The sequence below is a fragment of the Juglans microcarpa x Juglans regia genome, chromosome 6D (genome assembly GCF_004785595.1).
Source record: "Juglans microcarpa x Juglans regia isolate MS1-56 chromosome 6D, Jm3101_v1.0, whole genome shotgun sequence".
Classification (NCBI taxonomy): Eukaryota; Viridiplantae; Streptophyta; class Magnoliopsida; order Fagales; family Juglandaceae; genus Juglans; species Juglans microcarpa x Juglans regia.
The window spans coordinates 29,475,574-29,546,313 of NC_054604.1; the positions used below are offsets into that span (position 1 = coordinate 29,475,574).

Below are 70,740 nucleotides of genomic sequence, written 5' to 3' on the forward strand. Positions count from 1 at the left end.
TCAAATTTTTTTTTATCTTTTACTTAGTGATTAAGGAAGTGATTTTAAATGTATTGGTGTATTTTTTTTTTAAAATGTATTTAAATATGTTAAAAAAATGTGAAAAAAAAAAAGAGAAAAAATTTTTTTTTTTACGCTGGGCAGTATGCCCAGCAGTCAAGTTGGGGCGGCATAGTAGCCGCACCCATTTGTAAAAGTCAATATTCGATATATGTTGTATTTCAATTTTAATTATGATGCAACAACATGTGCAATTCCAATAAAAAACAATATCTCTATATTAAATATCGATATATGTAAATAAAGTGTCACAATTTACGATCTATTGTTCGATGCTGACGTTCACAAAAAGATTGCTTACTAATAAATAACATAAGTCAAACATAAATTATCTCAGTACATGTAAAAAATAATTTCCCAAAACTTTTTGTATGCAAATTTTTTCAAACTTGAAATTTATAAAAATAAAATAAAATAATTATCAATAAAAAGACAACAATATCATGCCCACATTTAATTCCATTATTTGTGTACATATTATTTAATAAGTAGTAAAAAAAGTTTTGTGCTTGAGAAAAACAAAAAAAACTCACCCACCTGCGCAATATAGTTATTTCACTCATCTCTTTTAGTAATAAATAAAACTATCGTAACGCAAAATCCTATGAAGAAAAATAAATTACTATTACATTCCCACATTTTTAGTGCCCAAATTTTTTTAATTTGAATTTCTGACAAATAGTAAGAGCACAAGTACGTATAAATTTCTAAAAATCAATATTCAATATATGTTGTATTTCAATTTTAATTATGATGCAACAACATATGCAATTCCAATAAAAAAACAATATATTTACATTAAACATCGATATATAAAATAAAATGTCACAATTTACGATCTATTGTACGGTGCTGACATTCACAAAAAGATTGCTGCACCATGTTAAAAATTAGGCATTTCCTTGTTACTCGGTATTATGTACCCACATAGGTAGTACAATAACATCCTTAGTTGCAACCATTGTCTATGTCGATGCAGTCGACATGTCCGAAACATGAGATTTTTCACAGGCATGCATAGCTGGATAATCATTAGGATCGCTATATGACACAAGAGCTCCTCATGAGGTGTAACCGTGTAGATGAAATTATGCATCGAATAACATGCAATAACAAAATATTATTGTCGTGTTAGAAGGTATGGGGACATTGCCTTCAAAATTTAAAAAGGCCTCTTCAACACACCCAAAGTTCGTTCAATGACATCCCGAATGGATGAATACCAATAATTAAATAGATATTTATATCTTTAGAATGTACGCTTGCCATAACGTTCAGATTTGTGGTACTTTACCCTTGGATACAACGGCATAAATTATTCGGTGCAAGGAAATGTAGAATATACTAAATAATAATAACTTGAGAATTTAGTAGAAACATTAATTTTTTACAAATATAGTATATAAAGATTATCACAAACTCCTATTTCGAAAATTAAATAATGTGTACAACTTACCGTCTAGAGGGTATGGATAATTGTTTCCCGGAAGCCTTAATGCATCGATTAATGCCCAAACATCATGGGCTGTACCCTCCCACCTGATATATACGAATGTGAATTTAATATCAAAATCACAGACACACAAAACATTTTGGGCAATCCGGTGATACCAATTTAAATATGCATTAGTTACTGAAGCAGCAAACATGCATCGATCATGACCTCATCCATTGTACTAAGACATTTTTGCATATTTTTGTTAAATTTGAGTAAACTTCAAACTAGTGTATTGATAAATTACAACATTTTTAAAGTGCACTTTCCACTCATTAACCTACGAAAGTAGTTCATGTAAAAAAACATTTATCCCAAATCATGGATAATGTTTGGGATTTTCTTGAATATAAGGCATTACCCCCGATCATCTGAGTTGGTTGAATCACTCGATGTGATAGGCGACATAATGCCTGCATTACTGCGTAGACATGTCAATTTACGGTTTTAACTGAATGTTGAAATCGGCCAGCCACATTTCATTAAACCACATCATATCCGATCGTGTAGCAAAACATTCTTAAGGCTTCCTCCACCGAGACCTCTCGTGAAAAATCAAGCAACACACTAAAATTTGAATATGAACGTCCGGTGGTAACAAAGGGGTAATGTCAAGCAAAAACTTCATCCACTGTGCAAAATTGCTAAAGGCTGCATCAGACCCATTGTTTGAACCCTCATCTTTATTGCACTTCACACTATATTCAGCGTACATCTTAGCATCCGACTCCATTTGAGCTGCAGCGCTGACGGCAATTTTTTGCAGCGCATTGCTAAGCTCTGGTGAGATTGACAGCCCAGCCAATTCTCTCCGTCGCCTATGAAAATTCCTCGGTTGCAACCCCCTCCATGAGGCAAGTCAATCATCTCGATGTCATCTAGATCAATGGCCAAGTATGTGCCAGTGCCCAACACAAGCTCTCAGGCCTTCAATTGATCCATCAGTCGCTGCTCCTCCTCTATAAAGAGGGGTTCCTGGGTTAAGGCATAATGCAACACCCATGTTGCGACCTATTGACCAAAAATCTCGCAGAGGACATTGTAGTTTTGACAACTGTAAGTCTTGAACTTTTTCCACTGGGGCCGGACCTAAGAAATGAAAAACAATTAAACGATTTTACTAAAAAAAGTAAAAATTATTTAGTCATATAATGAGACATGAATTTATTACATAATACAATAAATAAAAAAGAAACGTATTAGACCTAAAGAAGAGGAAGGTTACCTGACAAGCATTTGCCCAATGTTTTTCCGTACCAATTACAGTTTTCATGACAAGGTTCCAACCCATGCTTGCTTGGCCCATTAAATCTGTAAACTAGTGTTGTATCTTCTTAAGATGGGTGATTTTGCCCTTCACTTGTGATGAATCAACTGGCTTAAATACCAAGTTCATTGAGGCACGTGGCAAGTTGGATTGTGTCACGGTTGGTAATTTTGGACCCCACTAATTTACCCTCCATTATTTCTTGATACAGCATGTCGACTAGCATCTCCTCTAACCCACTAGCCCAAAGATCGCGATTACTTAGGACCTCTACGTCATCCATAGTATGCTGCTAATAGGCAACTATGACAATACAAATAATAGACAATGCACTTCAAGCCATATGAGAACGTATTGATATGCATCATATCCACGGTAAATGCATTCAACACAAAGATTTAAGTTGACTAGTTAAATGCATGTAATATATCAGAAGAGGAATCCAAGCCTAAAATGCGAGTAAATATTATTTGTAATGTAGTTGTACTGATTAATGTAATACATCGTATGAGGAGCTACTGGATGAGCATAAGAAGTATGGCTACAAGTTAAACATAGCAACTAGGAAAGTAAGTTTCAAAGAAGAATTGTCAATTGTCAATTGTCAAAACATAACAAGTACATACATTGTTTTTTATATAAACAGTGTATTTATTTTTTCAAATTGCTAGAAGTAAACCATAAAAAATACCTGGTGGCTTCCCTGGTAATCGGTACAAAGCTGCAAGTGCACAATATCGTAGTTTTATAGTAAAGTGATGAGAAGAGTATCGTCCTCAGGGATTGGTAACTTACTTTTGACAAATATTGAAATTATACTAATCTTGACTTTATTTAGAAAAGTCACTAAGATTTTTGTAATTGTAAATTAAAATAAAATTAATTCAAAGAGAATACTCAAAGGAAAAGAAAGATATTGTTCAAAGATCAAATCAATGGGAAAGAAAACTTCTAGGAAATCAATTTCACATAATCCTTCACTATGTTTTACTCATCTAACTAATTGAATTTAATTCTCTTTATTTTTTACCAAATCTCTACAAACATCCAAAAGCCTCTTTCGATAGTCAATTGAAAATTATTCTTGTTCATCATTTTACACAAGAGTATGCAAATTAATAAAGCAAGAAAGCAATAAGACCAATGATTTTAATACTACATAGGTTCATACAAGTCTTTCGATCTCTATAATTACCTATGCTGAAATATCCTAGATATATCCTATAATTCCCTCTTTCGACAGCAAATCACAAGATTAAAATCATCTAATTAATGGCCAGTTAAATAGAAGTAATAAGTTCAGAATAAATTAGAGAAACATAGAAGATAATTACTTCAAATTAACATAGAAAAGCAAGCATAGTTCATAACTAGATTACATCATTTTTCTAGAATTAAGAAAATTTAGTTCATGCTAAAAATTAAATTCAACATAAATGAATTCACCATAATTTTTCTGAGAGAAGAATATAAGAAAATGAACACAGAAAATGCTCCTCACAGTCTGCAGTGTCGTCCCTCGCAAGCCACAGCATTTGAAATGAAAAACTCCAAAGAAATGCCCCTCTAAAAAAACTCTCAAATTTCGTGCTAATGATATGCTTAAATAGGGTATGAAATAAACCCTAATATCTTCATATTTCTGCACACAAAATCGCCTAAATTTTAGTACTCAACTTGGCAGTCACGTACGTGCTTCAAAAGTTTGAATTTGAGAATCTGTATTAGAGACAACTTTGTAGCCCTTTAATATAGATTTCCAACGCATCAAAAATCGCATCAATATGATATTGGAGCGGAAAGTTATGATTAAAATACTAAAGTATGTCCATGCTGTCTGCTAGCGCGTTTTGGACTCTAATCCGAATTATTATCAAACCCCATCATTATCCTTCTTTGAAGAGTCCTACACTCATTGAAAGTTCTTAGGTTGTTCCAACGTGTTTCTCACTTGAAAGTCCTTTGAATTCGAATGGGTTTGGACTTGCTCTTTTATAAACTCTGAAATTAAATATAAAAATCTGCTCAAGAGTATCCTAAAATAAATAAAAACTCAATTCAAGAATACACATTAATTCCAATGATTTCTATTAACATTTTAACATTTTAGTCTAATAATAAGGTATTTAGACTAAAATTTAAAATTAAGAAGTGATAAAATATAAGAAATTATGCAAGTCATCACCTGGTCATTACCAAGCCAACAATAAAAACATGGTGGCTTTTTGGTATACGTTAACACCAATCTATTAAAAAATAAAATATTATCATAAATAAACACCAATATTATTTATAGACAAACACCAAAATATGTAATTGATTTTTGAAAGTTTGATTAAATTAATTTGTCACAGAAGAACTACAAATTCTAGAAAATGCCAATGAAAAAAACAAACATGAGAGAGAATTAGTGGATGAGTGATGTCATTTATATGTATATAGGACCCACTGTTTATTGAGTACACTTGAAGTATAAAACATTTACAAGAAGAAATGTACATCATAGAAGAAATCAAATTAATCAGCTAAAATCTGAGAGGGAAATCACAAGAAGAATGAATCATATCATAGATTGAGGGATAAAAACATGTGCTCTCCAACAACATCAAACCACACACACATAAAATAAAATATGTACTCTAACAACAAGAAGTATTTTTGGATGAAGACACTAGTTACCATTGCAGTTCAGAATGTACATACAATCCAACATTACGTATTAAACATACAAGAGCTACTCTCAAACCTGCCAGTCACTCGCTGTTTCCACCATAAGCAAATTCTATTTTTTCTAAAAAATGCTCAGTTGCAACTAATATCAGAAACAAAGTAATTGTAACCGCATCAAAAACCTTTTGAAAAAACACTGTTGGAAGATGGCACAACAGCAACAGTCAAACTAGTTATGTTCAGTGGACCTCTGGTAGTGCTAAGCAGCCATTTTGTACTTCAAAACTCCCAAAATGCAATAAAAGATGGCACAACGACAAACTATCTAACATGCTCGACAAAATTCCAATAAATTAAGTACGGTGCAATTTAACAAAATGGGAGTGGATTGTTGCTTACTTGGTATGAGCGGGTCTTGGGAGCCATGCTTGCTGATTTCTTCAACGGCATAGGTCTTTGGCGAAGCTTCATCATGGAGGAGCGCCGCTTTGAGGGATGAATGCTGCAGGGAAGATGGATTTGTGCTTTCGGCATAGGTGCTTTTTTATAAAGGGAATGAGGTTACACCAAGTGATCCACAACGGTACTCCACTTTCACTGTTTGCATTTAACAACTGATCACGGGTTGTGTACAAATGAAAAATAAATTGGCAGATTTGATTAAAGTAAGAGCATAAGGAGCAAGGGATCAGTTTTACCATAGGCTAGAAGTGAGCATAGCTGTTTATTTACCATGCCAAATGTAGGGGATGTAGATACACTGTGTGAGCACGTTGCTTGCAGGAGTTTATCTACCATGCCAATCTGTTTTCGTTCCCACTGTTCCACAGTCATAACAGAATAGCTGTGTCGGCAACAATCTTTGTCGTTCAATGTAATTCGATCATTGTGTGGCTGGCAGTTGCAAAAAAAATGATGAACACTTGGGTTGGTATGAGAGAGAGGTGAGTCGAGCTTTAGTTTCATGAGGACAATTTTTTCAATTTTATGCAAGTTTGCTAGGGATAATGAGATTGGGGAAGGGGACGATTTTTGACGGGAAAGAGAAACAAATAGATGGAATAACACGCAATAGAAAAAGTTACTTTTAGTAGTTGTGAGTCTAGTGAAGTTTAAAATTGAACTGCACTCAGTGAAGGCTTGGTTGTGTGTTTGAATGTTGAACGAAGTTTAAAATTGAACTGCACTCAGATGCTTCAAACACATCCAAACGGGATAAAACGTGGTTTTGTAAGGTTATATGCTATACTTTACTATTCCTCATAGAAAAACAAAAGATTTCAATTCAAATATTTAACATTTTGCCAAGTCAATATTTTTTTTATTTTTACTTGAAAATAATAATGATAATTTAGAAAATTTTACGCACTAAAATATATTTTTTATCGTGTTAACTAATTACAAATAATTATTATTTTAGAATTTTTTACACAATAAAATATCCCATCGTAATTTATTTTTTAAAATTCACTAAATGATATTTACAATCTCATGTAAAAGATTAAGAACGTACATTCCAAGGATTAAAAACCGCGATTCACACTCCACAAAAAAAAAAAAAAAAAGTATGGTGTACTATGAGGAATAAAATTTTTCTTTTTATTTTAAAGGGAGAATATGTGAGTTAAATTAAAGAACAATTATACTCAATAGTTTTGCACTATACACCTATTTTTATTTTTTATTTTTTAATTTTTTCATTCATCAAATGTGTGATATAAAACTGCTGAGTAGAAGAACTCTAAATTAAAAGTCATTCCACATTGTTTTTTTTTTTTTTTTCTTTTGATAATTGAAGATCATCCATTAAATCAAGTCCTTACAAGAAATTGCATATCAAGCGAAACAACTTGAAATACAAAAGGACAAAAATCCCACCATATAACTATATTCTCTGCATGCCATGCATGTCTTGCTAAAAGATGAGCAACCTTGCTACCTTACCTATTTACGTGCAAAAATGGCACCTTCTGAAAATTCTAAATCAATCTTCTAATATCATTAAGAATGTAAGCAAAATTAGTTAAGAATTCTAAAGAAAATTTCAAAACTTTCACAAAGAGAAGATCAGTTTCCAGCATAAGCTTAGAAATTCTCTATTGAGAACAAATCTGTAATCCTCTTAACACAGCCGTCCTTCTATAAATTCTGTTACTATGGTCATGTTTATTAATTCTTAAATTAGTTTTTATATTTTAAAATAATAAATTCAAATATTAGTAAACCACATTAGGATGCGCAATGGAGGGTACGAGGTCATATTAAAAAAAAAAAAAGATATAATTTTTAAGTCTAATAAAATGTATTATTAAAAATATATTTTTTTTATAAATTACATATTTATCTAAAAATAAAAATAAAATTTCTCAAAATAAAATTTTGTTTATAACATTTTCAATATGATAATTTTGTCTTTAAAATCATGCATAAAGAGAGAAGGTTGCCCTGTTTTAACAGCAAACACAGAGCTACTGCGGCGATCAGTAAATCTAAATAATAACATAAAAAAAGAAATAATATAAATAATAAGCGCAAAATTGTTTAGAATACTTTCCCTAAAATGTTCTCTATCTGCTCTCTTGGTCTCCATCCTCTGGCAACATCGAAAGAACTCGGCGCCGGAGAGGCTTCCCTTATCCTCCAAAGCGTTGATGCGGCGGTACGGTGCGGTGCCGTAAGCTGTCAAAGAAACCCATCACTGTCGTAGAAGAGATTGCACGGTTCCCTAAAAGATTCGACACCGTTTCTTAAAAATTATACGTTCTAAAAGCTGCTTAGCATATGTGAGAAAATGTGGAAAACTATTTTTCATCGGCTTGTTATTATCAGGCACTACTCTAGGATCTCTCCTCCGCCACCCGCTTATGCTGAATCAGTAATCCGGGTATCCAACAACATTGCCAAGTTGGGTGGACCAAAAGAGGGTCCGAAGCCTCGGCAACTCCTGTCTTTGCCTCCATTTCCTAGTCACCCCTTGCCCGTAAAGAATTCGGCCAGCGGTCAACCTGGTCGCGTCACTGCTATCAGCTGGGTCAAGTATTATTTTGATGAGATCCCCGGCTCTGCAATTTCGTGTCATTTCAACAAAGGCCTTGTGAGCATTGTGATAATTTCTTATTAAAAACTTCTGCGGTTAATTACTCTGGGTTATGAGGAATCATGATAAAGTCGTCAAATTTATGCTTCAATGTATCTTTTGCCCGTGCTTTTTTAGCTCGGACGAGCACGCCACAACTAAATTTGCGGAAAAAGAATGAGACAGGGAAATGTGGAGTGTCCTTTTGTTTTGATTTGGAATATATGACGATGGAATTAATCATGTTGGGGGTGGGCTGATTTTAAATCATATCCTGTATATCTGTACTGACTTTGATGGAATGAAGTATTATTCATATTCAGTTGGGATGTAATCGAATGCATGGGGGGGGGGGGGGGGGGGGGTGCTTTTATTAGATTTCTTCAATTCGAGTATATTCACAGACTTGTATGCTTTTCCTCTTCTTTTAGGTCCAGATGGAATGCCCATGTTCGAAAGACTCATATGTTGACGAGGAAGGACAAATGAAACCGATGAGAAAGGTGCGGATGCATAAAGCCAATCATAATTTTCATTATGAACTTTGTGTGGGTAAATTATCACTTGGGGAAGTTCTTGATACGGGTATTGATACAATACGTTAGAATACCTTCCTAACCCAAGAGTCATAAACTGTGGACTTAAAGACATTGATCTTGAACTTGCGTTCTCACTTTCCACCATATTGCTCTCTCCCCACTTTATTTTTCAATTCTATTTGTTGGCCGTATGCAATTTTATGTGGGTAACTTCATCTGCAAACATACAGCTGACCTACAGATCAAACATAATGAGGTCATGGAGGCCGGGGCAAGAGTTTATATACCTGTATCGGTTGCTGAGACGAGGATTTCTAAGAGATTTGACACTATACCAAGTGGGACACTATATCCAAATGCGGACGAGATACAGTACTTGCAAAGGCTTGTCAAGTACAAGGCACGTTTACATTTAGCTCCTATCTTGTCTCCTTTCATGTTATTTGAGTTGATTCACGGATAGTCCTGTTGTTTGCCTTTTGAATCCCTGATACCACTGATTATATATAGATGCGTATGGGTTTGTTTGTGGGTTTATCTCCTATGCTTATAATCTTGACTCTTTTCAACCTTGGTGAGATATGATGTTCCATCTCACTCTACATTTTCTCTGATTTCTTCTTTGAAATTCTGTATGGTTACATCGTTTGGTTGGTTCTGTATTGTTTGTGCAGTTGTGCTCATATTGATATATGTTATTCGGTGGTTGGAATTTCAGGACTATGCTATAATTGTGCTAAACAAGCCCCCGAAACTTCCAGTTAAGGTTTGTATCCTGCACTCCTATTCTTTGTGGTGCTAGATTGTTGTTTAAGCATATTTTGTTGCCACTTGATCTTATATGTAATTATTTTCTCAGGGGAATCTGCCAGTTCATAACAGCATGGATGCATTGGCAGCTGCTGCTTTGTCTTATGACTATGATGAGGGTCCAAAGTTGGTAAGCTTTTAGTTTGTTATGATTTCTTTGCTTATCAAAAAATTATTACTGTGTAAGAAAGTTGTAAATAAAATTTGAAAAAAAGACTTTGCATTTATTTTATTAGTAGTGTTGCTGCTTTTCTGTTGGTTAATGATGGTCCATATGCAATTGCTTCAGTTGGTAAGGAAGTTAGTTGAATAGGGTAGTGACTAGTTGAGGAAGAAGATATGTGCTATATTTGGTGTTTAGGAACAAAAGAATGTTCCATGTTTCAATTTTGTGGTTGAATTCTTTTCATACACACATATTTTGAGGGGCGAATCTGATATGTTAAAGGTGCTACTGGCCCCATTTAGATATTTTTAATACTTTTAGAATGTCTGAAATAAATGTCCAATTCCGAAAATCTCCGGTTCTGATAACTTTCTTGTATTCGCGTTTTTAAAAGCACAAGGTTCTTAATGAAAATCGTGTCACCTTTGATATTAATTGGGAGTCATTTTATAAAGATCAAATGTTTTACCGGTCAAAAAAACATGATTATTAGATATGCTTTACTAAGCTGCAAATAAATAAGACTATTTGTTTTATTAAATAAGTTGTTTGTGAATAGAAAATTATGATCGATTATTTAAACGATACAACTTGTATAACTTTGTATTTATTGTTTTTATGGTAAAAGAATATAAATTTACAAAGAGGAATTATGAGTTTAATCATGAATAAATAAAAATTAAGATATTTGCAAAAACTCAAAGTTGGCTTGTCATACTTTATGGATAAAGTTATAGAATAATATAAGTAATCTATTTAGTCAAAATTAAAATAGCTCGTGAACAAGCTCATAGTTGTCTGATAAATAAATGAATTATTCGTAAACATAAAATATAACTTGGCCATAAGCTCAAGCTCAACTCATGTTTAATCACCCACTACTCATTCGAACTCGAGTCCTCTATGCAGTATTACTGTTTTTTTAATTAATAATCATGCCATTTAAAGCAGGATATTAAATCTTTTTCAGGGCATTTCAAAAGTTTTGCTGTGACTTATAAAAAAAAAAAAAAGGTTTTGCTGTGATAATACTTTCTCTGTTTGCTTCTAGAGTCTTTCTGGCTTGCTGCTTACGATTCCACTACCAATTCAAATAGTTATGTTTCAAATCGTTAGTTCTCTTTAGCAGCTTTTCTGTTTGCTGATTCCATAGAGCTATTTTGTTAGGTTCATCGTCTTGACCGAGAGCAGAGTGGCCTTCTCTTGATGGGGAGAACAAAAGAAAGTGTAGATCATCTTCAGTGGCTATTCAGTGACGTTAATAAAGCAAATTCCTCCTGTAAGGTACTAAGACCCAAGCTACAGATTGTATACGTACAGTAGGGGTGGTGAATGTGACTTCTAGCATACGATGGGGATAAATAGCTTAATGCTTATAGTTTTTTAGTCTTAAGACTAATACGCTTATACCTAATCTTAGGCTTGGAATGATGCATGTGAAGCAACATATCAAAGGTACTGGGCTTTGGTCATAGGCTCACCCAGGGAAAAGGAAGGCTTAATTTGTGCTCCTCTTACAAAGGTCTCTGTCTGTGTCAACAATTATACTTCCAGAAATGGATTCATCTAAAACATGTAACAACTTGAATGTATTTCTATTGCTATCAATTGCAGGTGCTTCTTAATGATGGGAAGACTGAGAGGGTCATCTTGGCTCATCAATCAGGTTTGGAAGCTTGTCAAGAGGCCATAACTGAATACCGTGTTCTTGGTCCAGTGATAAATGGGTGCTCATGGATTGAACTACGTCCACTTACTAGCCGAAAGCATCAGGTACCTTGTCACATTCTATCTTGGTCTCTCTCACGTACACATAGGGCAGTGCCCTTACTTCTTAAGTAAATATTTAAAGTCAAAGGCCAAATCTTAGTCTTAATTTCTTTAAGGTGTAACATCCTATTGGCCATGTATATTAATTAAATTTACACAACGGGGAAAACATACTTTTCATTTTTTACCCTTCAACTAATAGGCATTTTACACTTTTCACCCTAGACTACCAAAGCATACTCTGCAAAACTTACCCTTTGCACCATTCAATTAGCAAATAACGATAAATATTAAATAGCACCCCCTCCAATTCTAACCGTTAGGATGAATGAAAACTGGGTAAAAACTAAAAATAGGTGATGTGGCATAATCATGATAGTTGAATCTTAACCATGTGCATTTTAACTTTTTAGTGGTTTGTGTTTGATGGATGAAAAATAAGTGAAAATAGGGGATGTGACAGTCTTGACTGCTGAATCTTAACAGTGCGCATTGTAGCTTTTTGCTAGTTGAAGGGATCAATGTCTCAATTTTGGTAGTGTACAGTGAAGCGTACATCACCCATTAGTTGGAGGGTGGAATACACTTTTCACCCTCTACATGTTATGCTCATGAGAGTAAGGGTCTATAATCATCAGAGAACCGAGACTAAAAAGTTTTTACATGTATATTTGTGCCAATTGTTTATGTAATATTACTAAATTTTTTTATCGATGTTTTCCTAGAGGGTTTCAACATCAAAGATGTAGCATACGGTATACCTGATAACTTAATTTTTCTATGGTCATAGAAGTTGAACTTGCATCACTTACAATTATTTTTTCCCTTGAAGTTGATTTCAATTATTCATATAGACTGGTAAAAAGACGTTCAAGTGTGAGGCAACCTAGGGTGTTTAAAATTCCAGTTGTTCAAAATAAGTTTTGGAGTTGATTTACGATAAAGCATTTAGAGATTCATGGGTGTTTTTCAACCTTGCATAATTAACCATTATCCAACCACTCGCTCTCACCTACTCTATGGAACAACCCCCTCCCCCTTCCTTTTCTCTTTACGTGATGCTATGTGATCAGTGAGGCCAGCATCTGCTAATGGAGCTCTTGACTTCTGTATCCGGAGGATCTAATTTCAATCATCTTATTACAGCTCCGTGTCCATTGTGCTGAAGCTCTTGGCACTCCAATTGTTGGTGATTATAAGTATGGTTGGTTTGTTCACAAGAGATGGAAGCAAATGCCTCGGGCTGATATTGAGCCAACAACTGGGAAATCTTACAAGTTGCGAAGGCCAGAAGGGCTGGATGTTCAGAAGGGAAGTGTTTTGTCTAAAGTCCCTTTGTTACATCTGCACTGTAGAGAGCTTGTACTTCCCAACATCGCAAAGTTCCTTCCGGTATTGAATCAAAAGTCAGAGAACCTGCATCCTGCACTTAGCTCGAGGCCAGATCTCCTTCGGTTTGTGGCATCAATGCCATCCCACATGAAAATTAGTTGGAATCTTATGTCCTCCTATCTGGTATAAGGAGGCATGAAAGTTTTTGTTCTGTAGAGCAATGTATCTTACTATAGATCGATTTTGGGGGTGAACTCCAACTGTTTCTGTAATTTTAAGTTGATATTATGATTCTGAAGCTTTGTGAATTAGATTTCAATAGTAGTTTCATGCCCGTAACATGAGTAGTTTCTCCTTATCCTCATGAATGGTTTCGTTTTTCAACGAGTTTGCCGAGCCAGTGTCAGTAGTTATCCCTAGATACATGCTCCAATCTAGATGAAATGTGTTGTAATCTACTCATAACTGAATTTCGGGGGATTACTGGAACAAGATTTACGAGGCCTACATTTTGCTCTTCTCTTTTCTCATGTCTAGTAACCGGTTGACCGATGCCCGATAACGCAGCACCATAAACAGTGCACTGGCCTAAAAAATGAAGAGCACGGGACAGGAGAAATCCATTGTCCAATGAGCCGGTTTGGATTGAAAGATGAGTTGAGATCACTACTATTAAGATCATCTCAACTCATCTCACTACTATTCATTACTATTGACAAATTTCAACTCACAAATACACTAAAGTGCGAAGTAGGTGGTAAATATGGAAATCTCAATAAAGAATAAAGCCGATTCAAAATTTACATCATAATAGCTTAATCCTCGAATAGGTGCTGCCTGAAATTCCTGGAACAGTCTTTATCTGTGTGCAATAACCCAATACAGACCTTCTGATTCCACCATCCTCCATTTCCACAATCTTGCATAGATGAAATTATTTTCCTGGCATGTTCATAATGGTTGATGTTTGGCATCGTTCAGGTAATATGTAAGGCGAATGGTGACTGCTCTTCGATTGATCCAAGCAAAAATTATCTTTTGGAGTGGAGACATCCAATGGATACAGCAATGCAGACAAGCCACGAGGAGGATACTTGAGGAAAATAGCCTACCATGTGTTTAAATCTGCTCGGCAGGTTGGGAAAGCAGTCTTTCTGCCTCGTCGTTTGCTTCAGCTTGTAGTCTCCATCTCTGTAAAGAAAACCAAATATCAATAAGACCAAAAAACAAAAAAAAAAAAAAAAAAAACACGAAGGCATGCAGGTTACAACAGTGGAGGACTTCTCTACATAATTTTTTTTTTTTTGATAAGTAAAACTTCCAGCTCTACATAAATTTTACAAAAACAATTTCAATTAGCCTTGACAATTGGTAAAAAAAAAAAATGTATTTCCAAGTGGAAAGAACATACCTCTTCAAGATTTTCTAGCTCCATTATTTGTTGTATCTGTTCTGCAATACTTTCCTATAAATAAGAATGATGGAGTTGGATTAGATTACAGTTTTCAGATCAAGTTATAGAAGTAGATAATCAGGTTTTGCGCACCGCATTGCTTGCTGCTTCAGCAGCAAGTACATCAGAGTCCAATTCTACTTCGATTTCAATCATAGAAGAAATCTGTAAAATGGATGGCATCATCACACATCAATTTATACTTTGGAAAACAAACTTTAATGAGATAATTAGTTGGGAGACTGGGGGTGGGGTTATGGTTTTTGTCATATAGGAACATACTCTTGCGAAGCTATCAATTAGTTCAATCAGTCCCGTAAGGGAGTTTTCCAAGCCTTCTCGCACTCTTTTGACTCTACTTTTTCGAGCGCTAAAATATAACCAAAAATAGTTCAGAGACCACACTTCAAATAACAGAGATCTCCAAACCTATATACCACACTAACATTCAAATCAAATTCAAGAAATAATGAATCAAACAAATAGATTAAAATTATGCAAATAAAAATAATGTTAGGAGGGTTTCACCGATAAGAAGGTTCTCCCACGGCAGAGATTTTGTTCTCCAGTTGGCACATCCGAGCCAACATCCAAACCTACACAGAAAACAAATGAATCTCTCAAATGGAACTTCAAGCTACTTCGGTGTAAAAGGATTTTAACCTTGCAGGATTCTCAATGAACCGAATTCAGAAGATTCCAAGAGGATGATAACAACTATTTTTGGTATTTTCTTCAACTATGAGTTGTTGGACATTTTCAGTATATTTTAAGATCTATTACTAGTTTGAATGATTTTTCAAGCTCATAAGCTCTACCCAATCGCACCACCATCTTCAGATGGTGTTACATGAGACGCTGCATAAGTAACATGTGAATAACGTTAAACTTTTGAGCACATATGTATGGAACAATTCAGTGCAGCTAAATTTTTTGTAGAGATTTTAATTTTACAAATATATTTAAAGCATAAGAGTGGATGGACTTCATGTACATAATCTTGATATGCTTGCTAGTCTATTTGGTCAAGATTTAAGACTAATGCCTCATTTGTTTTCGCAAATGAGATGAGATGAGTTGAGATTAAAGTTAAAAGTTGAATAAAATATTGTTAGAATATATTTTTTTAATATTATTTTTGTTTTGGGATTTGAAAAAGTTGAATTGTTTATTTTATTTTGTGTGACAATTTGGAAAAATTGTAATGATTAGATGAGATGAGATGAGTTGAGTTGAGTTGAGAGGAGTTATGAAAACAAACGAGGCCTAAACTCATGAGCACTGTTTCACAATATAATTGCTTAACAGGAGGCATGTCCATTAACCGGAGACATCCTTCATTTTTGAAAACCCAGCCATTTTTTTTTTAATGTCAAACATGATTATTGAATACAAATTGGAATTGAAATGCATTTATTACAAGGCTTGCCAGGTGAGAAATTTGAGTAGGTTGGCAAGTATTCTGGATTGTTAGGTTTCTTCTTTGCCGATTAGTTACCTTGGGCTTCCCTTGGGGCTACGTTCAAGGCCAGTACAGTTTGGGATGGGGCGTTGGAGAAGGTAGAGAGAAGGTTGGCAGGTTGGAAGATGTTGTATTTGTCAAAAGGGGGAAAATCACCCTTATTAAAAGTACATTGTCTAACCTTCCTACTTATTTTCTGTCTTTATTTCCCATTCCGATTGGTGTGGCAAACCAGTTGGAGAAGTTATTTCGAGAATTTTTGTGGGGAGGTATAGGGGAGGAAGCTAAGTTTCATTTGGGTAGTTGGGGTAGGATTTGTACTCCTTTGTTATGCGGTGGGTTGGGGTTTCAAAAGTTGAGTATTTTTAATAAAGCATTACTAGGAAAGTGGTTGTGGAGGTATCATCAGGAGTGTGATTCTTTGTGGAGAGCTGTGATTGATTCTAAATGCGGGAGTGCATGGGGAAAAAGAGGGGGGGGGGGGGGGGTGGGTGGGTTTCTAAGGTGGCAAGAGGTACTTATGGTGTCGGGGTGTGGAAAAATATGAGGTTGGGATGCTTTTGTTAAACATGTTATTTTTGTGGTTGGGGACGGTTCTAGAATTCGTTTTTGGCATGATCCATGGTAGTGGTAGTAGGGCTCTTTGTGCTGTTTTTCCAGATTTTTTTCATATTTCTCAGAATCCGGATGCTTCTATGGCCGACTTTTTGGATTGTTCTAGTGGCTCTTCTCATTGGAATGTTCTATTCTGTAGAGCTGTGAATGCTAGGGAAATGGGGGCTGTTTCTGAATTGTTTGGTTTATTGTATGCTACTCAGCTCGGGAGGGATTTGAGGGATAAGATGGTCTGGATGCCTACTGATAACAAGAAGTTTCAGTTCGTTCTTGGTATAAGACACTGTCTAGGCCGAATGGGGTTCACTCTTTTCCTTGGAAGAGTATTTGGAAGAGTAAGGTGCCTTAAAAGGTTGCGTTCTTTGGCTGGTCTGCTTCTTTAGGGAAGATTTTGACTTTGGATAATCTCAGGAAGCGTGGATTAATTGTTTTGGATTGGTGTTTCTTATCAAGAAACCTGGTGAATCAGTGGATCATCTATTATTACATTGTGATGTGACCAGGTTGTTATGGTATTAAGTGTTCAATAGGTGTGGTTTGCTTGGGTGATGCCTAGGAGGGTGGTGGACCTTTTTGCTTGCTGGAGAGGTATAAAGGGTAATGTGCAGATTGCTGCTGTTTGGAATATGATTCCTTTATGCCTTGTGTGGTGTATTGGGATTGAGAGGAATGGTTGATGCTTTGAAGATATCGAATGCTCAGTGGATGAACTTAGATGTTTTTTCTTTAATTCCTTATTTCAGTGGGCCTTGGCTATTGTATTTAATGGAACTTAGTGTCAATGATTTTCTTGTTTCTTTTTCTAGCTCCTGACTTGTAATAGGTTCAGTTTTTGTATACTTGTGTACTTGGCTTTGCTTTGTTACTTCCCTCAATAAAATTTTTATTCATAAAAAAAAGGCTTGCCAGGGCGTACATGCAGATCATATTGAGATAAAAGTTGCAATGACAACAACTAGCATGGAATCATACCTCTTTTTCAGCTGCTTCTCTTAGGCCCTTGATGCGAGTCTGGAGCACATCATATTGGGATAGAAGTTGCTGCTTGATAGCAATTGCATCCACAGATCTTTGAGGAAGCTGACATCAATGAAGAATGGGTAGATGAATTTTTTTAATACATTCCATTAGGAAAATCTCAGGTGGACAAAAATAAAGAGAAAAAAGCAAATCAGAAAGGGAAATGAAAAAAAAAAAAAAAAAAAACAAGGGTAAATGAAACCATTTTAAAGGTTGTCTACATACTGATACCCCAGTTTACCGTCTGAAAAAGTGTTGCTAGCTTGATTTTAAATATGCAATAAACTGGTTGGTGCTATGCTCCATAAGTTTCAACAGAAATGAAATCTGAGAGAGATGAGTATATTTGAAGGAATCCGCTACCCATGATTTGGGAAGGTTTAATGCTATATTTAAACTTATTTGCACAATATGATATGTAAGAGGTACACATGTACAGATTACAACTAAAAAGAATCATCTTTAGTCAAATTAAAGAATACTGAATTTCTATCACAAATATTGATGTTCTTTCACGACAAACATACAAGTAATATGGAGCAGTGTACTCCCATTTCTTTATCCACTTGTTTCAAATGCCAGATACAGGAAAAGGGGAAAGAAAAGCAGATACATATGAAACTAGAGATTATTAATGCCCTAAAGAGAATGAAAGAGCCAAATGGTGGCTTTCATAGAAACTCGAAATCTCAAGAAAGACGAGAATCTGAGAGGGAAATGTGATATTTGACAAAATAAAACAAGCTTACTTGATTCAACTGGGGGAAAACAAAAGCATTTAAAGTAGCTCCTACAGCAAGTGATGCAACTGCAGCAGTCGAAAGGAACTGGGGCAAGCTGGGGTCAATAATCCCAGAGGCAGCATCACCAGTGGCCAAGACAGCAAGAAGAGGAAAGAGGATGGATGGGTTAAGTAATGATGAGCTTCCTTCTTTTAGTGGAGCTCTTAACAATGGTGAGTCCCGGCCATCTTTGTGGTTGGTCAGATACAGAGGCTCCCCAGGGTAGAAATTGGGAGCTTTTGGACTGAATTTGAAGGGACCTACCTCCCTATAAAGATTGGATGGAGCTGCTACAGCAATGGTAACCCTTTCTCCTTGTTGTGCTGGGAGATCAACAGTTTCTGTGGCAAATCTGTGCGTTCGTGCCATGCCTGAAGGAGTCTCTACCTGAGATTTGGAAGGGTAAAGTATTATCAAATGAGGTGTGGAGGGAAGAACAAGGCAAGTGCAGCTAAGGTTGTCATTGATGGGTATGATATTTTTTCAGATGTACTAGAGGGAGAAGCTCAAATGTTGTCGGCATATTGCACTGACAGTCTCTTGCATATTCGGTGATTGGCAATAAGTTCATGTACCAAAGAATTTCTGTTTTGGTTTAGCTTCTTGCAACTTGCAACTTGCAAATAAAAAATAGGTAAGCAATGGGTCAGGCTTGCATGGGTATAATGACTAAAAGCAACACAATACACATGACTACTGATTTGAAAATTGGAAAGAATATCCAGTTAAACATTCTAAATTGAGAATCTATACCACGATAGAATGAACAGCAGAAGGACTACTTTGCTTCATTATTTGCAGTAATCTTAGCCCTCTTTTCCATGCTGGAACATCCACGCTGCGTTCGGCAGGAGGATATCCTTAGAAGCAGTGAAATATCCCAGGATTAACATCATGCACAACTATATTCTGTGATCCACATAGAATTAAAATGTGCCAACATATCTAATGCTTATAATATTCCAAGAAATCATCTCATTTACAAGTGAATATGGCACCATATTCACTTTGAATTGAAAATAATGATTTATTGCCATCACAAATAAATGGAATCCAAATAAATTCCTGGCTATTGCCAGTGCTAACCTATGGAATACAAAATCCATTGTGTAAATTGAGTGATAGAATGGAAGCAATATAAACAAAAACAACAGCAGCACTAGAATTATGGAAACAAATTGATAAACTTTATAATAAATAAACAAACCAGATGGAACCAACCTGATTTCTTCTGACTCAATACTAACTATATCACCAGAAATAAGTTCGTACTGGTAGCGGCACTTTGCACAAGATACAATCTGCATAGAAGTACAGTGTGTACCTTAAACAAGTGTCATTCAGTTATCAACTCTTAGCATTATAGGTGCACAGCATGTGTGGCATGAGTAGAATTATTTTCTATCAACTATTCAATCCTGGGTATTCCCCCATCAAGTGAGAACCAGATCATTATTGAAGCTTTTCTGTCTATTACCTGAATACCATGTTGGGGTTGTGCAACAGCAACAGCTATCGTACAACTTGGACATCTCACAACCTTTCCAAAAGGGACCTGAAAAGGATCAATTGCAGACACGTCAAGTCAATGACATTACAGTCGGGGCTACTCCCATTTCCAGGCTACAAACAGCGGAAGGCCATTTTTTTAGTTGAGTTAATAACAAGGATATTTCCAGTAGAATGCTAAATGCACTAGAGAGATGGGAGCAGCCAGCAACTATGAGTTAGGTAAGAGAAAAGGAAAAAAGAAAAATTGGCTTCATACCTCCTCGCCAGGTGATACTCCCACTTGGCAAATATCTTCAATTATCCTAAGAGCATCCGAAACCCTCAATGACACTGCAAGACCCTGAACTAATGATGTGTAAACATGCACATCTGGTCTGGTCCACCTCCATCTCTCAACAAAAGGGGTGGTTTCATCAGTACCTGCCCGTGTATACTTATCAACAATGTAAAAAAATATAAATCATACAATAAGAGATACCATATGAAAATGCTGCAAACCCGAACGTGACATTTTGTACCGCAAATTCTTATAACAACCCGAATGCAACAAATATATTCTATAATCCAGCAATATCATTTAGACGGGCTCCAAGTCAGATAATAAAGCAAGATGTGACTCCCAATTACCTTGGGACACAGATAATGTATCATGTTCTATTTGTTAGAATATTAATTGAGCGATTAATTCACTCTTAAGCTTTTACAAAACTGGTTATCATGTATTGGAGCAAGTGACCCCTTTGATCTTACTCAATTCTACCTCCCATTTAAATTCACATTTTACATAAGGTTAGGCTTTTAGAAAAACTGGTAATATCACTACAAAATCATGGCCAGAGCATCAGATATATATCATCAGCAGCAAAACAATACAGCCCTAAAGATCCGGAATCAATCAAAAACTTATTGTAAATTGAACAATCTAAGTAACAGCCGAAGCTTTCATTAAAGAATAAAAAGTATATATTTAACACAAGTTGTACAACATAAACCTCGTACGTACCATTATCGAAACTCGCACGCATGGCATAGAAAACGGATAAAGCCAACTCCGCATTGTTACGCTCAAGCGCGGCCGATACAATCAAGCGACAATCGTTAACTTCCACAACACCTCCACTCCTCCCAGACTTGTCAGCAATAATCTCCAATGCTTCAGTGGCATCCTTAGCACCTGAGACCTTAGCAAGCAAGTCCCCGTCCAGCAGCTGCGAAACGAACGAGTCCACAGACACCCCACTTTCGCTCTCACTCAGGGAGGCTCTAGTCTTGAGGGCCTTAGAGAAGCTAGCAAAAGTTAAGGAATTGGTGGGGCATAGTAAGAGAGGAAAGATAGAAGTGCTGTTGTTGTTGGGAAAGGTTTCAGAGACTTTGGGGAGGGAAGGAGAGGGGTGGGAGAAGAGAGAAAGCCAAGGGGAGCCCAAGTTGAGTGTCATTTTGGTGGTATTTGAGGTTGGAACGAAAGAGAAGCTGAAAAGTGGCAGTTTTGATGCCTTTAGTAATATAGGTGTGTTGGCAGTTTTTGAGGATAAAGATTAGGAACGAGAGGCCGAGGACAAGTGGAGATATGGGGTGTCCGTCAGGTATGAAGGTTTGTTTGCGTGCAAGGTGGTGTTTTGTGAAAAAATGGAGGTGCGGGGAATCGAACCCCGTGCCTCTCGCATGCGAAGCGAGCGCTCTACCATATGAGCTACACCCCCGTTCATGATAGTCTGTCTTTTTAATCATTTAAAATTAATCAACTGAATAGAACAATCTCAAATTTTAACTCAGATATAAAACCAAGACCATCGAGGTTTATTGTATTTGTTGTAAGATTCAGCTAAATTCAATCTAATTTTAAACTGAATCTTATATCCAAATACCTAACTCTCAAATTATTAAATTTATTTCAACTCAAAACCTCTTTATACGTAAAATCCACAATTTTTTTTAACTTAACATATCTTTATACATAGGATCCACAATCTTTTTCAACTTTCCATAGAAAGTACTAAATTTATCTTAACATTTAAACAAACTTTAAACTCGATTTGGATAAATCCCACATAATTTTCTCTATTACTTAATTCACTACTATTCATAAAAAATTAAACTTAACTCAATATCCAAACGCAACCTAAAAGACTGAGAGAGTTCCCAAGTCACCTTTACAAGGCAAACTCTCCAGAAGTGCAGCATCCTTAGAAGCATAATTTCCTTTGAACATGGTTCCTTCTTTCATCGTGCAGTTTCTAAACCTATTTAACACTGGAAAGGTAACGGGGCTATCACCTACAGGATCTATCAAACCCAGGCAAACGACACAGAAAAACAGACTGCAAACGGTCAAAACGAACAGGCCAAAATCTTATATTCTAAAGAGAGAGAAGGCAATGAAATCAAGCAAAGGATCCACATTCCGTAAAAAGGTGCTATACATTGACAGTGCAAGGCAAGCCTAAAAGGAATTACAAATCACCCATCGTCAAGATGTTAAAGGAAATGGTAGTACAAGAAATTGAAAAAGAGGACGGCCCTAGATTCTGCACTTGGGCACTCTCGGTATTCCAACTCGGATCAACTGGATGTGCAGGCAGACCCAGTATACATGACCACCATGACTTGTCTTTACACAGTAAGATATCCGTTCCAGCTGTCAAAGTAATTTGAATTAGTTGCTCCCTTGGCCTCTTGCCCATGGGGGTCTTCGCAGGGCACCACCGTTACGTTGTGCAACATTGTTCTGCTGTGACATGATCTTCATTCTTTGCTCCTTCATGTTTGCAAACAGTGAGTCCAGCGTAGACCTCTGCTTCGGTACTGCATTTGCCTCCTGCGGCTGCATGAGCTGTGACTGCACATACAACATATAATTCTCGTCAACGCAAAAGACTTTGCATAGCATGATGAACAGTGAGATTAATAGCCACATAGCAGTCTGATGAATGACTTGAATCCTTGCAAAATCCATTACATCGTAAAAATGTATAACTACTCCAAAGAAGCCACTAACATCCTTCTTGTTGATAATATAAGGTTATATTATATCTTCATTGGCTTAAGTGGGATGATATGAAAGAAAAGGTATTATGTTCTCTCCCCAAATATCATTTACTTTGAAAAGGAAGTATTGGAAGACCACCTACAATAATCATTCTCCTGTATGCCAAACAATGGAAATAAAGAATATTTAGCTTTTCTTCTTTTCTTCAGTGTAGTACAACAACTAACGCTTCCTAATCCTACTTAACAATGTCATATAAATCACTTTCAAGGAGAGGAAGTCCTAGGCAGCATCATAAAAGAATACCTTAGCAGAAGATCCTCCATTTGGAGCCCTCCTCGGGACCACTGGAGCACCACCCCTGCACCGAGAGATAGAAATAATGATTGGATAGCTTAAACAGAACATATCATCATGAGGCAAGACCAACGAGGTAGAATTCAGAACGCACTGTACCAAATACGGATGATTAATAATTATACCACCACCCTCAGATTTATGCTCACTCAATTGAGTCTAGTGACTTACCATCATGTCTTATAGCCAACTAACATAATGCTAATACAAACCATTTCAGAAAAAAGTAGTCGCTTCAAGAAAGTGACACCTGCAGTACCGATTCTTCTATACAACAGCCCTTACCAATAAGGGCCCGATCTAGAGTTCAGACCTCACACAATGGTCAAGCGGAGAGGAAAAGTAAAACAATCACAAGGGAGCAGGACTTGAAAAACCACAGTGGCTCGTTCAGCATTTAGTTCAATAAATAGAAGACTCTGCTGAGGGACTTCCAAATCTGATATCTTGAAAACTCTTTGATTGCATCACTCACGGTAACTATTGCCGAACAATGAGTATCCAATTTCTACACCTAGTAAAACTAGGATAAAACAAAACTACATTGCCAACACAGCTGCCAACCACTAAAGAATTTGAAAATAAATAACATGAGCACAACTCTACTCCTTGACATTCAGCTATCCAAACTTCCAATATCCCAAGCGGGAAATTCACTCTACAAAAACCTGAAACACGTGACTTGTGTTTAGTTGACCCATAAATATCCATTTTAGTTGCATCCCATGGGATAAAACAGATGACAACCCAATCACCCAGGTAGCTAGCAAGAAAGAACAAGAAAAGCAGAGATGAGGTGTCAGTCCCATGGACTAGAAAATCCAGACAAGTTCCAAAATGCAGAAATCTCCGGATTAAGAGGCCTTAAGACTGAAGGGTGTCAATTTCCCCACAGCAGTATCTTCCAAGAAAAATTATCAGTGTATGAAGGCCAACAATGCTTCAGGGATGGAGGACCAGAGCAAATTGTATGGACCAGCACAACCTATCACACCTCAAGAATGAACAATCTGACAGATCAAGGAAAAGCAGCAGGTCTTGCCATGGATCATATGGAAGAATACCAATACATGTGACGAGATGACTGAAAGCTTCGGATAGGCTATAGAAAGATAGAGACTGCTGCATTGAATTCAATTACTAGAAAACATCCACAACGCCACAAATCATGTAAATTTTTTAAAGCAATGAGCCACTTAAAATGCAGAATGTTAACTTGTCAGTGCAAACGTGATAGCTTTCTTCGCATAATACAGTTGTGTGAACTTCCATATCACACTTGATTTCACATTTTCATCAACCCATCTTCATCCAGTCATGTCCCTTTTTATCACTTATAATCCACTGCTTCAACAGCCAATCCAAATAACAAACCTCCGATTTTCGAACAAGCATATCCATAATCAAATTAGACATGCACTACTCAACTACAACTTCCTTTGCACACCACATAAACAAAGGTTATGATGCAAGCCAGCTATAAAGGCTGGCATGACAGAAACCATCAGCAGTTGAAAATATTCCCAAATTGGCTGATTCACACTGAAACAAATCATATGCAGGACTTCCATGACACTATTTGATTTGGTAAACATGAATGGGAAGCTGATCAATACTACAGAAGAATCAGGATTTACCCAATTACCTGGAACAATTCCACAATTAAATAATGCCATTAGATGGTAATTGTGGCTACCAACACCAGAATTGAGGTTCAAACCATACTACCCAAAAAATCCAATTTGTATATGGAAGAAATAAATAGAACTGTCAGATGAAAGACCTTGATTTGTTCCAATTAGCCACCCTGTTACGACTGAAATTTCTATTACGAAGCGTAGCAGCTGCAGCCTTCCGTGCAACCTCAATTGCCAGAGGAAAATGGCTCCCCTGGAAATTCGACCTTCTCTGTGCCAAGACCCCCTGCTTACCATATTTAATTTAGACAAAGAAACACGAGATCGCAAATAGCATGAGCAAGTAATGCAATTTAGCAGCAACTGTTGGCTGTCGCAGACCTGTCTAAGGGAGGATCTTGTGTCCATAAAACGTTTCACCTTCATATATTTATCCTGAGCAAGAGTATTTGAAGATCTCTGACTCTTGTTCTGCATGGACATAACATTCATATATCACAAAAACAACCAAATACATACAGCTTTAATGACCATAAAATCATGAGTTGGTAAGCACACTTCATAGCGTGTAAATCTTACTGGAACCCTTCGTGGCTTCTTAGCCTTAGTTTTGGTGTTTTTTAGACATTTTGATAATGTCTTCTAATGCCATGTCCATTTTCTTCTCTGTAAGAGCAATTGCCTCCGTTGTAAGAGGTTTAGCAGCCATCTGAAAGAGAGTATGCAGCTCAGTCACAAAAGATAAACTAACAAATCAAAGTAATGTGGCAATCATATTAACAAAAAGCCAATAAATTATATGAAATATTTCTTTTTTGATAAGTAAAAGAAACAATAAATTATATGAAATATTAATGGAGATCACATAAACCAAAGCCAACAAAAAAAAAAAAAAAAATCCCCCTTTCAGACTCTCATTCAAAAACAATAAATTAACTCCACAAATATTAACCATAAGGTACATAGAAAATTCATCATAACGTTTCAATTAAACCAAGAAGAATAGCTATTTTAATCCTTCTTTGCCTATAAAAAATAGCCATTTTAATCAATTATCAAAATTATCAATTATTGACTTGTAAAAACCGAGAATATTTCTCGAGTATCTAAATATACTGATTGAGCCTAAAAATTAAGCACCAATTAAATTAATTAAAAAAAAGATCATATAAAACAAGCAATATACTCGAATCTCATATAATTTGCCCCCCTTTTCAACCATAGAGAACCTAACGCTCCACTGCAGCCAAACCTAACCAATCTAGATACGCTGAATTGAATGTTCCATGCTAATGCTAAGTCAAGATAAAAACTTTAACATCTTGATCCCACGTTTTCTCACCAAGCAAATAGAGAATTTGCACGTGCAATTATGGCAAAAACAAAAAGAGAAACATAAAAAACTAACCCACGCCTCTTTGAGAGCAGAAGTCCGAAGGAAATCGTGATCGATGAAGGAGACGCCAAGCGAAATTTAGGGCTGGGTTTCGAGAACGCCGATAACTCCTGAGTGTCGCGAAAACACAGATGCTTCGAGAAGAAGATACTGTTCGTATGTATGCAGCGAAACCGCGTATTTGTATGATGCGGATTGCGGTGTGAGCGAGCGGCGGATTTCAAAAGGCGAAAATAAAATGATTTCTCGTGAATTAACCATATTTTATAATTAGGTTTGGAGTCCGCTTCGCTGGATATGTCGCGGATAACGCGTGACCATAAGAATATGAAAACTTCTGACGAATATAATAACATGCGATTTATTATTTTTATCTCTTTATTTAAATACAAATATATTGATATGTAAATATATATATATATATATTTAAATAGAATAATAAAAATAATAAATCACATATACATATATAGTATGAGATGATAAGTAACATTTTTATAAGAATATTAAAATTTTTTATATATCATTCTCACACCACACACTAATATATGATTTGTTATTTTTATCATTCTATTTAAATAGATACATATGATTTGTAAACATTATGTGTGCTTAAATATAAGGATAAAAATAATAAATTACATATTAGTATATGGTATGATTTTTTTCTAATTTGAGATTTTAGCTTATGATTTTTATAAATTTTTTATATAAATTTCTATAAATTCGTAATATCATCTCCATAAAAGAATTACAGCATAGTTATTATGTGATATCAGTATATCATGTGTTAACCTTTAATCGATTGATGTGGATATTAATACCATGTGGCCTCCCATTAATTTTGCAAAAGTCGAAAACTAGAGTCTCGATATACAAAAACGTTATTATTCAAGTACTTATTTTGCAATTAACCCTATTAATAATTTTTTTTTATCTAAATTACAATGAGAATTCATACTGAATATGGACTATAGAATTCACAAAGTAATTTTTATGATTTAAAATTATATAGAAAAAAAAATACTTGAATAAAAATATTAATGAGAATTTTGATCCATGTGATAGCATGTATAAATGAACAACATCGTTACGGTTATGATGAATTTGATAATTACAAATAACTTATATTTCCTATAATCATAATTCGAGTTAGAATGATGAAATTCAACAAACTAGTGTTCATACTCTACTACAATTTGACTCAAATTCACTTGTTGATGTTAAAGAAACCAATCCGACCGCTGTGACGAGGTGGCTTTTCTGTCCTACAATTGAAGTATTTGCTTGTTGTTCCGTTTGAATCTCTTTAAAAATTATTTTTAAGGAAAAGATGTAGGTTGGTAAATTTATATAAGGGTAATGATACCTTGCAATCAATTCATTACTTCTTTACTACTTATATTATATTTGAAATTTTTTATTTTTTTATCATTTTTTTATAAATATTTTTGTAACATTCTTAACCATTAAGAAAAAAATTAAAAAAAATATATAATTTTATTAATAATCACTTCCTTAACCATTAAGAAAAAAAAATTAAATATAAAAAAAATAGTAAATAAATAGTAGAAGGATAGTAATTCTATCATTTTCCTTTATATAAAGTGTTTTTACCAATTAAAGATGGCTATTAAATATCTTTTCGCAAAACTCTAAAATATTTGAAGTTTTATGGAAACACGTTTCCAGAGATATTTGGACAATTATCTCTAACCCCGAGTAGCTTAGGAGTCCAAAAAACTTCAAATATAAAAAGCCTCATTAAAATATAAAAGATATAAGTTTAGGTTCTGTTTGGACATTGAAAATATTTCATCTCATTTTATTATTATAACTTTTTCAAATTTTCACAAAATATAATAAATAATTTAATTTTTTCAAATCTTAAAACAATAATAATATTCTAACAATATTTTATTCACTAAAACTATCTCATCTCATCTTACCATCCAAACCGGACCTAAGAATGCTCGAGTTAAGATTGTAACTTACGTAAATACTGCATCGATGCTGTTTGTAACTTGCATTTGAATGAATGCATAAATAACACTACTTTATTTGATAATTGGAGTCCAATGACAAGAGGTGGAACTAATTATTGCTAAAAATTCAGATCAGCCAATTGTATTTGTGGCAAATCACGATATCACTCACCTCAGCAAAAGACATTTTTATTCTAAAGATTGTGCTTCAACCCCCCACTCTTCGCTTGGAACCCAACTCACTAGTAAAGGACGGCAAAAAATAAGCATCAGTTCTCTCCATAGATCCACTTCTCTGCGTTGCTTGTGTAGCTAACCAACTCTTCTGGTTTGAACCACAAATTGATTTCATCCTTGGCAGTCTCTGGACCATCACTCCCATGGATGATGTTTCTACATGGCAAACAACAGTCGGGTCAATTTTCTTTTTGAGCTTTTTTTTCCCTAATTAACTACAGTCGGATCGTGATAACAAAGCAATGAACACTGTATGCATGTAGAAAGCAAAAGCAGAACTGTAACCAGGGTCATGATTCTTTTTCTGGCAAAACAAGGACCTAACACTGTATGCATGTAGAAAGCAAAAGCAGAACTGTAACCAGGGTCATGATTCTTTTTCTGGCAAAACAAGGGCCTCGTTAGGTTCTGTGCTACTTCAAAGTTATAACTTTGTAACTTCAATGTAAATTAGAAGTGAAAAAAAGAGATTGCAGATAAGTCATAGGGTGAAGTAAACAATCAAGATGTGAAAGACTGAAGGAACCCAAATTTGCATATCATTTGAACCAATACCTTCCAACAACAACTGCTAGATCCCCTCTGATGGTTCCAGGTTCTGATTTCTGTGGATCCGTAGCTCCAATCAGCTTTCGACCATACTTAATCACTCCCTCTCCTTCCCAGACCTGTAGAGAGACTCAGAAGTATTAAGTTCAGCTAGCTCAAAAGCTGTTTTAGTTAATAAGACGAGAGTTATAGTTCTTCTAACCATTGCAAGAACAGGGCCGGAGCTAAGGAAGTTGCAAAGGCCATTGAAGAAAGGTCTTTCCTTCAGATCGTGATAATGCTTCTGTGCAAAGTCCTTCGAAGGAATCACTATTTTAATGGCCACGAGCTTAAACCCTTTCCGCTCAAAACGAGATATGATTTCTGAAATCTGGTATACAAAGATAAATATCAGATGAGATCAATGTCCAGTTCCCAACTTAAAAAGACAACCACAACCAAGGGGCACACAGAGTAGAAATATAGAAATCATTATCAATGGCAACGTTCCGTTTATGCAGTCCAAACAGGTTAACATAAAAAAGATGCAAGAAATCGCTGACTCTATGGTATCTTTTTTTTCTTTTTTTTTTGAATCAGTATACAAGAAGTCTATGGCATCTCACCAGGCCTCTTTGCACTCCATCAGGCTTGATAGCAATGAAAGTGCGCTCTAGCTGAATAGAGAATAGAACATAATTTGAGCACATGTAGAGGTAACTGTGAAATAGATATGTAATAAACAGGTCATTGAAGTACCTCTGCAGCATGTACCTCCTGCTCCTGGAGCATAAAAGCTACAATTATAAAAAAATAAAAACAAACACAGAAAAATCATAATCAGAAATTGGAAAAAGAGGAGCAAAGTCCTCTTAATATCATGTGACCAAAAGAACAGTATCATGTTACCACACTCCTTAAATTGTCGGATACTGTCCAAAGGTGGAGACTATGATTACCAGCTAACGGATCTCGCTGGAGGTCCATAGCTAATTGAATTTTTTTACCGGTGGAATTAAATTTTGAAATCAAGCCAATAATAAGGCCCGGTTTGGATTAAAAAATACCTCAAACTTATCTTAACTCATTACAACTTTACCAGATCCACACAAAATATAACAAACAATTCAACTCTTCAACTCAACTCAATATCCAAACCTCGCCTAAGATAAAAACCAAATGACGTGCGGAATTCCCAACAAATATCTCGTCAAAACCGTATCATCAGACTAAAAGCATCGAAAATTAGAGAAAAGACGGGCGTTTTTTGTCCGTACCTGCTGCAGGAATAGCAAGGACTCCTGAAATCCATCCTCTAGATGTACTCTCAGAACCGGCCCTCCTGTAATATGAAGCTAGAAACGGGACTGTTTCTCTCAATGACTCTGCAGCAGCGGCAGCTGCGGCTCGTCCTTCTGCGAATACGATACAACTCAGAATCGTCAAAGAGAAATCTTGAAAACACAAAGACGGGAAAAACTACGCAAATAGCGAGAGGAACGAAAAACATGAACAAACCAAAGAAAGAAAGTAAGCGTGCTTATAGCAGTTTTGTTTTGATAGTCTTTGACTCTTTTTGAATACGAGACCAATTTATTTAAGCGGGGAAATCAATTTCTGAATTTGAATAAACATCCGCAAAATAAGCACATTCAAGTAGGATTTTTCTTAACGACTTTCTTAGCAAAAGTTTTTAAAGGTAGACTCTCCATCCAAACAAACTGATAATTGGTTCAAAGATGGGAGATTAAGCTCAAGAATTGTAGGAAAAACGAAACAACTCGAAGAAATACTCGGCGACAGAACTATAAAAAAAGACAAAAGGAAAGAAAGATCGGAGATTCATGACAACGTGAAATATGGACTGAAAAAGCAGAATGGAAGCCAAGAAATATTACCGGAGTAGAAACGAGAGCCTTTGGAGGCAGAGAGGAGTGACTTGGAGGCTCTGGAAGCAGATCGGAAAATCTGAGTGGTCATTTTCGGTACACTGAATAATGGTTTGGAGGAATGGAGCTATTTTTCGGGAGCTGTGACGAGTGAAACGCAAAGTGCAATGCTGAAAAGTGAAATGATAAGAGAGGTAGTGACGAATGACTGTGAGAGAGCGAGAGAGAGATGGAGAGATTGCGTTCTCTGTTTGAGTGGCCACGTCAAACCCTACCCGAAAGTCCGAAACCGATCTTAACTACCGTTTGGCTTTTTTGAGTCTTGGCAATTGCGTCCCTTCCTTTAGCTGTGACTTTTTTTTTGTAATATTATACATTCGGAGAGGAGTTTTGAATTCCAGATGTTTTTTTGGAGTTTGAAAATTATGTCAATCAGTTATAAGCTTTTAGCAGCTGTGAGGTATTTTAAATGTTGAAAAAATAAAATAAGGAATAATTTATTTTATAGCATAACATTTCTTTTCAGATTTTAAAAATTTTCATTTTATTTTTAAATTCTTAAAATTATTATTTAGGTTTTATATGATATTTTTAAAAAAATATTATATTATTTTCGGGCATGTCGGTTCAAATATTTGTTAAACAATGCAATAAAAACCTGATTAAAAAAAAAAAAAGATAAGCTTACAAAACTCAATGATTAGTTGCGTACTTAACTGAAAAATTAAATTCTAAAATAGAAAATATAAGAAGAAATGGTAAGGGGATTTTGCTCATGTTATATTCCAAATGGGAGGAAACTTCTTCTTTTTCTTCTAATGTTGTGAAATTGTAATAGAATCAGGAAGCTTCGTCTTTTCTATGTACAAGTAAACTTTAGCACTAGCTGGCGTAGACAAAAAGCACCTTTTCATGTGAGCATGGATTGAGTTTGACATTATAAAGGGAAATGATTTATACAATTTTGAAGTGGATTTTTTTAAAAAAAATAGGAGAAATTAGAAACCCGGATAAAAAATTATTTTTTTTATAATGATTTTTACTTTTTTAAAAAAAAATAATGCACGAGATTTGTATACCCCAAGACTCTATCCAACATTATTTTTTATTAAATTTAAAATAAATTAAAAAAAGTTAATACAAATTCATTTCTATAGAATAATAAGATGATAAATGATAAGATCCTAATAATTTGGTTAAAAAATAATAATCATGAATTTTTTTTTTCTTTTTTCCGTGAGTGGCTACTTCAAAAGGAGACATGCATCGTGATTCACGTGGTATGTAAAAAGCATTATGCTGAGAATCTGTTGTCCAATACGCACAGAAATAAATATGAAACAAGAGACAAAAACTACAGCGTGCTTGTTAAGCTTGAGATTAGCTTTAACTTATGGTGATGATTCCTTTTTGGTTCGAGCTGTGCACAACCACCTCTTCTTCATGTTGTTTTGCATTCCCACAAAGAGAACAAGGGAATTCTTTGGCCACAAGTCTAGTTTGGAAGTTCTCTTCAACAGTAATACACTTTTATAAAGATGCAATCAATCTCACTTTTTTGCATCAAGTTTTTAAATGATATGGAATTGTTTCCTATCTCAACTTTAGCTTTAACCATGATTCTAAAGTTGCCATTGTCATTTTCTTCATCAAATAAGAAGAAATGGAAAAGCTGGAGCATATACTGATAAAAAGCTTGCTCATCTCGAATACATTATTGTGTAAACTGATAATGTGACTTCATCTGATCCACTAGATCTACTTTACAATAAATGTAACTTTATAATTTGATAAACCATATCAAATCACATCAGTTTGTGAGATTGTTTTTGTGCAATCCCTTTGTAACTAGAGTATTTCAACGTTCTGATCAAGTTCTTGCATGACCTTTCTTTTGATAAGGAAATAATAGCAACAAAAAAGTAAAAAGAGGGAGTAATCATAACTGTTAGTAAATAGTGGACGACTTTTAGGGTTAATCAGGAAAGATTCTGAAGAAGTAATTTGTCCCCAAACCTGATTTGCTTGTAACGACACTCGGATCATGTGTGAACTATTCTTCTCCACCAATTCCTTTTGCTTGATATTTCAATATATACAAAAGCTGCTATGTAAAACCATGCAAAGAGATAAGGACAATAATAATAAAAAAGGAGCCAAACATCTCCTCTCAAAGTGCTCCAAAACCGAAGCGGGAAACCTGAGAATCATCACCAAGTGCCTTTCCAATTCCTTATGCCGTTTACGTTAAGTTTTGAATGAAAACTTAGTATATAAGACCTTTACAATTTATTTCATGGGAAAAGGCCAGGTGCAAGGTCAATGAAGTTATTAGTCAGTCTAAATTCAATCAGAAATAAAACATTCTATGTTATTCAAATAGACCGTATCTTTCATACAAAAAAAAAGAAAAAGGTGTATCTTATGTACAGAAAAGTGATTGATAGATTTCAAGGTATAAATTTAATTTCCATCTTTGTACAACTTACTGGTTCAGATGCGTAAATGATGTTAAATCTGACTTGAACCATTCGGAACTGCTGCATCAGAACCCACTTTGCAGTCACTTCGTAATGCTAACAACCAAGAGTCCACCTTGAAAAAGAGGCAGGAAGTAAATTCAAATTAGGAAAAAAATGATTATCAGAAGAATAAGTTCATTCAAGTAGGTAATCCACAATTCAATATCTATGAAAACTGAGAGAATAAGTATTAGCAGAGTTTTTCCTGATCAGTAACAAAAAACCATTTAATTTTTTATTGGCACCGGTGTCTGAGAACTGTGTCCCGACTAATCCCGGGGCTGAACAAAAAAAAAAAATTTAATGTCCAAAGGTGTCACAGTATAATTCCCGTAATACTCAGATGGTGGTAGCATACATACTTGCAAAAAAACTATATACACATAAACCAAACTAAAAGACAAGATAAATGCCAGCAAGAACAAGCATTACAAGAAAAGAACAAGCATAAGGAATCATATAATCATATAAATGCAAGCATGTTAGCATAGCCACATTGATGCAAGTAAAACTGTGCATATGCAACATAAATACACATGTTTTGCAACCCTAGACCTGTTAAATGCTATGTCCCTTCCCCTGCATAGATTCTCACTTTATCATGAAGAAATGTAATTTGATTTGATTATTATCCTAATCAAACTAAAAGATTTTTTATTTTCATAATTATCAAGTATTTACTTTATCAAGATATTTGATTTTCAAGTTGTTGACTTTATCGCATCTCCATGTAATTTTCTTATAAATAGGAACCTATGCTTTGTATTCAATTCATTCAGAATAATACAAATGCAGTCCTTAAAGTCTCTCTATCATTCTCCTTCTTCTCTTTTCGTTTTAATTTAGATCATATTCTAAAATTCTCCCAGCAACAGCCTGTTACAGAAATCAGAAAACTTCTCTCAAAGCTTGTTCACCTTCTACACACCATCGGTCATCGGTTGTCAATCCTCAATAATTTGTGAGATATACAGGTTTAAAAACTTGTATTGCCAAATAATTGTCCAAGTACAGAAAAGATTGGACAAAACAGTTTGTAACCCTAAAACCATTTACAAAACTCACATGGACAACGGAATGCAGATGTCACTAAGTAACACTAAACTTGGCAAAGGAAATAGCAAATTACCATACTCATGAAATAACTGGATGTACCTGAATCTTAGAAATACTTGAGCACTCATATCTCAGTCCTTGACTAGTTAGCATATAGAAGGCATATCGTGTCTCCTCATCTTCTCGTGTAAAGCTTGGAAGAGGACCTATTTCAACAATATCAGATAGGAGAGTGGAGTCTTGAGGGCTCAGATCTGCATATAAGTTCCTTGAGCTCATTAGCAGGGAAATCATAAGTTGTTCTGGATAAAGGTTGAATATCACTCACAAGTTTATAGTGTTACTGTTACTACTACATATAGACTTATAGTGTGTGTGTGTGTGTGTGTGTGTGTGTATATATATATATATATATATTATAATGATATAGTGATACTAATACTATATATTATATAATAATACATTAATACTATAGACTTATAGTAATTAGTTATTATGAATCATGATTAGTATAGCTATATAATAGTATTAGTATTAGACTATTAGTAATATAGTATAGCTATATATTAGTAATATACTAATATTAGTTATAGTGATTTAGAATAAGTTATAACTATATTAGTATAAGTATAACTATAGTCTATATTAGACTATTAGTATTTTTTTTTTTATACCAGATTAGAGTCTAGAGTCTAGACTATTAATATAATACTTGTATTAGTATAAATATTAGTATTAGTATTAGACGTATCAAAAAATAAATAAATATTAGTATTAGTATAAAATTATAAATATTAGTATTAGTTAATAATTACTTAATAGTGAGTTAGTGATAGGATTAGGTTAATTGGTTAAATGAAAATTATATAATTAATATATATAAATTATAATTTTTTTTTTTTTAATTTTCGTTAGGTCTGGTTCTGTCTGAAAAACCCCTGGACCGTGGACCAGACCGAATGAATTCAGTCCTATGAAATTCAGACCGAGACCGATCGGGACCATTCCCGGTTCAGTCCGGTCCGAACCAAATTGGCCGGTCCGGTCAGTTTTTCCGGTCCAGACCGCCCGATTCTCACCCCTAGCAACTCATTGGTTCTGTTAATCTTGATAGAATGGCCTTACCCAATTGTAGATGTAAATAGTCTTATATGCATACTTTCCTTTTCTTTTGGTAGGTTTTAGATATAGCCATGTAATTTTTCTTCTAGATTTGCATTAGTTTTACTAGTTTGGTCTTTTTAGGCTGAACTCAAATGTAAAAGGTATTCCTCAGCCAAAAGTGTGGACTTCATTAATAAAATTTGGGGGTACCATCATTCTTCTCTAAAAATAACTTATAACAGTTTTCTGATAAAAGGAGGTTTTCAAATGCTAATATATCTTATTTACACCATTAAGGTTAGGCAGTGATACTGTAAATGACTGGTTGCCCCACTCTAAGACATACAAATCTTGCAGTTGTTGGTCAAGAACTATAGTGGCCAATCGAGCACGACAGTATGATAGAGAAACCTGGATGCTACTTTCATAATAATAAGATAAAGGACAAAAAACTACCAAGAAAACGAAAAGTAAACAAAGATTTGGGGGGGGGGGGGGGGGGGGGGGGGGGCTACCAATTAAAATTCAAATACCTGTAGACAATAAATAGAAGAATAGACATAGTCCATGAAGGACAACAAAGCGAGGAAGCCAGTCATCAACCTCAGTATCATCTAAAGGAGGAGGTTCTCCTGGTAGTGCTGTCCACCTCTGTTAGGTAGAATTAACAGGCAATCATCAATTGAGATGGTGAGATGTAAGAAATATAAAAGTATAAACAAATGCAAAGAAGTGAAAATAGTCATTACAGTACGAATGTACAAATAACCAGACAGGCGAGCAGACCGCAAAAGTTCATCAACATGTTCCAGCCTGCATATGTTAAAAGAAAAATCAGTGTCAATATAAAGAAAACAGAAACTAACCGAAAAATGTAATCCTATTGTCTATTTCACTATGAAAAGCCAACAGTTAGAAATTAAAATGAGATAAAGGGAAAAAGATTTGCTTGTAGAAGGAGCTGTTACACATACATCCATTTCACTCAAAAGTTCACAATTAAAGACCCAAGCACATAGTGCCAGAACTTTATCTTTAGGTTGTTTCACTGTAGCTTATGAGTTATAAATCATCACACAATAAATCAACAAGAAAATTTAAGATTCTATAGCATAATCAAATCAAATAAATTTAATTTTCTTGGCAATATTATAGTGCCAAACTAAGAATCAAGTCATACTTACTGAGCTTTCAAGTGAGCTTCTCTCTCTTCTAAATCAGCAACTTGTGATCTAAGTGATTCTACTTCAGCAGCAGGTAGCTCAACCTGAAATCAGCAAAATTCTGGTGGTCAGGAAACATGGATAATTCACCCTTACCCATTGGCCACTGCTAAAAATCCGTTCAATCAACCTTTTTCTGATCATCAGTGCTAGAACCCCATGGCATCCCTCGTACGGTAAACAAGTTCAACATGAAAGTGGCACCCTTTCGAGTCCAGCTATGAGACCTATGCTATATCAAAATAAAGAGGACTAAATCACAATAGATTAAACCATAATGCTAGAGTCACGGGACTCTCACATGTGCACTGTTCATATTAGAGGTGTGCCTGTGTGGACCTTGTGACTCTAGATTAAAAATCTTAAATCGTATGTTTAGTTTCTAGTAGTTTTTTCCCAAAAGAATGAAATACCTCAAAGAACTGTCGGATCGTGGTAGGGAAACAAATGACGTTCCGTTTTGATGAGAATCCAGTGTTGAGGCTTTGAAGTGATCCGGTATAACCTTTATCTTCCCACGACTATCATCCATGAAGCTATTTTTCTATGTTCCAGAACGGTGCAAAAATAAATAAGAATAAAAGAAAAGAGGAGAGTGTAATGGATAACCAATCTTAAAACCATTACTTCAAATCAGCATAAGAAAATTAGCACTTCACCATTTACTTACACTTTCTGAGAAAATGTAAGAGGCAAATGTCTTTCTTAATTGCCACAATCGAAAACAAAAATGGAGTATAGGTACTCTTTCTTTTGATACATGAGCTTTATCTGCACTTTAGTCACTAGCAGAAGATAATTAAGCAGTAAAACAGAATCCCTGGTTTTCAATCTATGAGATTATGTGAGATGAAAAAGACTCAACTGCTGCAACCTTGAGATAGTGATTCTCCTCATGTGGCTGGCAGTAAAAGTAAATGCAATGAAAGGATGAGAGAAGCTGACAGAGCAAACATGAACAGTTACAATATTTAGGAGACAGCCTCCGCTGAGAGAGTGGTGTAGGTGTTAAAGGGAAGTCTATACTGACAGCAATGGTAAAAGAACATAAACATTGTGCCGGTTTCTTCAATGAGTCACAAGAAGTACTTAGTGTAGCTTAATCCACAAAGTCAGATCATAAAAGAAGCTGCAGAGTCTAGCTACTTAATTTGTTCTATCCATGACATATTACCTCTGCACTTGGAAAAACTGCTACACTCCAAAATTCCATCAAACAGACAGGATATTCTATAATCTCAGCATCTGACTATTCACTACACCCTAATACACAAGTTATTTGCTTAGGTATTGTACACTTGGACAAAAAAACTCCGGAATGATACAACTCAAACCAACTCCAGAAAACCTCATCTAACTTCTTTGTCAAGTACACAAAACCCTTTCCATTCTACCATGAGACCATCTCCATCTAAAATAGTTTTTTGCAAACTTACAAACCCAACATTGTTCTTTTCGTCCCCTCCATAATCCCAATATTTTTCTGGCACAAAATAATAAGAATGAAAATGGTCCAAGTTCATCTTCGAGAAGAAAAGCTATGACCCCCCCCCCCCCCCCCCCCCCCCCCCCCCCCCCCAAACAAAAAAAAAAAGAAAAAAAAAAAAGAAGCAAATTACATCAAAAGGAACCCCTTCATGATCTAATAGCTCAAGGTTAAATCGAAGGAAAATAGCCCGACAAGTTTATCTTCGACCAGATCAACTAAGCCCCTCACAAATAACACCTAAAAAAACATGTAATTTCCCATGATCACGATTACACAACAAAGTATAAGTCTAGAGAACTTAAATACGAATAAAATCTAGGGCCCATCAAAACTACATAAACCAGCCCCATGATTCTAAACTTATATCATAATATCAACCCAAAAAAAAGTGTTCCTTTGACCTCAAAACAAAAACAAGAAAAATACTAAAAAGTACCTAAATAAGATTGATGGAAAAACACAAACTTACAAGGCCGGAGCAAGCGTAAGCTGATGATAACAGATGATATTATTGTCGGTAAATAATTCAAGAAGTTTATACATACCACACAAGTTGCAGAAAGAATGGAGATCTACTTGCAAAGAGAAGGAAAAGATATGAACTTGATAAGAATATCACGAGGAGAAACTCGTACCGGTAGAAGGAAACTTTACTGTAAAGGGGTTATTTCCTTTCACGACAGGCCTTTGACCCCACGAATGTTGAGCGTAGTTCTATTCTACGACTGTTCGGTAGTTTCAGCAGTGGTGGTTAACGCAAAAAGACCCTTTTAGGCTTTCACGCCTATCACGTGGCAGTGGATGAATGGTTCGATGGCGTACATATATGCAGGTAGAATAATGGATTTGCTTGTATTAATGGATTCATGACTAGATTTAGATAAAGATAACGGTTAACGAGTGATATTTTTGAAAAATAATTAATCAAAATAAATCATTTAATATAAAAAGTAATATTAGACGTAAGCGTCGTATAATTCTTTTAAAAATGAGTAAGATCTATTATTAAAAATTTAATTTTTTATCATGTAAATTCTGTATTTATTTATTTAAAAAAAAAATGAACAGTTCTTACATATTTTACAACTGTAAATATTATTTCTCTTATATAAAATATCTTATTTTAAAACATGATTATATATAAAGTTGTAAAAAAGAAGTTACTTATATCATTAATCTTTGAATAAACATGGTTATAAACGAAATAACATAAAACATCTTATGAATAGTATCAAACGAATATGTGTAAAGAATATTTCTATACTACAAGCCAACATTACCTCGCGCTTCGAAATTAACCTTCGAAGAGAGGTAGCTGGCTGGCTGCTACTTGAGAGATTTTTTTGGGACCAAGTAAACCTTTTCTGCCTTTTTTTTTTTTTTTTCAAGTATTTAGGAAGGATGTAGGTCCAATCTAGCACCATGCATGCATGCATGCTTCCACCAAAAACCAGTACCCATGAGCGGTCCCAGAAATAGTTGATTCAGCATACAGTACAAGAAAAAGCACAAAACTATCAGTACTGTGTATGACCAACGCATTGCTTACACCTTTTCAAGCATTTTTCTTCCTTGAGAGGCAGTTTTTTGTCCTCTCACTTTGGAGGAAAAACAAAAGTATGTCTCTTCAATATCGGTCAGTCGTGAAGAGTGAAGCACAATGCATTTGTCATGGTTTCCAATTGTGGAATCACACTCTACAGATCATCAGTTTGTATTAAAACTGCCAAACAAAACGGCTCCCCTTGGTTTCACCCAAACCTTTTTTTTTAGTTTTTATTTTCTGAAGGGAAATGCTTTCCCAGAGAAGCTAACATTTCTGGGATTTTATTTTATTTTATTTTATTTTTACTTAATGGTTAAGGAAGTATTTTTTAATATATTTGTGAATTTTTTTTTATATGTTTAAAATGGTTTAAAAAATATTTAAAAAAAAAACAAAAATGCAATTTTGCACTGTTGATACAATGCATGGATCACCTTTCTCAATTACCCTAGCATTGTTCTTTCTTAAAGTGTTGTGTTGGGGTTATACGGTTCTCAAACCCCTTTTGTACATAACTTCTTTTAATTAATGTGTTACTTTCTTTTAAAAAATATTTATTTAAATGATATATAATATTTGTAAGGAAAAGACTATTTACACTTATAATTTATACTTACTTAACAATAAGTGTTGATGTGTTAGTTATTTATATGCTGAAAATTATCAAATTTAAAAATCGAATTAAAAAAAGAAAAAGTTGATAAAATGAATCTTTTAAATTAACACTAATCTAAGTATATATAGCACTGAATCTCTACCATTGAGTAACAACGGGAGATTATAGAAGATTGCCATACGAAAATCAATCTTTAAATTCAGAAAAATAATATACATAAATAAGAGAATGCCAAAACGGGGGCCATGGCCACAAATCACAGGATACATGAAACAAAAGGATTGATACGTGATTGCCAGCCTTCCAATTACAAGATAACAAGCACAAAATGTAAAAGAGTGACCCATATGACTGAAATAATAGGTGATCAGTATGGGTTGAGAAGGTGGGTGGGAAGTGATTTTGTTCAATGCATAGTCATACCCCACAAGGTAATTGTGTACAACTGCCCTTATATTGCCTTTTGGAATGGGACGGCCAATTGGCTTCTAAAGCTACCTATCTAATTCAGCAGATTCACTTTCCACCTTCAATTTATGGATGGCGTTTGTCCTCCTCCGAGTCTTTTCTTAAAATTGGTTCCAAAGTAGAGTCCACTATGTTGGTAAATAGTAGGTAAATTTGCAGAAAAATTCTTATCTGCCACTATTCACTATCTCACACCGCACACTCTATGAAAAACATTCATACATTCTATAAAAAAAACTATACGTGTGAAATGTGAGAATAAATAGCGGCTGATGCATAGCATTCTTCAAATTTGCAAGTGGGAGTTCAGGCACTCAATTCCAGTCATCAGCTATTTGACAATCCTCAAAGATCAGAACATTTGGAGTGTCTTGTCCTGATAAAATGTAACATCTCCAATGAAACAATGTGTGTGTGTGTGAAAAATAGAGGATGAATCAAATAATTGAAGAAGATAGGACTATCTAACAAAAGCTCCTATGTGGCCAGGATTTAAAGATGAGGCTTAACTTTCTTCTTTCTGGCAGACCGCCACAGAACAAAGCATGGCCTCTTCGTCCATCATTCTCCCAAGCATTCCAGGCCCTCCTCTCAAATCCCAGTTTCTCGGGGGAAACCGCCTCTTTCTCAAACCCTTTTTCACGATTCAGAAACAGCCATCAACCCAACCCTTAACAACATGTGCCAAATTTGACCTATCCCAAATCCTGGGAGGCAGAGGGCTCTGCAATGGGGAACAAGGTCTTCAGCAGGAGCTGACGAGAAACATTGAAGAACAGGCATCATCAGCTTCTGATGCAACAAAGCAAGAACAGTCAGGTAGTGTTGCGATATCAACACCTGGCAATGTTCCAGAGAACGCTTTTGAAAAGGAGCTGATGGGGCTAACTGGGGGGTTTCCCGGTGGGGAGAAGGGTTTGATAACATTTATAGAAAGAAACCCACCTCCAAAGAAAACAGTAGCAGATTCAGCAAATCTACTCGAAGTTACCAGCTCGAAGAAGCCAAAAGCTCCAGAATTGCCACTCTTAATGCCTGGTATGATTGCCATTGTGAATAACCCCAATAACCCATATTACATGTATTGCGGTATTGTTCAGAGAATCACGGATGGAAAGGCAGGGGTTCTTTTCGAGGGAGGAAACTGGGATCGATTAATTACTTTCCGATTGGATGAGCTGCAACGCAGGGAAAAGGGCCCTCCATTTAAGAATCCCAAGTCTGCTATCCTCGAGCCTCTGCTTGAGAAAAAGGATTCAAAATGATTCCATCTTTTCATATCAGTTGTATCAAGTTCATGTATATGCCATATGTGTAGTTTTCACAACATAGGCAAAGGCAGCGTAACTTCTTCTGTAAACACTTCCTTTCAACGGTGTTCAATTAGACAAAAGCAGAGAGTATAGTATCTCAAACACAGCTTTTAAATTCACGGCTGGGGGCTGTATTTTATTTGTTAATTACGACATTGTTCCTTTAAAATCTGCAACAATCTGTAGAAAGTGAACTTTTGAGTATTTCAAAACTAAAGAATGGTGGAGGTATGTCCGCCTCGTCATCCCTTCTCAAAGCTCCATCAAAATATCAGAAGCAGCCACCCAACTGCCAAAAGATTGAAAAAAACAGTCAGTTTCTAACAACTGGATAAAAAGGAAAAAAATTTATAGAACAGTATTGAGGATTCTGTTTCTGTATTGAAAATGCTTCAATGATTCGTGCACACGTACAGAGCAAGATTGATCTGTTCAGTAATCCTAAACATCAAGATATTATTTTTTCAGCTAGTAAACTGGAAAGGAAGCTGATTATTGTTCGTTCACTCCAACAACAGTGCTCCACACATGAAAGGTGGGTTTTAAAGATGAACTTCAATACTTCAATGTCTCATAACTGAAGAACTTGTCAGTTTTCCAGCTAGTATATGAATAACGAGAGGGAAGTCCATTATTGAAAATAAAGGAGCAAATACCAATCCTCTTGATCTCATTCATTCCAACAAACAAGGCTGATATTAAGCAATCACATCTCCAAAAACTTATTATGCAAACAAGATTACAACAGTGCTCCACAGTACAGATGAAAGATGGGTTTTTCTTTTTGGTTGGAATGATGAACTTCAATACTTCAATGCCTCAAAACTTGAAAGAAAGCAGCCAGAACTTAATCCAATTTCACTGCCTTGTGATTCGCAAAAAAAGAAAAAAGAAAAAAGAAAAGAATAGATAACCACCATGCACAGTAGTTATTTTCTAGTTCAATCCCTTCCCACACTTCAAGTTAGTACAGTTCATTGCATAAGAAGGGAGAGAAATTAATGAGTAAACGTAAAAATCGCTGCAACAACTTAACAAGGAGCTCTATGCCTACCAATATAGTCTCAATCTCCTCATTGGACACTGGTGTTCGTTTGGGCTGAAGAGAAGCTTTCCCTCCAACAGTTGTTGAGACTTTTGAACCAAAGAAGAAAGTTTGACCAGCATCACCAGGTGTATAAGTTGCTTGAGTCTGGGATGCAGAATCTGCAAGTGATTTCCTCAATAATGATAATTCTTGAAAGAAGGAAAAAATTTGTGGACAAAAAATGATTACAGTGGTTTTTCAAAGCACCAAGTCATTCTCTAACTATATAATGCATAATATAAACAAAGTGGTATCTGGTCAGCATCATCCAAAGAACACGTCCTGAAGCACCCTTTTGCACCATAAGGTAACAACATAATTCTAACATAGCATAAAAGAAATGTTAATATATGACAAGTTAAAATGGAAAAATTACTGAATGAAGACTCAAAAGGAGCAAGACGAAGGAGATGGATGATAACAAAAGTATGTCTATCTTCTTATTTACTTCTTATGTTTCACCCCCAAAAAAGTCATAGTCTAAAGCTTTGTTGCTGAATTAAAAAACCTCCGAATACACCTCCAACACTAGATGAACTAAGAACAACATATTAACTTTCCCCACCATGGGTAGCCAATAAAATCTTCACAGAGAGAGATCAGTAACTGTCCGAAAAATAGAATTCGCTGCCTACACTAACACCCCCCACCCAGTTTATTTTTTCTTTGATAAAACGAAATTTCGCAGTAATATAAGTGGCTAAATCTCAGGTCCGTTAGGACTCACAAAAATGGACTGTTAGGAAGATATCAATAGGGCATCTTTCCTACACTATAGATATTAAAAAAATGCTCTAATCCTCTCACTCGCACAAGATCTGATCTCAAATAAAACTCTTGATGACCCAATGTCAAAGTAATATCACGGAAAAGCAAAATGCTCATAAAATGGGACCATCTAGCGTTAATATGACGCTTTAGAATCCAAGTGGTGCTTGAGTAATTAAATTCAGCTAAACATATCCAAATCTATAAACTCAAGTAAAAGTCATCAATCAATCTAAGAAAATGACATGAAAACTAAACGTTGAGGTAGCACGTATAGAACTAAAAGAGAAAGGGAGAGACGCAGCGTAACAGACCCGAGGGTTTAGGGCGCTTTGAGGAAATTTGATGCGCGGTATTCTCTTCATAATCTGGCCTCCACCCATCTCGCTCGCTGGCTCTAGCCTCTACGGTGTGTCTGTGTGCGCGAAACGAATAGGGACTTCTCTCGAGCTCAGGAAAACTTTAAGAACAGAGACGTCTCTTTGAGGTGGCGGCGACTTGTGCTTGTGTTAGACCGGTCTTTAATTGTTGTCGCGTTCTCAATCAACTCACTTTTCGTAACGAAATACTGCAACGCGTTACAATAGACACAAGAAAAAAAAATATAAAAATAAAATAAAATTACAAATTAACGTAATTTTATATTATTTATTAAATTTATTTTATAATAAAAATAATTTTATAATATAATATAATATATCACATCAAATTATTATTATTATTATTTTTTATAATGAAATTATTATTAATTTATAGAATATATCATATAAATTTTTTTATATAAATTTTTTTTATAATATATCATACAAAATTATTATTAATTATTTTATAGTTAAAATATTTAGGATTTTCTGTTTTTCTAAACATTTTTTTTTTTTTGAAAAACCTTCAGCGTTGACTAACAATTAGTAAATTACTACTTTAGATTATAAAATAACTTATATTGTAAAAATAGATGTAATATAAACTTAGGTTTATAAAATCTACTTTTCTAAAAATAAGGCTATCAGCATAGTTGCTGGGCCAAGCTGTGGATTAGGGACCATTAATGGGCCTAGTGATTCAAAGGTCTAGACCCAATTAATTTGACTACAGAAACGCAACTCCAAAGAAGCAGGGATACATTTTAATTTTTTCTTATAGATTTATAAAAAAAAATTAATTTACAAAACTGACGTAATTTTATAAAATTCGTTATATATATTTTATAATAAAAATATTTTTATAATTTAATGTATTTAATATTAATCTATAATTTAATTTTATATAATTTTTTGTCTCTGGATTTGGGTTTGATGATGCTGCAAATCTGAAAGGCACGATTATCCAGCATACTGAATAAGTGGAATTGGGGAAGCAAGGCAAGCATAGAGAACGTGGGATGAAACCTCTGAAACAGAGGAGAAGAAGATCCAGAAGAGCCTATAAAAATGCCGGCACCGCCAATATTATTAAATAGATTCCTCTATCAAAGTCAAAGTGCTAACTTAATTATCTATCTGCCAATAAAACATATAATATTAATAGATTAGTTGAGAAAATATATAAAATCACGAAAATAGTCACAAGTAATTGTAGAATATATTGATGCATTTTCAGTCACACAGGCGAATGACAATAGTATGGTGGGATCATCCACTCCTCTCATGCTGTGGTTCTTGGCAGTAGTGTGTTTTTTTTTTTTTTTTTTTGTGATGGGGGCAGTAGTGTGTTTAGAACGCTCGTTTATGACTTCTTTAATGATAAATGATTGAAGATAAATATAAATATATATATATATATGTGTGTATATATATTTACGTGATTCGATACTAATTCCGTCGTCCATACCTATTTTAGCAAGTCCGTTTGATATAAAAAGCTCTCTGCATATATTCCGTGGAGTTCTCTCTCAAAAATGGTATTGGAGTTGTATGATTCTATTTCTTCTGTCAATCAATTCAGGATGAGCTAAACTCATCTCAATTCATATCAATTCATTATTACAATTTTTTCAAATCTTAACACAAAATATAATAAATAATTTAACTTTTTCAAATTTTAAAATAATAATAATAATATTAAAAAATAATATTTTAACAATATTTTATCATCATAACTCAATTCAGCTCAATTCAGTTTAATATCCAAACGCAGCCTCAATATTCATTCCAAATGAAGCACCCACCTTATTGTTGACTCTTACGTTTAGGTATTAAAATGAGATGATTTTAAATAAAAGTTAAAAATTAAATAAAATATTATTTTTTTAATATTATTATTATTTTAAAAAATTAAATTATTTATCTTACTTTATATCTTATCCTCTAACTTTAATGTCCAATCAAGCCTTTAGTTGACAACTTTCCCCTCCTCCATTTCTCTCTTACAAAGTTACATATCGGGGCATTATTTTTTGGAATAAATATAGATAAAAATTACTGTTGAGAGCAACTATTTTATACACATGATGTGGCATCATCTAGACTACACATCTCCTAAGTCTAAAATAAGAAAGTAGAGAATTAAAAGTAATCAAGTAGTGAGTGTAAAATATGCACTACTACAGTAACTTCTCTCTAACATTACTCTTTTTTTTGTGTGGACTCTTCTTCATAAGCCTTACACTTGCACTCAATTTGCTCCATAAGTACATAACTACCACGCATTAATCAGTGATGTTATAAAAGGCCTTATAAAGAATAATGGATATTAATTAAATTTCTAGACTTTAAAACTACTAAGATTATATATATATATATGTTAAAGGTCTTACAAAGAAAGAAATTATTGTAATTAGCAAAATATGAAAACAAGTAGTAACATTAATCCAAGTTTCCCTTGAGATATTTTTTCGTGATATTTATGCTCAATTATTAATCCTCAATTTCATCTTTTCACGAGTAATGCAGCAAGTAGGGTAGCTTCTCAAGCTGGCCGCCTTTAAGGTCGATGTCTTGCCACCTTGCAACGTCTGGCTTTCAAGTCTGCTCAATTCTTTTCGTAATTTCATGATCTTCTCTTCATTTATATATATAGATATATGTCCTGATCAATAATAACCAAATTTGGCTCTATCTAGAGTACTAGACTACTTCACAGGCCCTCAACGTCAATCATGTCCTCATGCCTTTCAACTGGCTTTGATCAAGTCCTCCTTGTTTTCGTTAAATCCAGGCTGATTTGTCACTGATTTCCTTTCAGAGACCCTTAAGAACCAGTCTTTGCCTTTTGGATTTTAGTTCAGTCTTGTATTTTTCCCATCTGTTATGATCCCAAATTGGACCCAGACTGTTACTGTTACACTCAAATGAAAAGCGCACGATAGAAGCAGCTTTCAGTGATTTTCAGCTCTAAGATAAGATGGGTTAAACTCTTCAAAGTGCATCAAATATACAAGTAATGGCAATTAATGAAAATTGACAACTCTCAAGTCAAATTGACTAAAGGGTCTCTGTCGTGATTTAAAGCCAAAACGCTTACTTAGTGCATGCTAGAGCAGCAAATTTTCTTCCGGAGACAGCGGACTGAGAAGACTAGGTCATCGATCGGTAAGTGAGCGGTGTTGCAGGCAAGAATGTTGCAATGAGCATTGAGGCATGCAGGAGGACGACTGCTTAGGGTATGTTTGGCAAGTGGGTATTTTGTAGGGAAGCCTCGGGACACTAACATTTATGGATACTTATCGGTGGAGCTATGGATTCTAAATTTGTGATTCTGATCGCACAATTTTTTTTTTATATATATATATATATATATATCCTTTTCTTTATATTAAAAAGAGAGCCCCAAGAGTTTGTGAATCTAATTAATTACCTCAAATGATATGCGTATATGCCTTAAAAAAGAAATGTTATAGAAGAGAGCAAATTACACGTTGGAGAAGAGAGTTATCAAAGCATGTGCCAGTACTACGGTGTGTTTGTTATAATGAGACTAGAGATCCTGTTGGGTTTCTATGTGCGGAGTCTGGTTGTGTTTGTGATGGTTCAGTTTGATGACCCAATTCGACAATATTTGTTGCAGTTTTTTTGTGGTTTTTCAATAAGACTTCGGCTATGGAACGGTTTTTTTGGTGGATCTTGATTTGATCCGACCCAATCTGCTGACTAGGATTTACTATATATGTATTATTATCTTGTATGGGCGCCACATTGTATCTTTGATTATCATCTAAATTAAACTTTTATACAGTTACGTGGATGTTGGTACGTTGCTGAACTACATACACCTTGTGTCGTGTATGATTGATTTCACTTCTTATTTTACTTTCCTCTGATCGTTTTTAATAAATCCTGTATAAGAAGTTAAAAAAAAAAAAAAACTCTGGACATTCCAAACATGAATAAATACAATAATATAATTTTCACTCACGAATGGTATGATATTTTACATTTTATATCACAGATTATTAAAAGATTAATCATTTCATCTCTAACTATAAAAATTGGATTTATTTTGTATCTATGCACTCATTTATATTGGCCAAAACTTGGGTACTGAACTTGTATGCGAAGTAATATCGTTGGATGTGTCTTCTAGTATAAATTATATTTGAATACATACATTATATCGATAACAAAATTTAGAGTCTTCAAAATGTGTCGATTGCAAAATGATTTTGACAATTTTAATTTGAGCACTATTACATCTACAAATGAATTATATAAAATTAATCTTAAAAACTGACGTGATTTCATCTGATTTGTTAGATCTACTTTACAATAAAAATAATTTGATAATCTAACGAACCGCATCAAGCCACGTTAGTTTGTGAGATTATTTTTATGTAATCTATTTGTGGCTAAAATATTTCCCAATTAATTTGAGAATCCTCAATTGAATATATAAAAGATCTCAATCATACGATGAATTATATAAACCAGACGTCTGAATTTAAAATAAGATGCATTATTTAACAAATGGCTAGCGATTTTGTTTAACTCGATTTATTTATTAATAAGTTATCTATAAATATAAAATTATGATTGTTTATTAACAATATTATAAAGAGTAATGTTACACACTATACTCCCATCTCACTTTTATCTTAATATGTAAAATATGACACGTTTATCACTATTAGATAATAAGAGAAATCTAATAAACGATCATCTAATAATAATAAATGTGTCAAATTTTATATAATAAAATAAAAGTGAGATAATAATATAGTGTTTAGAACTTTTGTATTGCCAATAATATAAATCACAAATAGCACCCGCGTCTATGATGCAATTGATGAAGTCAATTGTAGGCGACATTCATAATAATAAAATGAAATTTATAATAAATAAAAAAATTAAAAGAAAATGATTTTGTACCAATACACAAAAATTGGTATAGCCAACCTTCAAATGACTTGTTGTCTCTAGGACATAATTGTTTAATGAGTGATTTAAATAGTGGGATGAGATTAGATAGTTTTAGATGAGTTGAATAAAATATTATTAGAATATTATTTTTTAATATTATTATTATTTTAAAATTTAAAAAAATTGATTTGTTTATTATATTTTGTGTTAGAATTTAAGAAAATTATAATAATGAGATGAAACCAACTCTAAATTCAAACAGGACCTAATTATTCGTAGTAAAAATAAAACTAATTCTGGCAAGTGATTGGTCCCAAAACTTCGTTAGAAAAAAAAAAACATAATTCTCCTATTATTGTTTAAAAAATCTTCAAGAGTATTACACAACCTTTCTTAATAATTATTTCTATTTTCGAAAAAGTGTCAATAGTATCTCCGGTGAATGTGTCAAAACAAGAACGCGTTAAGTAGAACAAGAAAATAATTATTTTGCAACTACTTTACACTTCTACATAAAATGAAGGGTAAATATTGAAATTTATTTTTAAAAGAGTGGCATGATTGATTGTATTGGTTGATTGAACATGAATGGTAAAATAATTGTAAACAACTGGTAAGTATATCATTACCCAAGTAGGCAAGAAAAACATCACCCTACGTCAAAGCAATAGCTAGTCAACTTTCTTTTCGGAAATAGATCAAGATTAAAATGCTGTCAAACAATGCGTACAATAAACGATGGTTTGGTTATATAGATAAGATGGAATAAAATAAAAATAAAATAAAATATTATTAGAATATAATTTTTTAATATAATTTTTATTTTAAAACTTAACAAAATTATAATTATTAGATCAGATGATATGATCTGTGAAAACAAATCAGGCTTGACTGGCTAATAACTTTTACTTAAGTAATTACAAATTCGTGTTGACGTTATTGATAGGTTGAAAACTATAAAATTAATAAACGGATAAAATGGATCAATTACTCTCGTGAATATCGATCATCAAAAGTACTACATGGCAATACTTGAACATTTTCCTGGAAAACAGAACTAACGTTTAAATAAACAAATTACCGAGATTCAGCTTTGACAGACGACGGCCACTTGAGATTGTCGTGATTTTCAATACTTTTCAACGCCGTAAACCCGACGCCCAGGTTCATGCCTCGTGAAACATCAGATCATGATCGATACAGCTCCGCCATGTTAACCTTGCTCTTTTGGCCAATCACTTTCCACTAAGTCCAGGTCCCATCTCTATCTACCTTCTATAAATTCACAATCCAGTTGGTTCATTCTCCATACATATATTATCTCTACCTTGCTCCTTAATTTTCTCTTATCACAGTCATATAATATATTCACCAATTTCTCTCTCTAATTTTGATCTCCCTGATATCTCTAAAGATGTGGAACTCCTTTCTTACCTGCTGCAAACAACTTTCATTTCATCAACCACTACTACTACTAGAACCTAGGAATGCAGACAGTACTACTGTATATAGAGATGAGTTAGAGAAGAAAGCATCAAGGAAGAAGCTGGAGAGTAGCAGCAGAGATCATATTGCATATTCAAAACTGCCAATATTGCAGCTTCCAGGAGAAGATGGTCATGGCGGTGTTGACAAAAAAGGGTTTATAAGAGTAAAAGTCAAGATGACAAAGGAAGAAGCAGCTCGACTATTGTCCAGGTGCAAAGACGGAGGGTTCCTGGAATTCAAGGACTTAGCTCTTGAGCTTGCTCAGATACCAGTAGATCGTGTTAGCGTTGTGTCCCCAAACCCTATCTGTGATGATCATCCAGTGCTAAGGGGTATCCCGGAGGAGCTTGAGAATTAAGTGTATTTTTTTATGGAAAATTTTCATAAATGGTACTTGCGCCTTGCTAGCTATATCAGCGCGCCTTTATCGAAATCATGTAAACTAGATAGGAAACTTTGAGTACTGTTCGTTAAGGCAAATCTCAGAATATATGTTGCCATAAATAGTTATAAGAGATCATGTGTCTGTCTGTCTTTGCTGAAGTACTCCGATTCCTTTTATTTAAATCATATGGAAAAATCAGGCTCCAACATCATCGATGCAGCCAGCATGCAAGATCCCTTGAATTCAATGAGTTGCGTACTGTGTGTGGGCCGGGCCATAGACTATAGCTTGTGCAAAGTACCAAAAAACAAACTTTATGGAATTTATAAACAAGAGAGGCAAATTTGGAAATTAGATATGGTTAGAAATATTAGATCATAAGTATTCACAACGGAAGCGATATTACCTCGTCGGTAAATCGTAGATCTAGTGCCCACTATGGGTGCCCACCGGGGAAGGGGTGCCCACTATAGGTGCCCCTTTCTTACAGATATTAAGCTGGTTGGTTTTGTGTAATGATCACCCTATATATAATAAATGCAGAGAAATATGGCTGATCTTATATTATAAGTAGTAGTTGGGGATAGTACTCCAGGAGTAGCTGTGTTGGCTCTAGATCAGTTTGCAGAAGCCGAAGCTGTTTTCCATTTTAAGCTACAAGTTCTATGCTAATTAGAGGCATGTAGTAATTGTGTCAGCATTAGATATCTCTTTTGAAGTTTGAACAATCTAAGCAGAAATAACTTGAGCTACCGCTGTCACTCCACCAAAAGAACCTCTAAAAACAAAATAGCTTGATGGGCGGGCTTAAGGCCCAACTCAAGTCTTATAGGCTGCCCGTAAAGGATAATTCCTTGCCTTCCCGGATGACACACCTCAGTCAACCTGGCCAGCCTTGGCCTACAATGTTCAAAATATGATCACTTTTGGTGTTCCAAGTGAGTTGTGGCTGCATGCACCTCCATCAAATGGTTGGCAACTCCATCCACAAAACACACAAAGATGCAAGCACCTCCTTCAAAATTTAAAGATCTCCAGCACCCAATTACATGGATCAGCCACAACGCCGGTTCAACGAAAGACCCACCGGACCTTTTGTATATAACACAAAGATCCTATGATTCTTAGCTTTAATCCATACATTTAGAGAAACAGCAGTCGCTGAAGTACTAGAGCTTTTAAATATTCAAGCATAAGTATACGTGTGAATTTGTACAATATACGTGTGAATTTGTACAATTATGGAGCGCGCATATGCTCATGTTTGAAAGGAAGAAGGATACTTAATTAGGACCTGATTAGATTGGAATTCTAGTCATCTTCCAAAAAAAAATCTAAAATAAAAAGAACATGTTTAAATATCCTTAAATTACCACTCTTTAAAGATAAAACTATAAAAACATGGCAAATTGAAAAAATTAGATAAATCTAAAAAATAGTGAGGAGAGTGATAGGCATAATTTATGAAATACCTTACAATATTAAATACTGCCCATATATATATATATATATATATATATATATATTTCAATATTGCTTGCAATGGAATTTGTGCTTGTTCTTATATTTCTTCAAATTGTAATAAATGCATGGATGGATAAAAGGTTGTTGGGTGGGCACTAGCACCGGGCCCTTTATAAAGCGGATTCGCCACCTGCCCGCATCAAGTGGGCCGGCAGGTAGTTTTTTCTAAATAAAATTTAGTATGCGGGTGGGGTTCAAGTGTGAATCTCCACCCGTTCGAGTAGGGCTGCAAATCAAAATTATAGGTGTGGCTTCGGTTCACTGCACCGATAGTTTTTTAAGGAGGTGGTGCCGACTGAAACCGGCCGATTAAGGGGCAAAAAATCGACAACGACGGTCTCAGTGTGATTTCGGTCAATTTGCCTGTTTCCAATCGGTTATGCAAACACACACAAAGTTAGAGCATTAATAGCAAACTCAACAAAGTTTGGCTAAAATTTGACTAGAGAATTTACTTTTATAAATTTAGCTAACCACTTTTCAACAATATCAAATCACAGACTCTCCAAATCTATAAGTATTCTATTAAAATATTGATTTTGACATTTTCATGTATTTTAATTCTAATTGTAATTTGAATATTTACTCGTTATTAAAAAATTACACATTAATTTTCTAACGTTGATATTAGATTTGAAAAAAAAAAATTGACATCAACTAATCATAAAATTACAGAGTTAGAACTTGTAGCACTCTAGTAAGATGATGCCACGTCATTGAAATGATGACTGATGGAGACTAGCCGTCTTCTGTGGTTGAGTTTGGGATTTGGGTGTTTCGTATTTTTGAGATTAAGAGAAATTTTCTAGAATTGTGAGCTTGTGTGAAACGAATAGAATGTGGGAGAGGAAATTTTTTATGCCAAAATAATATTTGGCCAGCAACTTGGACTCAACAAACTTGGCTAGTGAAAATTATCAAAGTTAAAAATACTGTAGTTTTGCTGAGTCCACTACAGTGAGTTTTTATGCAATCTAGTTAAACTTTGGCCAAAATATAACTTTGTTGAGTCTACTACTAGTGCTCTTACAAACCTAGAAAATGACCAAGGTCCAAAACTCGATCACGATCCCCGATTGGTAACGGAAGCAACAAAAATGGAAAGTTAAAAAAATATACTACATATTCATTGATTTATATTATAAAATTGCATAATAAACAAACTCAAAAAATAAAAAACATACCGATATAAACATATGGACTTCAGAATCATAGACGTCGGACCTAGAGATTTGCCAAGAGAAAACGAAAGAGACTAAGAGAGAGATCGGACGCGAGCTTCAGAGACGACATCGACGCGAGGTGGATCTCACCGGTGGCATGAAAGAGGATAGATTATGTGTGGCTGTCGGCTTGTGAGAGAGGCGAGAGAGAGAGTCTGAAAGAGAAACTGAGAAAAAGAGAATCGGAAGGAGGAGGAGGGAAAATGGGTAATAAACCCAAAATCCAAACGACGTCCTTTGGTATATTAAACCAAACGGCACCGTTTTGTTTTTGTTTTTCTTTTTCTAAACCTTAGTTGTAAAACGATGTCGTTTAACTCACTTAAGATAAACGATATCGTTTTAAAGTGAGTTAAACGACATCGTTTTAAGCAAGATATATATAAAATATATATATATATATGCTATCGGCCGGTTCGGCGGTTTGACATTGGTTCAAATTGGGACTTAACCGGCCGACGTCGATTTTACCAAATTCCTACAACCAGCCGGCTGGTTCCCGTCGATGACAACCGGTTCGATCAGTTCCTGTACACCTCTACGTTCGAGATATACCCGCTTGCCCGCATATATATAATATATTTTTATTTCATTTAAAAAAATATATATGTATCAAAACAATGTCATTTAGGGAGTTACAAGATTTCAAGATGACGTCACTATTAACGTCGTGTTTCAGATATTTTTAGGTTAGGTTCCAGCAACTCAAGTTTTCAGAACTAGGCATGTGAAAATAGAGAAGAAGGCAATTGGGAAGTGGGGTGGCCTTGGGGTCGGAGAGTCTCTGATGCCAAAATCAATAAAGTCTCTTGAAAGTTTTTAAATAAGTAAGAAAGTCTAAGAATCAGAGAGAATTTTTCGTATCTGAGAGTTGCTATTTATACCAAGAATCTGGGGGAGGGGGGGCAAATCGTGTCTGCCCCCATGGAGTTTGTGTCCTTCTTACTATTCTCTTTGTGTAACACCCCCTTCCCGTAGGCTAGGAGCTTAGGAGTGTCATGTACTTTTCATAAAAAAAAAATCTGGCAAAAGATTTCAAATTTCATAATTGAAATTAAAAATTTATTTTGTAGAAAATGTCTAATAAAATGTCTTCCAAAAATATTAAAAGAAATAAACTAAACAAAATTCATGTCATAAAAACACGTTTTATTTTAGAAAGTTTGAACAAAAAAAAAATTTATTGCTCATTCTATTCCTGGCCTGCCTGTTCGTATTCATCATCCTCACCTGGGTGGTTAAAAACATGAAAACAAACAAAAATGAGTCGAAGACTCACAATAAATCCATCACAACGTAAACGTAATAAACATAAGGTTTTCATAAAACGTTCATGGTGAGAGTTTAAATTCATGACTATTCATACTGATGTTTGTGCTATGCATGACTGTTTTAACTGAATTAACTTACCGATCTGACTGATTTATCTGATTTAACTAATTTATCTGACTGGCCAACACACTTAACCCTGTGTGCGAGATTGTGCACCGGCCTCACGTCCCGCGGCCGCAAGGGGAGCCACTGATAGTATTCTAACATACTATGGTATACCACGACTAAGTTCGTGGGTTGCACATCCACCTTGAAACTGAACTGCATTGGTACCATGCATCTGAATGGCCATCTTATTAACTGATCTTATCTTATCTTGCACTTGAATTTAAGATGGCTTACATGTCTTATACACATGAGATGCATGACATAATACATAAATAATTATAATTTCTGAATCTGAACATGACGCGGAATGACATGATCGTATGCTATGCTGGATGACATGTTTGCATATGACATAGTGGTTCATAAATAAATGGTTGTCAATGAAACTGGCTTGAATAATATTTATTTATAAGCTGAACTGTGATGATCCTAATTTGTGATCAAAATTACTTACCTCGCTGCGTTTCTTCTTGAATAACACTTCGTAAGTTGACACCTATATGCAATAATAACTATCATTAAATTTATTTGGAAACAAATAAGTACTAATATCCTACATAATTAAATTCACAATCAAAAAGATAGTCAAACAAATATTTTGTTTAACCCTATAATCAATAAATCCTAGTATTTAAATTACTTAAAATACTAATTTATATATTATAAATTAGTAGAATACTTGGACTATTTTAAAATAAGTCATAAAAATTCCAATTCTTAAAATTGGTTTCCTTTCTTAACATGATCATTTAATCTTATAAGAAATCTAATAAAAAATAATATTGTTTAAATATTCTTAACATAATAATTTTATTAAAATTATGCTAAATAGACAAAGGAATATTAACAAATATTAGGCTCAATAGTGTACTTTAAAATATATTTCAAATTCTTTCAACACTTTCTTATAAAAAATGAGTATTTGACTAATATATTTACTTAAGTAAAAACTCATCTTTAAAATATTAAGCCCAACTCAACTTTAAATAAAATGACTTAATATTATCCATAATTAACATATATAAACTTATGAATGAAATTTAAAACAATCCTCCAAGATACTAAATTAAAAGGGCATATATGTAATCTCATTTAACACCTGCAGCAACTAAAATCTAAAAGAAAACAAACTTAAAACATCAAGGCAACAGAGGCTGGGGGAGTGGTAGAGAGATGTACGAGGCAGGGTCTCACCAAGAGGGGCTGCACGGCACGGCGGCTGGCGGGGGTCACAGCGGCGCATCTGGAGGGTCCTCGTGGTGGTGCGACGCCGAGAGAGGGAGACGAAAAGCAACCGAAAGTGAGAGAGAGAGCGGCGGCAAAGCTTACTGAGAGGGAGTGGGTGCGACAAGGTTGGGCTGGTCAGCGCTTTCTGTGGTGGCCGAGAGGTGGTCCGATGGTGATCTCTGTGCAGGTGGCATGTGTCGCGGAGGAGTTGGCGACGTGGGTGGCTAGCTTGTGTCTCACGGTGGGGAAGAATTCTTCCTCTGTTTCGGTGCAGTAAAACAGAGTATTTCGTTGGTGGTTTTTCAACTGCTGGGAGACGGTGGAATATGAGTGTTGACTGTTTCTGCCAGGTGGTGGTCGTGGCTTGTGGGGTGGCTATTCTGGTGGCTGGTTCCGTAGAACGGAGGCTGCGTCGGGGTGCTCGTCTATGGGTACTACAAGAGGCCGCAGCGTGGTGTACATGACAGCGCTCGGAGGTCCTTCACAGTCATGCATGGTCTGCACAGTGGGGTCGCCTTGGTGGTTTCGTCGTCGAGTTGCGGCTTTTCCGATTGCTGCGTCTCACTGAGCGGTGTCAGTGCGGTTTTGCATGGAATAGGCGTGCTCTGTTCCGTGAGAGTAAAACAAAGTCATGCTCTTCTGGTCATTCTGTGCTACGATGGTTTTCATTTTGGTCTAACGAGGTCGACGGCGCTACTAGTAGAGGGGCTGAGCGTGGGCTGGGCGTGGCTCGAAATGGTTCTCGGTCTACGGCGTGCAGAAGATCTAACCGTATATACATATACATATACATATACATATACATATATATATATATACGTGATAGAGAAAGCCAAAAATAAACCCTAGGAAAAGAAACGTGCAATGCATAGTGGAGACGTGCGGGGCGGAAAGGAGGAAAACATGGAAGTTAAAAGTATGAGTTATCCTAATAACAATAAAATATGAATAGTAATAATAATAATGATATGATAATAAATCTATTAAAATTAACAATTTATTAATAATATAAAATCTGATAAAATAATAATAATAACAACAAATATAATAAATTTATAGCTATATGAAAAAAATTACATAACACTTATATTATAGCCTAAACTTAGGATCGGGTTGTTACACTTTGTCAGAGTCCTTTAATGCGGCGTGACTTTGCGACGGCGTCATTAATGTGATGTGTACATGAGGTAGTGGTGTCATTAATGCGACGTGGTTCCCCGTTTTGTCTCACCCCGCTGGTGTCCTTGGTGGTCCGTCAATGTCTTCTATGTCAAATGATCGAGGGTCCTTCTTACTTTTCGCCCATTACACGGACAAGCACTCAAGGGCTAGACAATGTTCGAGGGTCTCCAGATCGGCTAGTCTCATCCCCCTGCAGTACGCTCCCCCATGCTGGTTACGTCTAAGGGAGTCTACCCATGGGCCAAGATGAAGAATCTACTTATTCGGGCTGAGCATTCGCTTCTTGTTCCCTTAGTTGTCATTCTCAATTCCGTTAAGGAGGGGAGAACCCCTTACAAGCGCCATTAGACCAAATGTGTATAACCTAGATATACTCTCTCATTTTCTCCCTTCTCTCCCATCTCTTGAATATCTCTGATACTAAGTCTCTATCTCTGCTCTAAGTTTCTTTTACTTCAGCTGTCGTTGTGTCATTTTCATCACTGTAACTCTTCGTCATCACTCGGTTTCTACTCTCAGTCCTTAGGTAAGAATCTCCCTCATTCTAATCACTGATCTCTTCAATTCGCTAACTTCTATCTCGTGCTTTATCCTTGTCGGTTGCTCACAATCACAGGTGCATGGACGGCCCATAGGCCAATCTACCCCTGATATCCAGACGGAGCCGCTTGGGGGACCAAACTCACCTCACCCATGCGGAGGTGGGGGTTTGGGTGGGTAGCACACCCCTAGATGGAAAATATATAGGAGAGCTCTTCTATGGAGCAGCCACTGTAGGGGTGCACACATTGCACACCCTACGTGGCTTCTACTTTTTCTTCTTTTCAACCAAAACGTGCGTTTTTTTATTCACAACGAAAGGTATGTTTCAAATTTCATCTCCATTCGAATTTGTCTCGTGAAACCCTCCTCCCTCGATAGCAACCCATGCCAGCTTCCTCTGCCCAGCGCCTCCTGGCGACGCTGTGTCTCTCTTCAACGCCACCGAGCGACGCTCCTCCATCTGCCCAACGCCGCCACTCCCCGCGAGCTTATTGAAGGGAGCAAACCGTATTTGAATCTCACAAAACCCAAACTCCTCCCTCGCCACTAACCTATGTCACCTTCCTCTTCCCAGCATCACCTCGCGATGGAGTTTCTCTGTTCAGTGCCACTTCGCGACTCTCCTCCATTTGCCCAACGCCACCACTACCCGTTAGTTGGGAATTGAGGCGAGTTGAAGAGTCATTCCATATTGATGTGTGACCATATTGATGCATAATTGGAGATGCTCTGTTTCATTTTTGTACCTCTTGGTGAGGGTATGGTGCATTTGGCTGGTTGATATTGCTTTTTTGCAAGAAAAGTAAAATCTCAACAATACCTTTTAATTCTGGGGGTTAAGTATTACTTGGATGTGTTGTAGTTGTCAAACATTTGATTTGATTTTTTTTATCTGCAGCTAGAAAAGCCTCATTTGTTGGGTAACTCAAGTGTAGCAGTCAACAATAGCAAATGGGCATGGAAGAGCAGGGGTCATGGAGAAGACACTTATATGGGCGGGGTTGTGTTGTGAAGGGGCTGTTAGTACAACTTGTCCTGACGTGGAGATGGTGAAGCCATGTCACCCCGCGGGTGAACCCAATCGTGGACTTGTGTTGTGAAACAAGTGTTAGTGCACATTGTTTTGTATCTAGTCGTGGACTTGTGTAGATTGTAGACTAAGGGTTTTGTTCAGTTCATGCAAGGGATTTTGTTTAATTAGATAAGTTTATTGGAGCCTTTGGATTGAAAGTTGTAAAGTCGTAAATACGTTTTGTATTATTAACAATGAAACTCATTTAAGATTACTCAATATGTATTGTATTATTAGTTTCATGCTCCATTTGATCAGTGTGAAAGGATTTTCTTGTAGATGAATTTACTCACTACTTACATGGGCCTGACATGTTTGATGCAGTAGTAGTAGCAAAGTCTCATTCAGCTTTAATAATGAACTGAAAATAGCCACATGCAAGTCAATGTTCATGTCATTTTACTGGTTTATACCTCATACTGCAATTTCATTTGACTAGTTTATACTTCATACTCAAAACCACCTCTCATTCACAAGTTGTATTTGATAGTCAAACAACAATTCAAATAAGTTAATTACAAAACATCATATGGATATACATCATAACCAAACAACCACTCTCATTCACAAGTTGTTGTATTTAATAGTCAAACAACAATTCAAATAAGTTAATTGCAAAACATCATATGGATATACATCATAACCAAAACATCATAAGATAATTATTGTCCACGTGCAAACAGAAAACATATAGGTTGTACCATTATATTTGATCCATACAAAAACCATCTAAACCCTACCCAGCTATTTGCATGTTACAATTTATCCGAACCATGCAAAAAATATTACAATTGATACAACCAAGTACAAACACAATAATTTTGGATTTTCCTTATGAATATTTCTCTCTCTATCTCTCTCACTTTATCTTCCCTTTTCCGAACTTCATACTCGCGCTGCAATACATCATTTCACATCTTCTAAACTACATTCTCTCTTTTACGAATATTTTTCTCTAACAAATGAAGTATATCTATCCAAACAAAAAATTCACACTTGAGAGGAATGAATGATTCCAACTTTTTCCATGAAATATTGGGTTGCTTTAATTTGGACCTAAAATCAAAGAGACAAAATTAAAAGATGGATAAAAAGTTGCTTTAATTATAATGTGTCCTGTGTAATAATCAATCACAAAGTATCATCATGTCCTGTGTAGTTCTCAATCGTACTATTGCAAACTCTTTTGTTATCTTGCATAAAAAACCATATTTTGGCATCATTTTCCTTGGTTTATCAGCTGAACATGGGCTTGAACCCTTTTTTTTTTTTTTTTTTTTGGTTCTACTACCCTTTTTTGCCTTTAGTTATATGCCTTGTATTGAATGTAACTTAGTCTGTACACATTATAATATAATAAAGTGTGATTAATATAAAGTTACGGTGGGGAAGAATAAGCCCATCAACCCGCTCATGAAAAAGATGCCAAGGGAGTCTTGGAAAAAGATGCCAAGGCTCCCTTGTCCTCTTGCATGCTACATCATGTCGCCATGTGTCTTGTTATTTTAGAATATATTATTATATATGGTATTGCCTGAAGCGTGGAAAACTAAAAGCCATTATATGTCAGTGAAAGAGCCAGGTTACAAGTGCTAATTAAACACTTGAGAGGAAATGGCTTTGCTACCATGGTTGCTACACTCATGGCAAGAGCTACACGAAATACCAGTCAATCCCTTCCTAGGGTCTGGTTTATTTCTTTTTTTATTCTCACTGAATTTGTTGCTACAACATAGAAAGTAATAACACATGGCATTAAATTCTTATAAAAAATCTATACGACGGGTATAATATTTTGAGATGATATCCAACTAGCAACATCTACGTTTGAGGAGTGTTAACAACTTCTTTGACTTTGAAGCTGTTACATCTACACTATCACAGATTCAAAGAAATAAACAATCATTTGTCACAAACCATGTAAACATTGTAGGAACAATTTGAATAGAAGATTCTTTGGACGGAAAATTATTGTACCGTGGCGCAAATTTGGACTTCGAAACAGGTTCTCTTCAGCAGATCTGGACGCAGTACCCCTCGAACTCGAACAATATTCTGTGTTTGCCCTATAATCATAGAGAAACAAAGAGATGGAGTAAAGAGGAAGAGAGAAAAAAGGGAGGAAGTGAGAGATGAGCGCGCAGGGCTTTTCCCTAGAACCACATAGACGAGAGAGAGGAGTAAAGACTTACGAGAGAGGGACACGGGAGATCGGTGATTACGAGAGAGGAGCTGCACAAGGAGATGAATGTTACTGACTTTGTGCATGAGGAGCTGAAGCACGATGAGCAGAGGAGGAGATGAAAGCTCACAAGTGGAAGGAGAGGGCCTCGGGCGAGAGAGAAGATTGAATCGATTTTTTCTATCAGTGAACCGGTTTGCCACGTTGGGTGTGTTTTGGCTGATGTAAAAAGTTGACTGATATAAAGATTTTTTTTAAAAGAGTACCAGCCGCACTCTCTGCACAATATATATATATATATATTTAAACTCAGTTATATAGTGTGCTGCGATTATAGACTCATGTAAATAATTACACTTTTCAAAAGAAATATTATATATAGAAGCCACTGTTTATTGAAGCCAATTTTGCACACATTAGGTGTCAAAATATACACCACATGTTTAAGAGGGAAAACGAGAGAGAGAGCAGAGATGAGAGAGAGAACGAGAGAGAGTGGAGATGAGAGAGAGAACGAGCGAGAGATGAGAGAGAGAGCGAGACGAGAGAGAGAGAGAGAGCAGAGATAAGAGAGAGAGCGAGACGAGAGATGAGAGAGAGCGAGACAAGAGAGAGAGAGAGCAAGACGAGAGAGAGAGAGAGCAGAGATGAGAGAGAGCGAGACGAGAGAGAGTAGAGATGAGAGATGAGAGCGAGACGAGAGAGAGAGAGAGAGAGCAGAGACGAGAGAGAGAGCGAGAGCAGAGATGAGAGAGAGAGCGAGAGCAGAGATGTGAGAGAGCGAGCGAGCCGAGAGAGAGCAGAGATGAGAGAGAGAGTGAAGATGACGAGAGAGAGTTGATGAGAGAGAGAGACTGGAGAGAGACGCTGGTGAGAGAGATATGAGAGAGAGAAGCCAAAGGAAGAAAAAAAAAACAATTGATGAGAGGCATCCACGTAGTGTATGCATTGTATGCACATACTACAGTGGATGTCGTATAGCACTTCTCTATAAAATTCTAAATCCATTCGTTATAATAAAGAACCGGTTACACAAAATGTCTGCGAAGGCAAAGCGAAGGTATAACAGTTGATACACGGTAAAAATAAAAACAGTCGATATAATTGTAGAGATATGTCCCAATCATCATAGAAGTTCTTTCATAATTAAACACCCCCTCTCAAAAAAAAAAAAAAATAGAAGAGAGGAGAAAATCGTTTCCATTGATGTGATCGTGACAACAAAGATTTAACAGGGAATTTCAGAGATTAATTTTGAGAGATCATTTATGTATGTATTTATTTATTTATTTGTCTTTTTCATAAAGATCGGCGACAGATTTTTGTTTTAACCCAATGCTTTTAGTGCAACTAGTTCAATAAATTGCAACAGATAAATAGATTTTTATAACTAAAATACGTAATGTTTAAGATCAGAGACTAGTTCTTTGCTACACTACAAAAGAAAATTTATAGTTCAAGCTCAAGTGCGTCAATCTCACAGATTTTGTGAGATCTACTGCAATCTCGTGACTCGACAGTCTCCCAAATTTAGGTGTGGAACAGATGGAAACAACCTTTTAATTAGGGTTTTTTTTTCTTTAACATAATCTTGTCCCTACTCGTTAAAGCATGTTGACAATTTGCATATTATTTCTGGAAAAAGACACCGAGTTAATCCCAAAATTCAATACCATCCGGTCAAAATCACAAATCAAGGAATATAAAATACCAATGCTGATGAAAGAAAATCACAACCTCTCATGCAAATCTCAAACTATATATACATATATAATATATATATCTATTTCTTTTCAAATCTTTTCAAAATTTCTTGAAAATTAATTTTTTATTTAGAAGTTTCAGGTTTTTGACGAACCACGATTAGTAATTTGACTAATCAAAGTTAACAAAAAAATTTCTTGTTCTTCAGCTTCGGTTAAGATATTAATTATTTTACCCAAAAATTTATAACAAAAATCATTATAACCAAGTTTAATGTTGAGAGAATTAGAATAGTCAATTTCTAAATGATACTCATAATCACTTGAATTAAATTCATTAATGTCAGATGATAGAGATCCTCTCATCTCCTTATCCTATATGCTATGAGGTCAATCAATCCTATGCCTATTTGCTTTAACCTGATGGCCTTTCAAAAGCTCAATAATAAGAGGATGTAACTATATTCCCTCATTAAGATTCAACAATAGCTTTATCCCTATGAAAATAGAAATCCTCCTCCCCAGAAACAGGAAAAACGACTACTTCTTATCCAAAAATTGCATATGTTGGTGCCTCAATTTCCCTGATTGTGCCAGCTACATCCTTCCTCTACTTAATATATATATTTCGTCAAAAGACTACAAATAATGACTTTTGATGCATCTAAAAGCAACACTCGTACTATCAAATTTGAAAAAAAAATGACTCAAAGGAGTGAGTTAGGGCACAGCTGCCGGCTTCCCTAGCATCTCAAGTGATTAGGCGGGGCAGGCTCGCAGAGCTAAGCCTTCAAGTCCTAGAGGTCTTCTTGTTGGTTGTGAGGTCTTCAACTACATGGAACAAACTAAAACGCCTTCAATTGCTTCCTGTATCCACTAGTTATTCATTCTCTTCTTGGTTTAGCTGACAGTTGGCCAAACACGGGCAAGACCTACGAATTCCACCGCTCCAAAGCACAGGAAGCAAAGGGAATGAGCTCGGCTACTTCTCCTCCACACTTATTTTTCTCCATATATGTTCTGCATGCGCAAAGTAGCTTCATTGGTTCAAATCCAAGTCGTGAGATAGCTTCAAGTGGGGAAGACACTGTTAGACTTTGGAAAAAGAAGATGCAGACAATCAAACGATCAAGCAAATGATAGTCGATTGTCTTATCGTATGATCGAGCGCGGAAAAGGGTCAAACGTAGTTGCTAGCATCGAAGAGAGCCGTCATCGTTGATAAAGTGGGAGTTCAAACTTGGCGAACGAGCTCTTGCCGTGGGATAGGAAAGCGGGGCAGGCAAAATAACCATTCCGGTAGTTGATAGTGGAGCAAAGGCTGGATAAAACATGGATAGGCATGTCTTATCATCCAAAATGATGTAGAAAGAGGAATGATCAGAGAGTGTTCCGTTGGTGTTCTCAGTCTCAGTGCGACCTTGCTAGGTCTTCAAGGGGATCATACAAGACAAGGTTGAGAAAGCATATTTGAAGATGAAACCAAATCACTTGGTCCATCCGCCACAGCCACTTCCAAAAATAATGAATATGAAGTCTGTGGCGCTACAAGTATTATGAATCCTTTAACTCCCAATCGGGTTGCCTTCCTAGGTCTCGCCGGTGTTGCCTGTAGGTCGTGATGTGCCTTGAGATGGTTGTCCTCGACAAGTTCGTGATAGTCATGAAAGATCTGATTCATTAGCATGCAAAATGTGGTTGGCACATTAGTCAGCTCAAAGGCACCAGGTAACACATGTAGTCTTCAACTCATCCCTTGCAGGATGGGATTGAAGGGAGAGGAAATTCTATTGTACTCTCTAGGGCTGAGCAAAAATCCGACAATCCGACTCCGAATCCAACTCCGCTCAGGCTCTGCACCGGCTTCGCTCCGACTCCGATTAGTCGGAGTCGGAGTCGGAGTTTTTTTCCTCTTGGAAGTTGGAGTCAAAGTCAATGATGAACCGACTCCGACTCCGCTCCGATCCGACTCCGACCCTCCGCCTCCGCCTCCGATTTTATACATATTTTATATAAAAAAAAATGTGTTTTTCTATATATTAATCATTTAAATTTTATACAACTATATCTTATATAGTTAGTTAAACTCAATAATATACTAGTTAAATAATATATTTATACTATAATATATAGACTAAATTGACTAATAATAGTTTAGTATATGACTATATGTAAATATCATACTATTACAAATTTATAATATTACTAATTTACTACCATGTAACACTAAATTACTAATATATAAATATAATAGCATGTAATACTAATGTATATATAATATACTATAAACACTAAGATGCATAATAACATCAACATGTAATACTAATAGATAAACACTAATCTATAAATTTATAATAACATTTAATACTAATGTATAAACTATAATAACTAAAGTATTATTCATATAAATTTTATATAACAATATCTTGTATTAATTATATTTTTTTACCTAATAAATTCTCAATATATTCATTTTGATAAATATATTAGTAATACTAATACACACTATACATTAGTATAATAATTAGATTTATGGCCTAATACTAATACTATTAGTAATCCACTTTAAGTCTATATATAAATTACTATATAAATCACTATAGTATTAATTACTAATACTATATTACTATATGATACTATTAACTATAGTGAATCAGTGATATACTAGTATTAGACTACTAGTATACTAATACTATCAGTGATATAGTTAGTATAATATTTATACTAATACTATTATATAGTTATACTAAATTAAAATCACTATAGCAAATACTAATATATAGTTATGCTAATCACTATAACTAATACTAATACTAATATAGACTATAGTTATAACTTATAGTATTATACCTATACTAAATCACTATAACTTATACTAATATATTATATTAAATTTATATAGTTATACTAAATCACTAGAACTAATACTAATATAGTTATACTAATCACTATAACTATATATAGTATTAATATCACTATTAGTATAATATATAGTATTAATATATATTACTTGTTTTATTTAGTTGTATTTTTTGTTATAATCAAAAGTTTAATAAGTTTAGATTATAATTTTGGGAAAATTGAAATTTGAAAGCCCACAATTTTTTTTAAAAAAAGGGTTATTCCCTCTATATATATATATATATATATATATATATCAAACCTCGCTAACACTTCCAATCAAAGTTTTAAATTTCGTACCGTACCGGGTACTATATCTGTTCCGTACCGGCCAAAATACCGGCCGTACCGGCCGGTACCGGTCATACCGGCCTCAATTTCGGCCTGTACCGGCCTATATTTCGGCCGGTACCGGCCGATATTTCGGCCTGTGTGTTTTTTTTTTTTTTTTTTCATTTTTTCGTTTTTTCAAACTACAAACTTATTTTTTAACCCTCAATTCAGACTATACTATTTATAATTTATATATATATGTATTTGTATATAATTTATTTATATATAGACTATTATTTTAGAATATAATTTTTATATATATAATTTATTTATAGATCGACTATCCCGAAACGTTATCCCGAAACGCTATCCCGAAACGGTACCGGTACCGAAATATTTCGTTCCAGTGCCTTGACCGGTACGCTATCCGGTACGGTATTCAAAACATTGCTTCCAATAGCACCATATATATAAACAACTCTCCTTAAAACTAGTCAATTTACCTTGTCTATAATTTATTAGGACTCAGTTGTTTAGATGTGGTTGCAGCTAAATGTCTTGTTCTTTGTTAGAAATCATATTTGCAATTATAAGATATATAAGTCATGTGTATTTAAAAAAAAAAAAGATAATTTTGAGATCTACATAAAAATATATAATAATAATAATAATAATAGATCTCATTTTTTTACAAAAGAATACGCTAGTATAGTTAAATTTACAGAATTTAATTTTTGGTCAATTTTTTCTTCAGTGATGCGAGTCTCATCAATTTTCTAAAGTATGGGCAGGCCAGCTATCAAATGAGAGAAAGACTACTTTGCCCATCTATTGTGACCACTCTATTTGACCGCTTGGTAAAAAAAAAATTATTTTTTATTTAACTTAATGATTAAAGAAATGATTTGAAGTGTATTGATATTTTTTAAAAAAAATTAAATGTATTAAAAAATGTGTAAAAAAAAGAAAAAAAAAATTTACACTCGACAGTACCCCCGGCGGTAAGCGGCATAGTAGCCACACCCATCAAATGAAGCCATTGTTTTGAAAGCAATGGTTTTGCGTTCACAATGATAATGACCAGCTGCTGAGATAAAAAAATAAAAGTTAGTTAGATATTATTAGAATATATATTTTAAATATTATTAAAATTTTAAAAAATTAAATTATTTATTTTATTTTATTTAAAAATTTAAAAAAATTATAATCGCTAAACGAGATGCGATGAAAATGATTATGGAAACAAACGAAATCTTAAATGAAGCATCTTCAAAGGCTTTCTGGATACATTTATAGCTCTGCATGCTCGACCTTGGAGCTGTGAATTAGTTTTCCTTTCTGGGTCTTTGTCTGTGAAGATCCAGTGTACCAAGATGAACTCAAAATATACTTTGGTTTCTCCCGGCCAACAGAGAATAGGGAGTGTTCATTCTCAGCTACTTCAATACATGACACAAAGCATTGCTAATGATATGAATCAGAGGAAATATTGCAGATATTTAATGGATTAAACTACCTAAATGAACACAACTGATCATATATGCAGATTCATACTTTTCTACACAGACACTGATGTTTGAGAGGAAGAAAGAGAATAGGGATCTAAATTCATATCTAAAGAAGATCATGCACAGATAAAAAAGTATCCATCTCAACCACTATATATCTATATAGTGCCCTTTGGTTGAGAAAAACTACATAGATTACAGAGAGTTGGACCATAGCCCATGTCAAAATCCAAAAACCTAGCTAGAAACTATATATGGAGGAAAGAAACAAAATTAAGCAGAATTGAAGCAAAAAGAAAACACTCATCGATCCATCTCAAGCACTTCAGGGCTCTCCATGATACTTTCCAAAGAAGGCTTCCATCCCTCAACTTTGCCTGATCTTCCTCTTTCAATCTCTCTGAAAACATCTTCCAACACCTTCCCTTCATTATCCTTCAGCTGAAGCATGAACCACTCCAGCTCTTCCTTTGTTAGCACAATCTTAACCCTTATGCAACCCTGCTTTAAACTGCTTTCCTGCACCAGCCCACAGCTTGCTCTTTCTCCCTCATATCCCTGCTTCTGCTGCTGCTGCTGCTGCTTCTGCTGCTGCTTCTGCATTCCGTCTGCTTGTTGCCTCTCATGTTTGTATGTCTCCATGCAATTTCCCATGATTGTGGCCGGATTGCAAGAAAATTTACTCTTCTGCTAGATCGGATTGGTCCCTAAAACAGTACTTTTGGGATACAGAAAACCACTCTGATATATAGAAGTTACTTTTGGAAGTCACAACTAATATATGTAAGGTGGGAGGTGGGGGTGGGAGAGTAGGGAAAGCAGGGCATTTATAATGCCAAAGACGTACAACCAGAAAGAATCATATATATATAATAATATAAATACAGGACTTGTTTCTTCATGGAGATATCTTCTACTTGCTAAGTGACAAAACTCGTTCCCTAAGTATGTGCAACAGTACTGTCTTACGTGTTCCACCCTAAGACAATTAATTCCGGACCACGACAGATATATATATATATATAACCAAGGATACATGTCGCATGCACTCAAAAGTAGTCCCAAAAATAAACAAGTTTTTACCAAGTTGATTGTTTCAAAGTATATCAGCCAGCACTAATAACTCGCTTTGTGACCTTTCAATTTGATTTGAAAGGTCTTTGAAAATGCACCATTAAATCTAGCATCAATCAAGGAACCCCATACGTACATCTATTATATAATATATATATATATATATTTATTTATTTATTTATAGTTAACCACAGCACTATTTTCTGAAGCAAGTAGGGTTTCGTACTCGAATCAAAGTCTCATGCAATGCAAGTTCATGCATATAGTCATGATCGTCTAATTAAAGATATCCCATTAATTCCCAGACACATGGTCATCATGGGTAATATTTATATATATATATATATGAGATGTATTACAATTATAAAGAGATTTTATAAAAATAAATTTAAAAATTGACATGACTAATTTATATGACACATTATATCTACTTTACAATAAAAATAATTTAATTACAACTAAACATATTATAGCAAACAATTTGTAAATTTACTATTATAGAATATTTTTGTGACTAAAATGTTTATATATATATATATATATATATAATATTCGCGTTACCAACGAAAACCTAATTAGTCGTGCATGCATGTGAATGAAACGGAAATTAAACGACTTTTAATTTTTTGCATGATTGCTCTCGTGACTCCTGATGATCGGTATCATGAATATACAGCAAACACATGGGTGCAATCGCTATCACAAAGATCAGTAGTAGACTTAACCAATATTATTAATATTAATGACATAATATATATATAACACCATTAATTTCTTTGACAGTACTTTATAATATAAATAGAATTGAATAATATTATTAGTTAGCCGGTTAGTCCACTTATTAATTTGCTAGTACGTACTGTGGAATATATCGGCCTTTACATAAATTAACTATGTCCAAATTAATTAATAGCCCAACTTCAAAGTTCTTTGTACTGTACTTGGAATATTGCAGTTATTATAATATAATCCCAACTATGAAACTCGAGAATTTGGCAAATTAATAATAATTTTCAGCTTTAATTTAGACTTTCCTTTCATTAATCTGTTGGGTGACAGACAATACTATTCAAAAGAAAAGGTAGCTAATTAATTAGACTATAGATAATAGTCATGATCATCACATGCAACGTACGTTTAACAATTTTGCTAAATACATACATATATATACTAGCGGTACTTATATAGCGTGCGTTTGCCCATTTGTCTAATTGAAAATGACGTGTCCAAAAAAATAAAATTATTGAAAATAATATTAAATCTGTATGGAAGTTTCACCTCTACAAATTAACTATATTTGACGGTAGAGATCAATGCATACATATTATGTTACCTTCAACTATACAGAAGATGTAGTGAGCTCGTATGAAGCTAATCCACCCTCTCTGTTCGTGCTCTCCCTTCTTCTTCTTTTTAGTTAATTAAGAGTATTATGAGATTTAAATTATGTTAAAAATTCTAATTATTTATATGATTTTACTTTCTTAA

The 70,740-nt window shown here is 35.0% G+C and overlaps 7 protein-coding genes and 1 non-coding gene across 13 annotated transcripts; 2 read left to right on the forward strand and 6 right to left on the reverse strand.

Annotated features, from left to right (window-relative positions):
- Positions 1–8,047: 8,047 nt before the first annotated feature.
- On the forward strand, positions 8,048–13,518 carry LOC121235922 (RNA pseudouridine synthase 3, mitochondrial). 2 transcript variants are annotated; one of them, XM_041132362.1, is made up of 9 exons: positions 8,048–8,586; positions 9,000–9,071; positions 9,349–9,507; positions 9,826–9,873; positions 9,967–10,047; positions 11,251–11,367; positions 11,504–11,605; positions 11,698–11,856; positions 13,000–13,518. In XM_041132362.1, the coding sequence occupies exons 1-9, from the start codon at positions 8,284–8,286 to the stop codon at positions 13,372–13,374; spliced, it is 1,416 nt and encodes a 471-aa protein (XP_040988296.1). In that variant the 5' UTR covers positions 8,048–8,283; the 3' UTR covers positions 13,375–13,518. The 2 variants fall into 2 exon arrangements, with proteins under 2 accessions (XP_040988296.1, XP_040988297.1); XM_041132363.1 differs by having other exon boundaries at positions 8,518–8,586; positions 9,338–9,507.
- A 422-nt stretch (positions 13,519–13,940) lies between these two features.
- LOC121234595 lies at positions 13,941–21,587 on the reverse strand. 3 transcript variants are annotated; one of them, XM_041130592.1, is made up of 12 exons: positions 21,033–21,586; positions 20,286–20,449; positions 19,995–20,072; positions 19,739–19,818; positions 19,271–19,355; positions 18,485–18,904; positions 17,688–17,795; positions 15,167–15,234; positions 14,921–15,008; positions 14,732–14,803; positions 14,597–14,650; positions 13,941–14,376 (listed from the first exon to the last, which is right to left on the reverse strand). In XM_041130592.1, the coding sequence occupies exons 1-12, from the start codon at positions 21,463–21,465 to the stop codon at positions 14,305–14,307; spliced, it is 1,722 nt and encodes a 573-aa protein (XP_040986526.1). In that variant the 5' UTR covers positions 21,466–21,586; the 3' UTR covers positions 13,941–14,304. The 3 variants fall into 3 exon arrangements, with proteins under 3 accessions (XP_040986526.1, XP_040986527.1, XP_040986529.1); XM_041130593.1 differs by lacking the exons at positions 19,271–19,355; positions 19,739–19,818 and having other exon boundaries at positions 21,033–21,585; XM_041130595.1 differs by lacking the exons at positions 14,732–14,803; positions 14,921–15,008 and having other exon boundaries at positions 14,226–14,376; positions 21,033–21,587.
- A 69-nt stretch (positions 21,588–21,656) lies between these two features.
- TRNAA-CGC lies at positions 21,657–21,729 on the reverse strand. The gene has a single exon. It is a non-coding gene; the product is annotated as a tRNA-Ala (tRNA).
- Positions 21,730–22,405: 676 nt separating this feature from the next.
- LOC121234649 lies at positions 22,406–26,674 on the reverse strand. 3 transcript variants are annotated; one of them, XM_041130676.1, is made up of 6 exons: positions 26,424–26,674; positions 25,589–25,718; positions 25,391–25,480; positions 25,156–25,295; positions 23,322–23,376; positions 22,406–22,865 (listed from the first exon to the last, which is right to left on the reverse strand). In XM_041130676.1, exons 3-6 carry the CDS (start codon positions 25,433–25,435, stop codon positions 22,683–22,685), a joined length of 423 nt encoding a protein of 140 aa, XP_040986610.1. In that variant the 5' UTR covers positions 25,436–25,480; positions 25,589–25,718; positions 26,424–26,674; the 3' UTR covers positions 22,406–22,682. The 3 variants fall into 3 exon arrangements, 2 of the variants coding, with proteins under 2 accessions (XP_040986610.1, XP_040986611.1); XM_041130677.1 differs by having other exon boundaries at positions 25,568–25,718; XR_005934433.1 differs by lacking the exon at positions 26,424–26,674 and having other exon boundaries at positions 23,322–25,017; positions 25,589–25,715.
- Positions 26,675–28,437: 1,763 nt separating this feature from the next.
- Positions 28,438–39,064, reverse strand: LOC121234538. Its single transcript, XM_041130502.1, has 17 exons — positions 38,905–39,064; positions 37,617–37,722; positions 37,360–37,490; positions 37,077–37,173; positions 36,908–36,990; positions 36,473–36,536; positions 36,257–36,374; positions 34,719–34,873; positions 33,594–33,636; positions 31,843–31,853; positions 31,051–31,120; positions 30,430–30,567; positions 29,912–29,949; positions 29,779–29,829; positions 29,376–29,543; positions 29,180–29,292; positions 28,438–28,780 (listed from the first exon to the last, which is right to left on the reverse strand). Exons 1-17 carry the CDS (start codon positions 38,976–38,978, stop codon positions 28,657–28,659), a joined length of 1,584 nt encoding a protein of 527 aa, XP_040986436.1. The 5' UTR covers positions 38,979–39,064; the 3' UTR covers positions 28,438–28,656.
- Positions 39,065–41,402: 2,338 nt separating this feature from the next.
- On the forward strand, positions 41,403–42,547 carry LOC121235173 (NAD(P)H-quinone oxidoreductase subunit S, chloroplastic-like). Its single transcript, XM_041131458.1, has one exon. It carries the CDS (start codon positions 41,611–41,613, stop codon positions 42,328–42,330), a length of 720 nt encoding a protein of 239 aa, XP_040987392.1. The 5' UTR covers positions 41,403–41,610; the 3' UTR covers positions 42,331–42,547.
- LOC121235517 lies at positions 42,418–50,697 on the reverse strand. The gene is made up of 4 exons (XM_041131862.1): positions 50,609–50,697; positions 44,548–44,693; positions 43,433–43,584; positions 42,418–42,667 (listed from the first exon to the last, which is right to left on the reverse strand). Exons 1-4 carry the CDS (start codon positions 50,695–50,697, stop codon positions 42,650–42,652), a joined length of 405 nt encoding a protein of 134 aa, XP_040987796.1. The 3' UTR covers positions 42,418–42,649.
- Positions 50,698–68,481: 17,784 nt separating this feature from the next.
- Positions 68,482–68,832, reverse strand: LOC121235518. Its single transcript, XM_041131863.1, has one exon. The coding sequence runs from the start codon at positions 68,830–68,832 to the stop codon at positions 68,482–68,484; it is 351 nt and encodes a 116-aa protein (XP_040987797.1).
- Positions 68,833–70,740: the final 1,908 nt, after the last annotated feature.

What these genes read in the sequence shown, in the direction of transcription:
- LOC121235922 (XM_041132362.1), top strand. Translation starts at nt 8,284, where the DNA reads ATGTGGAAAACTATTTTTCATCGGCTTGTTATTATCAGGCACTACTCT. An exon ending in ATGATGAGGGTCCAAAGTTG is followed by an intron (nt 10,048 to 11,250) that starts GTAAGCTTTTAG and finishes CTATTTTGTTAG; the next exon opens with GTTCATCGTCTTGACCGAGA. An exon ending in TTACTAGCCGAAAGCATCAG is followed by an intron (nt 11,857 to 12,999) that starts GTACCTTGTCAC and finishes ATCTTATTACAG; the next exon opens with CTCCGTGTCCATTGTGCTGA.
- LOC121234595 (XM_041130592.1), bottom strand. Translation starts at nt 21,465, where the DNA reads ATGACACTCAACTTGGGCTCCCCTTGGCTTTCTCTCTTCTCCCACCCC. An exon ending in ATTGAGTCAGAAGAAATCAG is followed by an intron (nt 19,356 to 19,738) that starts GTTGGTTCCATC and finishes TGCCGAACGCAG; the next exon opens with CGTGGATGTTCCAGCATGGA. An exon ending in AGCTAGAAAATCTTGAAGAG is followed by an intron (nt 14,377 to 14,596) that starts GTATGTTCTTTC and finishes TTTTCTTTACAG; the next exon opens with AGATGGAGACTACAAGCTGA.
- LOC121234649 (XM_041130676.1), bottom strand. Translation starts at nt 25,435, where the DNA reads ATGAAGGTGAAACGTTTTATGGACACAAGATCCTCCCTTAGACAG. An exon ending in GCTAATTGGAACAAATCAAG is followed by an intron (nt 23,377 to 25,155) that starts GTCTTTCATCTG and finishes CTCTCGGTGCAG; the next exon opens with GGGTGGTGCTCCAGTGGTCC. An exon ending in ATGGAGGATCTTCTGCTAAG is followed by an intron (nt 22,866 to 23,321) that starts GTATTCTTTTAT and finishes TTGTATGTGCAG; the next exon opens with TCACAGCTCATGCAGCCGCA.
- LOC121234538 (XM_041130502.1), bottom strand. Translation starts at nt 38,978, where the DNA reads ATGTATAAACTTCTTGAATTATTTACCGACAATAATATCATCTGTTAT. An exon ending in AGGAGGTACATGCTGCAGAG is followed by an intron (nt 29,830 to 29,911) that starts GTACTTCAATGA and finishes TTCTCTATTCAG; the next exon opens with CTAGAGCGCACTTTCATTGC. An exon ending in CTAGCAGTTGTTGTTGGAAG is followed by an intron (nt 28,781 to 29,179) that starts GTATTGGTTCAA and finishes TTTGCCATGTAG; the next exon opens with AAACATCATCCATGGGAGTG.
- LOC121235173 (XM_041131458.1), top strand. Translation starts at nt 41,611, where the DNA reads ATGGCCTCTTCGTCCATCATTCTCCCAAGCATTCCAGGCCCTCCTCTC.
- LOC121235517 (XM_041131862.1), bottom strand. Translation starts at nt 50,697, where the DNA reads ATGAACCTGGGCGTCGGGTTTACGGCGTTGAAAAGTATTGAAAATCAC. An exon ending in TCTGTCAAAGCTGAATCTCG is followed by an intron (nt 44,694 to 50,608) that starts GTAATTTGTTTA and finishes CTGTTCTTAAAG; the next exon opens with TTTTCCTGAGCTCGAGAGAA. An exon ending in AAAGCGCCCTAAACCCTCGG is followed by an intron (nt 43,585 to 44,547) that starts GTCTGTTACGCT and finishes AATCACTTGCAG; the next exon opens with ATTCTGCATCCCAGACTCAA.
- LOC121235518 (XM_041131863.1), bottom strand. Translation starts at nt 68,832, where the DNA reads ATGGGAAATTGCATGGAGACATACAAACATGAGAGGCAACAAGCAGAC.